This window comes from Sparus aurata, unplaced genomic scaffold, assembly GCF_900880675.1.
Source record: "Sparus aurata unplaced genomic scaffold, fSpaAur1.1, whole genome shotgun sequence".
In the NCBI taxonomy this organism is placed as follows: Eukaryota; Metazoa; Chordata; class Actinopteri; order Spariformes; family Sparidae; genus Sparus; species Sparus aurata.
In genome coordinates this window covers 1-52,844 of record NW_022045173.1, presented here as the reverse complement: position 1 = coordinate 52,844, position 52,844 = coordinate 1, and the positions used below count along the sequence as shown (strand labels likewise).

The following is a 52,844-nucleotide window of genomic DNA, read 5'->3' as shown; positions in this document are numbered from 1 at the left end:
GGGGGAGTACTGTACTGTATAGTACTGTATGTACTGTACGCTGGTATTGAAAAAGAAAGTACTTTGTTGTGCCAGAGGAAATCTGCATGTAATCTCATAAATTGCCTTCAGTGATGTCACTCAGATGGTGAAATGACATTGTGGTAATGTAGGCAGCACAATTTGAAGAGGAAGGAGAATTTATGGAATATAAAAGAGATATTGTCGGTTCTGCTGGATCGGTTTTGATAATTTGATTTCAAACTGTCCATAATGAGTTAAACAGGGTAATAGGATGTTTAATTCTACAAAAGTGGACGGATTATCCAAATACCCACATGGTAAACTGAGCTCCCTGGGTGACATGAAAATGGCTTGGTTGGGTTCAAGAAAAGATCATGTTTTGGGTGAAATGATGATGTGAAGATTCAAGGACCTTTATTTTAATGATAACCATAATCGCATAACACAGACACTCGGTTAAGCATGTTAAACGGTTGTGGTCATGCTGATAAAAGACTCACAAGTTACTAGGGCTGCAACGATTAGTCGACGTAATCGATTACGTCGACAATAAAAATTTGTCGACACGAAAATTTGTGCGTCGATGCGTCGTATTATTATTGTTATTATTATTCATCATCATTTAAAAAAAAAAAAGATTTGAGCCGGAGCAAATCGCTTTAGCACCGCTACTAGAATGCGCACCACAGTGTGGCATAGAAGAAGAAGACGGTTCCGCAGAAGAAGAAGAAGAATATGAATGATGGCGGAACATGTTGAGGAGAGCAGGAAAGCGAAACGAAACACGTCCAAAGTTTGGGAATATTTTCGGGTGGCAACCTCCCATCTTCAATATATGACATTACATTTACGTGTGACTCTGTAGTAGAGCTCAGATCGGAGCCCAAAAACATCAAACCTGCCCCGACCCTCGCACGTTGAGTCCTGGCCCGGCCCGGCCTCAGTAACAAGTAATCTACCGCGTTAATATTCCAACCAGTAATCAGATTAAAGTTACTTATCAAGTCAGTGTTTATTATTATTTGTGTCATTTTCCTCAGTAAATATATGTATTTTTGCTTGTCTTCTTGCGTCCCTTGTCCACTCCTATGTCGCTTAAGTCGCTTTTGTCACCCTGTTCGTCCTTGCTTCTAAATTTAAAGGGCCCGCACGCCACTCGCGTTAACACCACCACGCAACTACTGCTGTAGCAGCCCATCCATTTACCGACATCGTTGATCAGGGAAAGTTTACTTGATAAAGTCATTAATTAGCATGCTACGTTGCAACGCTAGTATGCAATAATTTCTCTCTTTCTTACAAACATATTACACAATTAAAAGCGACCTTCCTCCACGCATCGGCCATCTTTAATTGATCCCTATTAGAGTTTAGATTCTCTGCCCGAGCCCGACCCGACTATCCTCGGGCCAGGCCCTTGATCAAGCATTTGTGTTTTGTATTTTTTTAATAACTCAAAATAATGACTGTATTTCCAGCTACAAAACGCACATATCTCTCCTCCCTCCATGTTGTTTGTGTAGCTGCATGGTCTAACACGTGAGTCAGTTGTCCTCATGCTGAACTTGTTGCACATGTGACATCACTCCCTGAGACGCAAGAAGAAAGCAAAAATATATATTTTTACTAGGGAAAATGACAACAATAATAGTAACACACAGTGACTTAAATAAGTTCTTTAATCTGATTACTGGTTTGGAAATATTAATGTGTTAGATTAGTCGTTACTGAAAAAAGTGGTCAGCTCATAATTACAGTTAATATGTTGGGCCTGGGCTCGGGTCAGGTCGGGTCGGGCTTAATTTTGTGGGCCCGATCTAAACTCTAATCCCTATAGGCGAACAGGGTCAAATCGTAGAGGACCGGGTGTTCTGCTACGGCAGCAATCAACATTTCCAGTGCCATCTCACAACGAATGTTTGGTAGGAACCAAAACTACGCGGGTTGTTCTCTGGGACCGACCTGACCGAGGGACGACAGCAGAACGAGACATCCCCATTGGTTATGGCATGGATTTTCCAACTTTTCCACCAAGACGCGTCATAGCTCATTACATAAAGTTGGAGGATTTTTACCTTTGTTTTTCCTGCTAATCCACCTATTCCACCCGCCTCCGCCTTTTCCACCTTTCCCTCCTTGTCCGCCTGGCTCCCAATACACAATGAATGACTTCCGGGATCATTTTCCTCTTTATGCACCTTTGGTCTGAACGTACAGTTAGTGAGTAGATAACTAGAAATGACCAGTTAGTGAGGGGAAACTAATGATGTTGAAGTGAAATGTTTTGTTGACCCATACATCCACACTGTCCTTCTCCTGGATAACAAAGTCACCTCACTTCCTCCTGTCATGTCTAGTGCAGATGAGAGTTGGTCAAGAGAGAGTTCGACACAATATTTCTGTTCTAGCAGTTCTTTATTGCTTGCAAGCAAGAGTCACTCATCAGCAGTACATAGATGATGACTGAAGAGAGGCGGTCTCTCCTCATCCTTTTATAGTAGCAGAAGCCAATACACGAAATTGCAGCTGTCACAAGGTTACATGTTAACTCACTAATACAAATTCCCACCATCTCCACATCCACCTCAAGTTACACACCGACTTTCCATAGCTTCTGTGTTATACACCAACCATTGTCAGAGCACATATCCCCAGAAGAGGTCACAGTAGAGGTTAAAAAAAAAAACCTTCAGGATGAACTCCTTAACTGAGCTCTTACTTATGTTTTGTCTTTTACAGCACTCTATATCATTTACAATATTTGTTAGATTTTATATACAAGAACAACATATTAAAATAATAAAGGGGCATTAGAGAATTTCCCTCACACTCCTTTGCTCCCATTATAATTACTATGGACTCCAGAGACGTATTTGCCAAAAAACGTGCCGTTACTCTTTTTTGGAGGACAGTCTCTAGTATTGCTAGATGAAGCTTATCGTAGGAAAGAGACACAATTTTGGTGTAGTAGTCAAATAATCAACAAGCACTACCATTGTTTTTCCAAATGATTTTTTTTTCTTTTGCCAAAATAGTCGCATTTTTCAATGCCTGAACATACCCCAAAACTCACCAAACTTGGAATATAGGTCACACCTGGCAAAACATTTTATAATCTATTGTCGTCCTGAATTTCCACCACTAGGTGGCGCTACAATCAAGGAAAGTGTGTTTTGGCTCATAAGTCCCATATACTTTGTCGTACATTCAAAAACCTTATATATATTACACCACTTATATTGCATCTTTGTTGTTGTATTATGCATAAGTGGTTTGCATATAAGTTAGCGATATTACTGGTGAACCTTAAAATCTTATGCTCATATAGCAGCTTATTTAGAGATGTTTATTTGATTTAACTGCTGAATAACATGTCGAGCATTGTTGTAACACAGTTCATTTCCTTTTTTTCTTTTTTTAGACCACACACACTCACACACACACACAAACATACTTTGTACAGTTATGTTAAAGTCCAACAACCTCATTAAAGGAAGTCAAATCAGATCTCTCTCTCCAAGTGCCTTGATTCTCTGCCCGGAATCATAGTCCATAATCTGCCGCCTCAACCAGCAGTCCTTTTACTGAGGCTCGCTCTCAAACAGAAACTGTTCACCTTTTTAAGCTCTTTCAGCCCTCTTACTTTTCAGCCCTTCTGCCTTTTCAGCTTTTGAAATATTCTGCTTTTTCTGCAAATTCTTGACAATTCAGCCTTGCTAATGGCTACACACCTCTGTTTAACAGTCTGTAGGGTCAAACAATGTAGTCCTCTCATTATTTGTTCTTTATGTAGATTGCAGGGAGTTCTTCTGATTTCAGTATACATTGTTTAATACTGGCAGGAGGAGCAGCCCACCATATTTCAAACTTCATTTGAAGTAACCGCTTCACTGTCTTCTCTTTTGAGTAGACAGGCTTCCTCCACCAGAGGGCAGAGCTGCCTTGCTAATGGATACAAACCTCTGTTTAAGAGTCTGTAAGTTGACAGAGTGTACTCCTCTCATTATTTGTTCTTTATGTAGATTGCAGGGAGTTCTTTTGACTCCAGCATACATTGTTCAATACCGGCAGGAGGAGCAGCCCACCAAATTATAAAGGAACAACTAGTGGGGCAGCTTAGCTGAAAAATCGTACAGTCGGTACAGTTAAGGCCAAAGGCAGTCTGAAAAAAATGGGATACATGGCGGATGTGGTGGCCATTTTAAAAATGGCTGCCATTGACAACAGTATTCTGATCAATTTTCTTATTTGCATGGTATAAAATATGATGCTGATGATCTTGTTAGTTTATTTTAAACTATAAAAATTCAAGATGATGTATACTGCCTATCACAGGGTCGATCTTTATGTATAATTATACATTTTATCATGCAGGAATAAAATCTGCAATGTGTATTAAGCCCAGAATCTTCCTTTGTTTTCACAATTCAAGATGGCCACCATTTCCTTGCATAGTGACATGTTGATATCACCTTCAAGTCCTTCAATTCATTAGAAAGATCAGATGTGACTTGACCATTGCAATATGCCTCGAGTTCATATTTGTCATATGCTCGGCTTCAGGTAGGCCTATAACTAGATAAATAAAACGTATTTTAAATCTTATTTTGTTATTACAATTAGCTCACAAAATAAAAAAACTTATTTAAGAAAAACCCTTCTTTTCCCCCACTGACGCCCTGTTCCACATAGAACGTTTCAAATGGTGGATTGCTGTTAATATAAGACTACTTGGTAGGACGATACCGCAGAACCATGTCTGCTTTATTTAGGCTTAAAAATAGATAAATTAAACTTATTTTAGAAAAACCCTTATTATTTTGCCATTAACAACCTGTTCCACATAAATAGTTAACGTGCTAACATGCTAATACCACGTTTCAAATGGTGGACCGCTGCCATCATCAAACCACCCCTTGCTGATCTTTCCTCAATTACTCCATGCACACATGAGGAAGCTGACACTCACATGTTATGACATGTGGCCCATGCAGTATGAAATGATCACAAGAAAATTATGATCCAAACTGTTAATACCGATATTGTGGTTCAAGCTGTGGCAGCAGCTCAAGGTCTAAAGGCAGGAGATGAGCTTTGGTTGGCATTTGGTACTGGAAATGATACCTAGCAGCCCATGAAATCTCAGCTGCACTTGGGCCTGAAAAGGCACGTGCTCTTCCAGTGTTTCATGCTTTGACTGGCTGGGACACAGTATCAAGCTTTGCTCGGCATGGGAAAAAGACTGCATGGGTTGTGTGGGCTATCTTTCCAGAGCTGACAAATGCCCTATTGGAATTGTCTTCTGCTCCACATAACATTCTACAGGAGGTAATGGCAATTATTGAAAGGTTTATAATCCTGCTCTATGATCGAACCAGCACATCCACAAACATAGACCAAGCTAGGAGGAAGTTATTTGCAAAGAGGCACAATGTGCAGTCAATCCCTCCAACAAAGGCAATGGCCACATACTAAAAGTTGCCACCTGAATTTCTTATCATAAAAATGTGTGATTTGACCCCAATATCATTCGTATTACAGGAATCCATGCAACTTTGAAGCAGTAACAATTTTCAAACCAGTCATGGCGGCCATCTTGAAAAATAACAGCCATCTTTAAATGTATTTGTATCATTGATGTACAAACTCCAATGAGGTAAATAAATGTAGCTAACTATATCATTAATATCATATTATAATCAACACACAAAAGAGAATTCACATGGAAATGGTAGTCAAAGGCGGCAATTTTGAAAAATGGCTTCCAAATTGAAAATTTGGGATGGCCCCATATCTAATTTTTTTTGGACTGTCTTTGGCTATATGTGCACCAGATTTCATGCTTTTATCACAAAGTGCACGATTCTTTGGAATTATGCTTTTAAGCCGCCCCACTAAACTTCCTCAACGGAAGGTGTTGCGTGGACAACGCAATGGCAGCATGCATCGACAGCAGCATACCCCGACGCGCGTGGACTGCGAGGGACCGTTCATCGCTGCTTGCAGCTTTAATTTTGTCATTACACTTTGTTTCAAAGACTTGTTTCTTTATATCAAGTGCCACGTGAATCCTGTTCTGTCCATTTTCCTTCACAATATTTCATATCCTATTAAGAAAATCACGAGAAAGACGTCTTGTCTCCTAATATATTTTCTGTTCTAAATCAAACTTACTTCTCCAGACCAGCAGAGCTTCAAGTCCAACAAAAGTGAAAACCTCACCACCTCGAACATTAAAATGTAGTGCAATCAAGCACACTACGATGAAGTTTAAAACAGACTTGACAAAATTTCACATGAAAGTTTTCATAGAGAAAGTATTCATTTGAATTACATTTCATACTTGTAATGTTTCGTGAATGTTTCTCCACAGAAACTAAATATTCACAAACACTCATAACTAATTGTGAATTTGAAGCATTTCATAAAAGAGCAGAGTAACAAAGTATGAAGTATGAAAAAAGCAATAAAACCTTTCATTATGTTATCTGATAAGTATCAGGTTCATCGTTGGAGGATGCTGACGTGGTCATTTTGGAGTTTGGCCGATGACATCATACTCTGGAGACAGGTCTCTACGCTCCAGTGACATGTAGGTTCTGTCCTCTTCTTTTGGCTTCACACTCTTTCTTGCTTTGCTTTTAGGAAAAAAGAGAAACATACATATACTTGTTAATTTCTGTCTTCTATGGACCATCCTTTTCCCAATCAGCAGAGCCTTCAACAAAATCTATACAATCTATTGTAACATCATACCAAAGGAACACCACGTAGATTGTCAACAAGACGTTCACACAGAGAGATACGACAGCACCAGCCAAGAGAAGAAGTCCACTGTACGGTCCAAGATACTGTTCAGGACCTGTCAGAAGAGATAACATAACACTCATCAGATCACTGTTGAGGGTTACTTTTATTCAACAGTGGCTCAGTTATCCTGTATGCATAGCCTGTGATACATTTTACAATTATTAGCAAGGCAGAAGAAATGAGTATTCAGGGTAAGTGTCATGATGGCATCATGGCAGCCCTCCTCTTCCCTCTTGTGTCATTGTCTGTTTTCCCCTGTGTGTGATCCTGGATGTTTTTTCCCCTGCTCTGTGTCTGTCTCTCTGTGTGAGTTGGTAGGCGTGGCTATCTCCCTGCAGGTTGCAGCCAGGTGGAAATCGTCAGCACTAATCACCCCCCTCCCCCAGTATAAGAAGACCGGCTTTAGATTCACTGGTCGTCAGATCATTCAGTCAGCAAGAGTGGTACTGTTGAAGAGATCCTGGCTCCTTTAAGTCTGTTGTTTTTTCCAGTGACCTTAGCTTGTGCAGCTAACCCTCCCTTGTGTTCTTTTTTGTCATAGTTCACTTCATTTGCTTGCTTAAACCATTCCACCTGCCTGCTTGCTCGTCGCCTGCCAGCCCTGTTCAGGATTATTTGTTTGTTCACTCAGAGGACGGCATTGCCACGTGGCGGGACGCCACTCTGATTCACTGGGCACGCTCTGGAGAGCTCACCACCAACCACCACCCATCACTGGGATCCCAGAACACGCCACCTCTCCCCAACCCCCGCAAACTTTGTTCTGGTTACTGGTTGCACATTAAATCACATTAAATTTGACTCTGTGTATCGTGTCTTGCATTTGGGTCCAGTTCTACCGTGCATCGTTCACAACAGTACATCTTAGATTCTAGATTTCAAGTAATAATGGAGGAAATACTACAGTGTTTATATGTGAAGTCATAAGCTGAGTAAATAAATGAGTATAATAGAAATACAACAAAAAATATAATTTCTAATTAATCAACAGAACTTGTATTGAGCACAAAGACAAACCGTGAGGCTCAAGGCTGTAGACAAAAAATCTCTGAGTAGTTGATCCCAGGGAGTTGGAGCTGTTGCAGAGCAAAGTGGAAAGATCCCTCTGTTGTGGTTGACTCACAGTGATGCTGCTGCTCAGACCTGAGTCGTTTAGAGGCTCACTGCTGATGGCAAACCTGTCAGAGTGATTGACAGGTAACCCATCCAAATACCACTGTAGAGCAGGAGGAGGATTCCCCACAGTCTCACAGGAACAGTTGAGCTGGTCTGCAGTTTGAATGCAGTCATATGAGGACAGGATCTGTGGAGCGACTGTGATGAACACAGAGAAGACAGACATGAGTCAGCTAAAGTCATGTTTGATCAAGTTTTACCAGAAGTAATGATATAACGAGGTGATGATGTTGAAATGCTGCAAGTGAAGAAAAGTAATTGAAACACATTGGGGGCTTTATTGTGCTCATTCAATGATCTGTGTAAATATATTTGTAAATGAATTGATTGAAGCCATTTCAGCCAAGGGTTATGTTAGTTTCACCAGACACGGAATTGGTTAAAGTTTGTGAGCAAGAGTCGGTGGACAAAGGGAGAAAGATCCAGGTGGCAGTTCATATCAGACACCAAAGACCACTTGTGATACTTACAGTGAACATCTATTTGACTGATGTTGGACCGTCCAGATCCAATAGCATTTTCTGCCTCGCAGAAAAAAGGACCACTGTCTCTGAAAGCTTTAATCTTTGAAACATGTCCAGTCCCCATGACAGTCTCCCGACCTCCGTCAGCTCTGTACCAGGTGTAGCTACTTACTGCAGGGTTGGCAGTACTGCTGCATGTCAGAGTAACTCTGCTGTTCTCTGGTACTGGACCAGAGGGACTGACTGACACTGTTGTGTTTTTTGGTGGATCTGAAAAATGTCAAATTATTTGTATTATTTATAGTTGTAATGTTATCACATATTTGCAATTAAATAAATACAAATTATGTCCCATTTCCCCTAAAAAAATTGACCCCAAATATGCTTTGCAGGTTAAAATCGTTTCATTTTTTCTCCTATGATGTGGATCCTGCCCACTCCAATTTGATTACTCGACAAAAGAAAGGATCAATTAAAGGGACAGAACACAATCTTTCACAGACAGACTCAGTTTATCATGGGCTACAGAAACCCATTACATTTACTTCACTTGTGCTGCTAAAACCTGAATTTCAAGCTTCTGGAACATAAACTTCATAGTAAACTACAACAGCAACAAGCCTTCTTGCTGTTTCTGAACTTCAACTCACCTTTTGGACTGTTAGGAATCCTATGCAAATTTATTTTGAATGCATTAACATAATTGCTCATATATTATGTTGGCATTAGAAATTTTGGAAAAACAGTTTGAATACTTCCAATCTACCAGATGTGGTAAGTAAATAATTTTAAGGTAAATTTTCTCTTCTACATTTACTGGGAAATATTGTCCTATGATGTAAGCGATGGAGGACTGCAGGACCACAGTGGTTTCAAATAGCCTCTTGTCTGACCAACAGTCCAAAACCCAGACGTTTAATTTACAATGTTATAAAAGAGAAAAAAAGCTGAAAAACCTAATATTTTGAGTTGATCAACTTAAGCATTATTAGAATAATTGTTTCATCCCTGATTCAGACAAAGTCATGAAAACTAAGAGACAAGAGATCAGTTTATAATTATGATGAATTTCAGCAGTGGACGAATTAACTCACATGAAATATCAGCTGTCAAACTTGTGCTAACTGACTGAGTGCTGCCTTCTTGTTTGTTGTAGACTGCAGTACAGGAGATTTCCTTTCCATGATGAAGGTGAGAAGCAGTGAAGGTCAGAACAGAGGTCTGGACTTTAGTTCTGTCCAGATTCTCCTGCAGTGACTCCTGAATGTGACCCTGGCTGGAGCTCCATGTCAGAGCTGGAGGATGAGACAGACAGGGAGCTGGAGCAGAGCACTTCAAACTCACTGAGGTTCCCTCCTCCACCTTCAGTGTGGACGGAGTCAGAGTCGGTGTGGGTGGAACATCTGGTGGGAAAGTACATTTGGACCAATCAATAAATAAACAGTAATCATTACTCTTCATCTTTATTTTAAGATAAAAAACACAATACAATAAAAGCAAAATAAAGTCAAAGCAGTTCTACAAGGAGCTGTTGACTGAAGTATAAGAAGATGGACTTTAAAACTTACCTTTGACTGAAATGTGCAGCTGTGTTTGAAAAAAATTATATAGCAAACCTTCACATGCAAGTCTGAAAAAATAATTCTTGCTGTTCTCAGGTCTCATGTTGTTCAGGGTTGTGGTGCAGTCTCTGTTTCTTAAGTTTCCTGTCAAATGTCCTCTAGTTTGTGGATTCCTGCTGTCAAACACAACAGTCTCTACATCATATTTCCACAGTGCTTTACATGTTTCATCCACTTTTGATTTATATTTGTCCTCTATGCCAAAGGAGCAGGGGATGGTCACACAGGATCCACTCAGAACCTCTATAGTCTGTGGCATGAAGGTCATAAACTGTGCAGACCCTGAAACACAAGACACAAATCTTTGAATAACAAGTGAATAATGCTTTATACAACATTTTACTGTTGGGCTGCTTTGCTAAAATCTCAGCATGAGGACTTTATTCATAAAATGACCCAAAATGACTGCAAAGCTCCTGTTTTGTCCTCACACTCCTTTGTTTTGTAGATTTGTTTAGACTTGGACTCATCATTATGAAGGAAATATTGATTGCAGTTTTTTGAAGTTACTCTTTCAGAAAAAATACTTTCGATGAGTTACTCATTACAATTGTTGACAATTCTATTTTCTGTCTTATGTCTGTTTCTGTTGATGGGTACAAAAGATGCGTTTGATTGGCCACTGATTGTTGCCATCAAGTATTTGTTTTTAAGTAGCCTACTGTACTGTGATCAGTCACAAAGGACTTGGTGGTAGGACCTAGTAAACCTATTAAAAACCTGTTGAACCAAGAGGGGACTGTCAATCGAAGTCAGCAGGAAAAGAGCTGTTAGCTGTTAGCAGCCAGTGAGAAGTAAGAGTCCTACTGCTGTGTTTGGCTAACAGAGCTAACAGCTAACAGCTAACAGAGCTAACAGCTTCCAGCAGAGTGAAACACTCAGTAGAGCTGAAAGTTTCTATTTAAAGAACATGAAGTGTTAAACAGTGAAGTGCAGTTTAGTGACAACACAACATGTTTACAGTAACAGTATTTCAGCTGAGTACAGTTGGAGGTAGAAGTACTTTGAGTTAGAGTTACAGATACTTAACATCATTGTACCAAACTGTGTTCAGACATGTAACCAGATACCAGCAGTGACCAGGTGGTGGAGTCGTGGCTTCATGGTACAAAGACTGAAAGAACTCAGACTGACACACAGAATGTTTCCCTAAATCATTTTAACACAAGTATTAATTCATTCTGTTTTTACAGATTTAATTATGTGTAAAATATTTGTATTATTATGTTATCAAGATAAAAAAATCCAAATTATTTCTTCAACATTTTAATGGTGCTTTTATTATGCCACTAATAACTGACACCTAGAGGTGATAATAAGGTAAAGAAGCATTCTTTTGACTGATGATCAGCATCTGCCAATATGCCACCATCAATTAGTGATTGATGATCAGCCCCAAAAGTCATGATAAGAGCACCCTGATTGACTAATGTATTAATGGACTGTTTAATTAACTGTTTCAGCCCTGATTCCAACTAAGTCAAAGAAGATAAGAAAAAATAGATCAATAATAATGTTTAAAATTATTATGAAATGCAACAGAGGACAAATTAACTCACATGAAATATCAGCTGTCAAACTTGTGCTAACTGACTGAGTGCTGCCATCTTGTTTGTTGTAGACTGCAGTACAGGAGATTTCCTTTCCATGATGAAGGTGAGAAGCAGTGAAGGTCAGAACAGAAGTCTGGACTTTAGTTCTGTCCTGATTCTCCTGTAGTGACCCCTGAATGTGACCCAGGCTGGAGGTCCATGTCAGAGCTGGAGGATGAGACAGACAGGGAGCTGGAGCAGAGCACTTCAAACTCACTGAGGTTCCCTCCTCCACCTTCAGTGTGGACGGAGTCAGAGTCGGTGTGGGTGGAACATCTGGTGGGAAAGTACATTTGGATCAATCAATAAATAAACAGCAATCATTACTCTACATCTTTATTTTACTTAGAAAATACACTAAAGGCAAAATAAGGTCAAAGTAGTTCTACAAGGAGCTGTTGACTGAAGTATAATAAAATTGACTTTAAAACCTACCTTTGACTAAAATGTCCACCTGTCTTGTTTTAAAATCGTATTTAAGGCCATTGTCGCATTCAAGTCTGAAAAAATACTTCCTGCTGTTCTCAGGTCTCATGTTGTTCAGGGTTGTGGTGCAGTCTCTGTTTCTTAAATTTCCTGTCAAATGTCCCGTAGTTTGTGGAGTCCTGCTGTCAAACACAACAGTCCCTTCATCATTACTCCACAGTGCTCTACATGTTTCGTCCACATTTGATTTATATTTGTCCTCTACACCAAAGGAGCAGGGGATGGTCACACAGGATCCACTCAGAACCTCTATAGTCTGTGGCATGAAGGTTATAAACTGTGACCCTGAAACACAAGACACAAATCTTTGAATAATAAGTGAATAATGCTTTACAGTAATGAGGAAATCTTACTGTTGGTTTGCTTTGCTAAAATCTCAGCATGATCACTTTATTCATAAAATGATACAAAATGACTGTAAAGCTCCTGTTTTGTCCTCACACTCTTTTGTTTTGTAGAGTTCTTTATACTTGGACTCGTCATTATGAAGGAAATGTTGATTGCCGTTTTTTAAAGTTAATCTTTCAGAAAAATTTATTTTGATTAATCACTTATTACAAAAATGTTAACAATTCTTTTTTCTGTATTATGTCTGTTTCTGTTGATGGATTACAAAAGATGCTCGGGTTTGCCGAACGAGCAACGTGGGCCCGCCCTCCCGTGGGCTCACCACTCGCGGGAGGGTTCAGAAGGGGCCGGTGCAGAGGGATATGGGTGGCGGTCGTGGGCGGGGGCCCCGGCGGCCCAATCCCCAGATGGTGACTCTAGCCATGGGGACATGGAATGTCACCTCACTGGGGGGGAAAGAGCCTGAGCTGGTGCGGGAGGTTGAGCGGTACCGGCTAGAAATAGTTGGGCTCACCTCCACGCACAGCCTGGGCTCTGGAACCCAACTCCTTGAGAGAGGCTGGACTCTCTTCTACTCTGGAGTTGCCCGCGGCGAGAGGCGGCGAGCTGGTGTGGGCTTGCTTATAGCCCCCCAGCTCAGCCGCCATGTGTTGGAGTTCTCCCCGGTGAACGAGAGGGTCGTTTCCCTGCGCCTTCGGGTCGGGGATAGGACTCTCACCGTTGTCTCGGCTTATGGGCCGAACAGCGGTGCAGAGTACCCGGCCTTCTTGGAGTCCCTGGGAGGGGTACTGGAGAGTGCTCCAACCGGGGACTCCGTCGTTCTCCTGGGGGACTTCAACGCCCACGTGGGCGATGACAGTGTTACCTGGAGGGGTGTGATTGGGAGGAACGGCCTCCCCGATCTGAACCCGAGTGGTGTTTTGTTACTGGACTTCTGTGCTAGTCACAGTTTGTCCATAACGAACACCATGTTCAAGCATAAGGGTGTCCATATGTGCACGTGGCACCAGGACACCCTAGGCCGGAGATCAATGATCGACTTTGTGGTCGTGTCATCTGACCTCCGGCCGTATGTCTTGGACACTCGGGTGAAGAGAGGGGCTGAGCTGTCAACTGATCACCACCTGGTGGTGAGTTGGATCCGCTGGCGGGGGAGGAAGCTGGACAGACCTGGCAGACCCAAACGTATCGTGAGGGTCTGCTGGGAACGTCTGGCAGAACCCTCTGCCAGGGAGATCTTTAACTCCCACCTCCGGGAGAGCTTTGACCAGATCCCGAGGGAGGCTGGGGACATTGAGTCCGAATGGACCATGTTCTCCACCTCCATTGTTGACGCGGCTGTCCGGAGCTGTGGCCGTAAGGTCTCCGGTGCCTGTCGCGGCGGCAATCCCCGAACCCGGTGGTGTACCCCGGAAGTAAGGGTTGCTGTCAAGCTGAAGAAGGAGTCCTTACCGGGCCTGGCTGGCCCGGGGGACTCCTGAGGCAGCTGACGGGTACCGGCAGGCCAAGCGTGCGGCAGCACGGGCAGTCTCGGAAGCAAAAACTCGGGTCTGGGAAGAGTTCGGGGGAGGCCATGGAGGAGGACTACCGGTCGGCCTCGAAGAAATTCTGGCAAACCATCCGGCGCCTCAGGAGGGGGAAGCAGTCCTCCACCAACACTGTTTACAGTGGAGGTGGGGAGCTGTTGACCTCGACTGGGGACATCGTCGGGCGGTGGAAGGAATACTTCGAGGATCTCCTCAATCCCGCTGACACGCCTTCCATAGAGGAAGCAGAGGCTGGGGACTCAGAGGTTGACCCATCCATCACCCAAGCCGAAGTCACTGAGGTAGTCCGTAAGCTCCTCAGTGGCAAAGCACCGGGGGTGGATGAGATCCGCCCTGAGTACCTCAAGTCTCTGGATGTTGTGGGGCTGTCTTGGCTGACACGTCTCTGCAGCATCGCGTGGCAGTCGGGGACAGTGCCTCTGGACTGGCAGACCGGGGTGGTGGTCCCCCTATTTAAAAAGGGAGACCGGAGGGTGTGTTCCAACTATCGGGGGATCACACTCCTCAGCCTCCCCGGGAAAGTCTATTCCAGGGTACTGGAGAGGAGAATTCGGCCGATAGTCGAACCTCGGATCCAGGAGGAACAATGCGGTTTTCGTCCTGGCCGTGGAACACTGGACCAGCTCTATACCCTCCGCAGGGTGCTCGAGGGTTCATGGGAGTTTGCCCAACCAGTCCACATGTGTTTTGTGGACTTGGAGAAGGCATTCGACCGTGTCCCTCGTGGCATACTATGGGGGGTGCTCCGGGAGTACGGGGTCGGGGGCCCTCTGTTAAGGGCCGTACGGTCCCTGTACTGCCAGAGCAGGAGCTTGGTTCGCATTGGCGGCAGTAAGTCAGACCTGTTCCCAGTACATGTTGGACTCCGGCAGGGCTGCCCTTTGTCACCGGTTCTGTTCATTACTTTTATGGACAGAATTTCTAGGCGCAGCCACGGGCCGGAGGGGATCTGGTTCGGGAGCCAATGGATCTCATCTCTGCTTTTCGCAGATGATGTGGTCTTGTTGGCTCCTTCGAGCCGGGACCTCCAGCATGTCCTGGGGCGGTTTGCAGCCGAGTGCGAAGCGGCTGGGATGAGAATCAGCACCTCCAAATCCGAGGCCATGGTTCTCGACCGGAAAAAGGTGGCCTGCTCCCTCCAGGTGGGAGGAGAGTTCCTGCCTCAAGTGGAGGAGTTTAAGTATCTTGGGGTCTTGTTCACGAGTGAGGGAAGGATGGAGCGTGAGATTGACAGACGGATCGGTGCAGCGGCCGCAGTAATGCGGTCTTTGTTTCGGTCCATCGTGGTGAAGAGAGAGCTGAGCCGAAAGGCGAAGCTCTCGATTTACCAGTCAATCTACGTTCCGACCCTCACCTATGGCCATGAACTTTGGGTCATGACCGAAAGAATAAGATCCCGGATACAAGCGGCCGAAATGAGTTTCCTCCGCAGGGTGGCAGGGCGCTCCCTTAGAGATAGGGTGAAGAGCTCTGTCACCCGGGAGGAGCTCAGAGTAGAGCCGCTGCTCCTCCACATCGAGAGGAGCCAGCTGAGGTGGCTCGGGCATCTGTTTCGGATGCCCCCGGGACGCCTCCCTCGGGAGGTGTTCCTGGCATGTCCCTCCGGGAGGAGACCCCGAGGAAGACCCAGGACACGCTGGTGTGACTATGTCGCCCAGCTGGCCTGGGAACGCCTTGGGGTCCTCCCGGAAGAGCTGGAGGCAGTATCCGGGGAGAGGGAAGTCTGGTTGTCCCTGCTCAGGCAGCTGCCCCCGCGACCCGGCCCCGGATAAGCGGATGAAAATGGATGGATGGATGGATGGCTCGGGTTTGATCGGCCACTGATTGTTGCCATCAGTCACAAAGGACTTGCTGGAAGGACCTAAAAAAAACATACTGAACCAAGAGGGAACTGTAAATACAAATTGAAGTCAGTAGTAAGAGAGCTAGTTAGCTGTTAGCAGCCAGTGAGCAGTAAAGTGCTGCTGTGTTTGACTAAGAGAGCTAACAAAGCTAACAGAGCTAACAGCTAACAGCAGAGTGAAACACTCAGTAGAGCTGAAAGTTTCTATTTAAAGAGCATTAAGTGTTAAACAGTGAAGTGCAGTTTAGTGACAACACAACATGTTTACAGTAACAGTATTTCAGCTGAGTACAGTTGGAGGTAGAAGTACTTTGAGTTTAGAGTTACAGATACTTCACATCATTGTACCAAACTGTGTTCAGACATGTAAGCAGATACCAGCAGTGACCAGGTGGTGGAGTCGTGGCTTCATGGTACAAAGACTGAAACAACTCAGACTGACACACAGAATGTTTCCCTAAATCTTTGTTACACAATTATTAATTAATTCTGTTTTTGCAGATTTAATTATGTGTAAAAAATGTGCATTATTATCTTATTTATTTATTTTTATTTCTATTTATTTATTTATTCACACATAACCAAGAGATAAACATATACAATTTAGACCAATTTGACATCTGTAATGGTCCTTTGGCATGTATGAAATGGGTCCCCCAAAGTAAGCTAGCTATTAGCTATTAAAATTAATCAAATGATCAGCATCGGCCAATACTGCTTCCATCAATTAGTGATTGGTGATCAGCCCCAAAAGTCATGATCAGGGCACCCTGATTGACTAATATATTAATGGACTGTTTATTGACTGTTTCATCCCTGATTCAAACTAAATTAAAGAAGATGAGAAAAAATAGATCAATAATAATGTTTAAAATTATTATGAAATTCAATGGAAGACAAATTAACTCACATGAAACATCAGCTGTCACACTTGTGCTAACTGACTGAGAGCTGCCATCTTGTTTGTTGTAGACTGCAGTACAGGAGATGTCCTTTCCATGATGAAGGTGAGAAGCAGTGAAGGTCAGAACAGAGGTCTGGACTTTAGTTCTGCCCAGATTCTCCGGCAGTGACTCCTGAATGTGACCCAGGCTGGAGCTCCATGTCAGAGCTGGTGGATGAGACAGACAAGGAGCTGGAGCAGAGCACTTCAAACTCACTGAGGTTCCCTCCTCTACCTTCAGTGTGGACGGAGTCAGAGTCGGTGTGGGTGGAACATCTGGTGGGAAAGTACATTTAGACCAATCAATAAATAAACAGTAATCATTACTTTTCTTCTTTATTTTATTTGCAAAATGCAGTAAATGCAACACAAGTTCACAGCAGTTCTAGAAAGTATCTGATGACTTAAGTGTTGGTAAATGGACTGTAAAACCTACCTGTGACTGAAATGTGCAACTTCTGCTTATGAAAATTATGTCTGAAGTTATTACATTCCACTCTTAAGAAATATTCTTTGCTGTGCTCAGGTCTCATGTTGTTCAGGGTTGTGCTGCAGTCTTTTCTTGTTAAGTCTCCTTTCAGTTCTCCTTTTATTGCACTTGATTGTGGATCACTGCTGTCAAACACAACAGTCTGACCAGATTTCCACAGTGCTCTACATGTTCCATCAATGTTTGAGTTAAATCTGGTCTCTACATCAAAGGAGCAGAGGATGGTCACACAGGATCCACTCAGAACCTCTATAGTCTTCGGTATAATGATCTTGAACTGTCCACACAGGGCAGCTGAAACACAAGACACAAATCTTTGAATATGTTCAAGTGAAAACTGCTTTATTAATAGGAGGACATTTGAATAAATAGATATTATTTGTTTTCACATTGCTTTTTCTCTCAGTGTTTGAAGAAAGGAAAATTGTACGCCTGTTAGAGTAAAGTTCTACAAAAAGCAGCTGAAGACTTTTGTAGCTCACTGTGTGTTAACTTTGCTGCAGCCTGTGTTGCTGAACGAACTTCAACTCACTTTGCAGCAGACAGCCAATGAGAAGGACAGTCAGAGCTGCAGCCATCTCTGTGTGTCAGGAGAGGCAGAAACTCTGGAGAACACACATGGAACAATTCACATCTTTAGTACATTTCATCTTTCATTATTTGATTATATTTGGTCGATGTCAGTGTAGGAAAGGCTCCCAAGAAGCCTGTTAGGGATTCTTAGACACTGAAACTCAAATAAATGACAACAAAATTAGATTCTACAAGGTGTTATCAAAATGTCATGAGGGAATGTCTACGCAGCATACACATACATGCTTCTAAATCACTATTTTAAAAGCTGTAACTAAAAAAGTGGATGAATCTTTACTAATCTAAAATACAATTCTCATAAATTTGCCAGTCTTTTATAAAAGATTGATAATAGAGATATTCAACAAAATCGTTAACAGCAGCCCCTTTCACACAGAGACGCCGCATTAACGGCGTTGGTTGTTCACACAGAGCGAAGCATCTCCACCTTAAAGACCAACCATTGTGTCTGACTCTGTCATTCGCGGGAACGGAGGCTGTTTTCTGGGGGGAAGTTCACTGAAGTCTCGGTCTGGAGGGTTGACGGTCGCGGGGATTTTTTTTCAACAATTGATGAGTCAAAGTTTTTTGCTGGTGACAGACACTGTTATTCAGCCAGAAATGTGACAAAGAGTCAGTAGATAAGCCGGCGTCGCGTATTGAGGGTTTGTCGGTCTGACAGTCTGATAGCTACGCATGTCCTTCACTCAACAAAATAAAGAAAACGTCCGACAAAACAACGTTACGTGACCAAACAAAAGTAATGTAGTAACTGTAACTGTCTTTGGCACCTTATATGAGGAAAAAAATACCGTAGTTATACCTGGAGAGGTTTCTGACCTCTAGCCTGTCCTACCAACTGCAACAAAATAATGATCGAAGGGAAAAAAAGGAAGCTATCATGTATGTGGAAGGCAAAAGTGACAAACACATTGTGTCTATATTTATCTACTTAATATGCAGTATCAAGACAACTAATATATTCAACAGTAACAAAATGTCCAAAACCCCAATAAACCGTCAACTTTAAATTGTTCCAAGGTGCTGAATCGAAATTAACCTTTCACAAAAGTTTTTGCAAAGTTTCAGTGTTTTGCTTTCTTTCTGTCTTTTAGATATCATGATGTCAAGTGACTTCAAGGTTCTGGAATTTAGTTTTGTATTCAAAAATAAATAATGATTCGATATGCATCATATTGAAGTTATCATGACTTACATTTTCTCCAGTTCTTTCGAGCTGACAGATGAAAGATGTAGAGAGGAGTGAAGTTCCTCAAATGTTTTTGCACCTTTATTTTATTTCAACAGCCTGCAAGAGTTGACTTGAAAATCAGGAAGTCACACCTAGTAGAACATGGTTGTGACGTTGAAATGTGAGAGAGGTTTAAACAGTCCAAGTAGTCAGTGTTTGGACACATACAATAAAATAACATTGTCTGTTATACCAACCATTTCAAATCTATGGTCTTGCCAACACTTTTGAATTGAATTTTCAATTAACAACAGAATCAAAAAGTAATTTAAAAAAATAAATAAATAATTACTATGAATAATCAGATAAAACTCAGCACTCAAATCTGAAGCGACCCTGATGTGCCACACACATTTAACACACTGTTCTCACCTCACTATGCAGAACATTGACAGCTTCAGTTTATTTTAAATCACTTCTTAACTACTCACTGACTCACAACCAACAAGAACAACACAATACATACAATGATTTCATTTTTTGGAATTTATATTTTCATAAACGTTACTGAAACACCACAATGCATCATGGAACATTAAGTCTGTTGATCGTTCAAGATCATTCTCTTCTTTTGAGAAAAAATGGACTCTTCTTTTCTGAAGCTTTGACGTTTGAAACATGTCTGAGCTTCATGTTAGGCTCACTACTGCAAGTCAGCATCATATGAAAGCCCCCCTGGTACCGGACCAGAGGGACTGACTGACTATGTGGTGTGTTTAGGTTGACCTGAAAAAAGAGTAACGTAACAACTTTTGTTTTGAAATAAGACAGATCCCTCCATGTTTTGTCCTCTAAAGTAAGGATGTTGGCATCACAATGCACAAAGCTTAACATAGAAAATCATCATTTCCTTTCTTTGAGGTGCTGTATCTTAGGCAACTGGACCTGTTTCAGTTTATTGAAGATGTTTCACCTCTCATCCAAGAGGCTTCTTCAGTTCTAACTAACTGGAGAGGAGTTACATAAACTCTATGTGGGAGTGTCTTTACAGAGTCGTGAAGGAACGTGTGAGCTCTGAGTTTCCACTTGTATGTTGCTGACCTGACCGGCCTTCATGTGGGTTGCAAGGGCTTATGTGAAATTTCCTTTCTTGTCCTCACTATTATACGTGCCTAACTTATAATTCTCTGAAACAGGGAGCACTGTGCTTTATTTTTATTGGTACTAAACTTTCATCTTGTGGTTTGCTGTTGTAGGGTGAAACTCCTACCCAACAACAACATCTAGCTGTCTATTTCTATTCTCTATTTTCTTTTTTCTGATAAAGGAAAAAAACAACTATGAGCCTACACTAGATGGCAGTATGATTATATTCAGTAACTCTGAGCAGGAGATGGTTTACTTTCCTCAAATGTTAGTATCTTCTGAGAGGTTGTTATTTCCTGATGCAGTTGACAGTGTTTTCTGTCCCTCGGTCTGTGGTGTCAATAACCCCTGAATAGAGTGTTAAGGGAGGTTAATAGGCTAATTTTTCCAAGTGCCAAATGCACTGTTGTCTCATATGCAAGACTTCATTAGGTGAATTTCTCATAAGAGCTATTATTTATCACTAAGGTCATTTAGAAAATCCGAAAAGGGATGATGGACTCAATCAGCTGAACACTGGCAGCTGTACCCATCATCAGTCCACAAGAGTAAAATCCGACCTGATGTACATGACTCCAGGCAGGCCATGGGATTATTATATTTCAATGGTATGTGGGCACTTAAGATTAAATGCATTGTTTAAACCACCTTGGATATTTTTAACCCTAATAACAAAAAGTGGCAAGACAGTTAGCTGTTATTCCCACTAAGATTCACAATATTTGAAATTAAATATGATTTTAAATGTTACCAGGTCATTTGACAGAATACTAAGAAAGCTGGACCAAGAATACATAATCGTCTTTTAAAATAATTGCCTAAATAACAGACTAAACAAAAATAGCCAATAAAGCAAACAGCTCTAGAAAATAGCACATTCATCAAAACACTTTACATTTTTTAGTCTCCTGTAGGGCCGGGCAATATGGACTTCAGTCATATATTGTTCTTAAGAGGCTGAGTAAGTTTTTTATAGATCCGGCTTAAAGGGACAGTGTGTAATATATCAAGTATTTAGCGCCATCTAACTGTGAGGTACTACATTGCAACACTCCTTTGCTCACCCCTCCCGTTCTGAAGACGTTGGAGACTTTATGGAAGCTACGGTGGCCCTGAGGGACAAGAAACTCATTTTCAAAATATGGATTCTTTCCCAGCAGCGTTGAGTATTTCTACTGATTCAAGTAATGAGGTAAAGATGTAGTTGGTTATTGTTATTGTTAGTGACGGGCGCTTTTGCTGAGCTCCCTCTCAGTTGGGCAGTCAAGCTAGCTCTGAGCGAAAACACGTTTAGCCTTACTACGTAGTACCACGTAGTGCTTTGTGTCCCTCTCGGCAGTCCATAGTTTTTTTTAAACCGGAAAGACATGGCTGCCTCCATAAAGCTTGCCTGTGCTATGTATATTCAGATAGGTAATTCTTCGCTCAGGAGGATAAGTCAGATTGTTGGCAGAGCTAATTGTACACCAATGACGACTTACTTATGAACGAAGACGTTGATTTGAGTTAATAAATTAGTTTAATCGTTACACACTCTCCCTTTAATCTTGCACGCCAAAGCCACATTTGAGACGTCACAAGCACTTTGATTCAAACCGACTGTGATCAAAATAAGATGCAAAGACAGAGAGTACTATCCTGGTGAAAATATGCAGCTGATAAACATGGAATGATTTATAAATAGCTGGGCTGTGCATTCACTTTTTAAACAAAGCACTGGGGCTACGGAGGCTGAACATTTCGTAGCACAGACAACAGAACTGTAGCACGTGTATAGTGTCAACTCAATTGTAGTTTGAGAGTATTCAAATTGCTGTAGTTTAAAAAGTTGTCTGTAATGATCTGTCAAATGAATACAGTATATAAAAAAACTGCAGATATAGTTTTTTAACATAATAAATTATTTATTAATATTATTATGTAGATAACATGGACAGAGAGAGAGAAAGAGAGACTTTGTTTGCGTTACAGATGTCTCGTGTATGAAACGATGTATCATCACTGCGCTGCATTTTTACAATCACATCATACGATAGACAAAAACTACCAAGTAGAGTAACGATGCTCAACGATTCAGCTCGCAAAAACAAACTGGCAAAGAAATTAAAACCTTGCACAAAAAGAATGCTCTGCAAATATAGTACAGGCCCGGTTTGCATGTAGCAGAGTGATGCAAACTGGTATACAATATAAACAGTATTGAATATAGAAGAATACATCTCCAGACTTTACCAGTATACCTTATAAAAATTATATACGGCCCAGACACTGTGCTAGTGCCTGAACCTCTGTGAAAAAACATTTTATGGAGACATTTATACAAACTAAAAGACATGTTTGGACTGTCATCAGTCACCATTGTCATATAAACAGGAAAACATAAAACCTAATAATTTATTGTACACCTCAATTTCATTAATAGACCCGAGACCTTTACATTTGTTATTTCTGTGAGACAGTCAGAGAGGTACTAATTCTTTGTAAGGGATTAAACACTGACAATATAACATCATCTTATGTGTAACTTTTACCTAAAACACAGACAGTGCTTTAGAAATCATCACATCATCAGATGAAACAAATTCCAACCAACGTAAAAACAGAGTTTCTCCACAAGACTCAAATAATGCACTTTAAATTACTATTATATAAATACTGCACCTTATCCTCTGTGTTTTATTTTATTCTATTTCACTATACTGCCTCTCTTTTTATTCTATTGCTACTTAAGTAGTTGTATATAGTATTTTATTGTTTCTATCTATCTATCTATCTATCTATCTATCTATCTATCTATCTATCTATCTATCTATCTAAATGTAACTTGGGCGTATTCAGTGGAGACTGCCTTCTGTGCATTTTTTCCAGTGCACCTCTCCTCTTCCAGATAGAAGTTATTTTCCCCAGAGTGATCTTCCTTCTTCCTCCTTTTCTTCTTGCTTTTCCAAATCACGCTGGCGTACAACACGTCGCTGCCTTCCTCATCCTGCTTCTCTGAGCTTTGATTGGCAACATGTTGATGACCTAGTTGAGCTTCTAGTTTATCTGACTGTCTCATCACGTTGGTGTTGACATAAATATCCTCTTCAGACAAGAAAGACACCTGAAATAAAAATAAAACATCAGACGCACAGCTGGATTATGCCTTCTTTAATACCCAATGTAGAAAATGGTCTTTACCTTATTTTCCATTTCACCTGTCATGCCTCGACTCATCACAGCTCTGCTGGTGTCACCTGTGCACTCACTCTCTGTAGGTTTTTGACAGCCCTGAAAATAAAAAAGTGTTACACTCCATCCAGCTTACATCGACATATTCATTTTAACTTTGGGTTTTAGCTTGCTCATGATTTTGAGGGTGAGCTAGTCTTAATTTTGGACGCAAATTCGTCAACGCGCAGAGCTGTTGAACCCAGAAAACTTAAACTGGTACTAACAAAAACCGATCTGAAGTCAGTATTAATGCTGGATTTAAAGCAGACATATAATGCTCATGCTTAGGCTTATTGTTTTATTTTGGTTACTATTACAAACGGTTTACATGCTTAAGTCCTTAAAAAACACATCTGTTCTGCCATAGTGTTCCTCCACTGTCTGAAACACTAGTCGTCTTTAGACAGAGCACCAAGCCCCCAATTTGTCTGTCCTTTTGGCGGCTCGGTCCACGGTTTTAGATCAAGTCAGATTTTTAGAGTTGGATTTGTTGAATACAATATGATTGATTGTGCAGATTGAGAAATGATTTGTAAACCTATATTCCTTTTCTTTTTTATCAATGTCAATGTAGAAAAGGCTCCAAAGAAGACTGTAGAGGATTCTGAGACTCTGAAAGTCAACTGAATCCCAAGATAATTAAATTATTATGAATATTTAACACACTTGGGGGACATATTACAGCTTTTACATCACTCCCTTTAAAAACTTTGACTGAACAATTAAATTAATAACTGCTCTTTTTTTAAATCTTACAAATTGGCCAGACTTTTATGATGTTTTGTTGAGTCACTTTTACTTAACAAACATTGACCGACTGCTTCAATGTTTCTACTCAGTGTAAAAAATGTGAAAAAGTAAAAATTATTTTCTGACACTATGAATACAGGAGAGCTAAACTGTATGTTTCAGGCAAAAGCAATAATCAGTTGCATATTTTCTTTATGTATTTTCATTTATTTATTTTTTTTACAAAGCTATAATTTGTGTAAGGCAACAAATACACCCAAAAGTGACAATGTCCGAAAATACAGCTGAAACATTTTGGTGTTTAATAGAATTTTTCCACCTTTAACAAAGTTTCAGTGGTTTTTTTTCCCTTTCAACTTTCACCCCTGTTAGGGGGAGCTTGTGCAGGACACAGCAGGTTTGGAGCAGTAAATGTGTTTATTGTCAGGTGAGGACTGTAGGCAGGCAAATGAGGCTGGCTAGAGTGGGGTGGGTGAGGCAGCGTGGCAGGCAGGTAATGGCGGGTTGGTGGGCAGGCTGAAGAGTGGGTGATGATCCTGAGCACAAAGAAACACAGCAATTTAGCACAGAAAAACGCACAAGGAGGCTAAAGCACTATAGGAGCCGTAAGGTATCTACCACAGTAGTGAAACAACAATCTGGCGGTGAGTGGTTGGAAAGCCAGGGTAGAAGTGCTGCAGGTTGATGAGCTGATGAGAGGCAGGTGTGCAGACTGGGCGGAGTGAAGAACCAGGAAGCTCAGCTGAGCCAGGAGGGAGAGCCACACCCATGCCAGGACACACACAAATACAACTGCAGAGAGACAGACAGGGGGCAATGGAAACACGAGGGAGGGAAAAACAAAACACAGGAACACACTAGGAATCTTCGGAGGCCCCAGCCACAGCCGTAACAACCCCCCTTCCTCCAAAAACTCCACTGGCTCCCTGTCCCACAACAGATCCAATTCAAAATACTCCTCCTCACTCATCAAGCCCCCCCCCACACACACACCTCACCAACCTGCTCCACCACCACAACCCATCCCGTACCCTCCGCTCCTCCGACACAAACTTCCTCCCTCCACCACGCAGGACCAACCACCGGACCTGGGGTGACAGAGCCTTCTCAGTAGCTGCTCCTCCCTCTGGAACTCCCTCCCCAAACACATCAGAGACTGTACAGAGCTCACAACCTTCACAACACTCACCAAAACTCACCTTTTTAAAACTGCTTTTAATGCATAACTTGTCTCTTTTTGTGTTTTTAGTGTGTTGTTTTTATTATTCTGCTTTTAAACCTGTAAAGTGTCTTTGTTTACCCTGAAAAGCGCTTTATAAATAAATGTATTATTATTATTATAATTATTATTATTATTATTATTATTACTTTTGAAATTGTTCATTGACCTGAAGTCAGGTGATTTAATATTTAAGCTTCTAGAATTAAGTTGTATTATCAGCATGAATGTTCATGAGTTGATGTGTCGTATAGGAGTTAGGATGACTCACCTTTTCTTCAGATCTTACAGTACACCATGAAAGATGAACAGAGAAGTGAAGTTCCTTCAGAGTTGTGCTGCTTTTTCAAACATCCTGCAAACGTTGACTTGAAAATGAGGAAGTCACAGAAGTGGACATGGGTGTAACAACGGACATTTTAAATGTTTTTTTTAGTTCAACATGTGTCTTGATCCTAGTTTTCACTTTACTGATCACAAAAAGCCTTTTCATCCAAATATTCACCTAAAAGTGTTTGTAGCACCGACCTGATAAGGGGAATTCCTGCAAATCAATTATACATGACAAAACTGTGTAATTAGCCTTTATTGTCAAAGTGATTCACACAGTTACTATAAAAACAATAACATTGTAATATTTAACACTGATTAACCAGTGTGGTTCCACTCAAGGCCGGATTACCCAATGGGCTTCATGGGCATAGTTCCAGGGGCCCACGTGCGTATGGGCGTATGGCAAATTGAAGTTGCACACAGTGAAAGCACTACACCCTAAGTTATTTTTAAACCGATTATTATTGTCATTACTGCTATTTGTATAATTTCTACAAGTCATCGTTTAAGTTGAGTGACAGTGAGCAGTAGGAGGACGGTCAGTTCACCTCCCAGAGCCTCGCTGAATCCCTGACAATCCCAGAATTGTGCCCAGGGGCTCCTGCCCTCTTGATCCCGGCCTGGTTCCACTGGCTGCATATTGAAGTGCCCTTGAGCAAGACACTCCACCCTAAAATGCTCTTGATGGCTGATCCATCAGCGAGAGAGCAAATGTGTGAATTGCTGTTTCAGCCTCCACCATCAGTGTGTAAATGTGTAAAGGCGTGGGTGAATGTGGCAGGTGTTGCATTTACCAACGGGACATTATTTGTGCAAAGTGAATGACTAAAACATAACTGTTAAAGGGTAACTCCAACAATTAATACATCAAAGTGTGTTTACAGGTCTTGGGGAGTACTACTTTACTGTACTGTACTGTACTGCTGGTATGTGAAAAAAAAGTCCTTTGTTGTGCCAGAGGAATCTGCATGTAATCTCATAAATTGCCTTCAGTGATGTCACTCAGTGCTGAAATGACATTGTGGTAATGTAGGCAGCACAATTTGAAGAGGAAGGAGAATTTATGGAATATAAAAGGAGATATTGTCGGTTCTGCTGTATCGGTTTTGATAATTTGATTTCAAACTGTCCATAATGAGTTAAACAGTGTAATAGGAGTGTAATTCTACAACAGTGGACGGATTATCCAAATACCCACAGTGTAACTGAGCCCCTGGGTGACATGAAAATGGCTTGGTTGGGTTCAAGAAAAGATCATGTTTTGGGTTGAAATGATGATGTGAAGATTCAAGGACCTTTGTTTTAATGATAACACATAACGCATAACAAACACTCGGTTAAGCATGTTAAACGGTTGTGGTCATGCTGATAAAAATGACTCACAAGTTACTGGGGCTGCAACGATTAGTCGACGTAATCGATTAAGTCGACAATAAAAATTTGTCGACACGAAATTTGTGCGTCGATGCGTCGTATTTATTATTGTTATTATTATTCATCATCATTTAAAAAAAAAAAGATTTGAGCCGGAGCAAATCGCTTTAGCACCGCTACTAGAATGCGCACCACAGTGTGGCATAGAAGAAGAAGACGGTTCCGCAGAAGAAGAAGAAGAATATGAATGATGGCGGAACATGTTGAGGAGAGCAGGGAAGCGAAACCAAACACGTCCAAAGTTTGGGAATATTTTCGGGCGGCAACCTCCCATCTTCAATATATGACGTTACATATACGTGTGACTCTGTAGTAGAGCTCAGATCGAGCCCAAAAACATCAAACCTGCCCCGACCCCTCGCACGTTGAGTCCTGGCCCGGCCCGGCCTCAGTAACAAGTAATCTACCGCGTTAATATTTCCAAACCAGTAATCAGATTAAAGTTACTTATTCAAGTCAGTGTGTTATTATTATTTGTGTCATTTTCCTCAGTAAATATATGTATTTTTGCTTTCTTCTTGCGTCCTTGTCCACTCCTATGTCGCTTAAGTCGCTTTTGTCACCCTGTCCGTCCTTGCTTCTAAATTTAAAGGGCCCGCACGCCACTCGCGTTAAACACCACCACGCAACTACTGCTGTAGCAGCCCATCCATTTACCGACATCGTTGATCAGGGAAAGTTACTTGATAAAGTCATTAATTAGCATGCTACGTTGCAACGCTAGTATGCAATAATTTCTCTCCTTTCTTACAAACATATTACACAATTAAAAGCGACCTTCCTCCACGCATCGGCCATCTTTAATTGATCCCTATTAGAGTTTAGATTCTCTGCCCGAGCCCGACCCGACTATCCTTGGGCCAGGCCCTTGATCAAGCATTTGTGTTTTGTATTTTTTTAATAACTCAAAATAATGACTGTATTTCCAGCTACAAAACGCGCATATCTCTCCTCCCTCCATGTTGTTTGTGTAGCTGCATGGTCTAACATGTGAGTCAGTTGTCCTCATGCTGAACTTGTTGCACATGTGACATCACTCCCTGAGACGCAAGAAGAAAGCAAAAATATATATTTTTACTAGGGAAAATGACAACAATAATAGTAACACACAGTGACTTAAATAAGTTCTTTAATCTGATTACTGGTTTGGATATATCAATGTGTTAGATTAGTCGTTACTGAAAAAAGTGGTCAGCTCATAATTACAGTTAATATGTCGGGCTGGGCTCGGGTCAGGTCGGGTCGGGCTTAATTTTGTGGGCCCGATCTAAACTCTAATCCCTATAGGCGAACAGGGTCAAATCGTAGAGGACCGGGTGTTCTGCTACGGCAGCAATCAACATTTCCAGTGCCATCTCACAACGAATGTTTGGTAGGAGCCAAAACTACGCGGGTTGTTCTCTGGGACCGACCTGACCGAGGGACGACAGCAGAACGACACATCCCCATTGGTTATGGCATGGATTTTCCACCTTTTCCACCAAGACGCGTCATAGCTCATTACATAAAGTTGGAGGATTTTTACCTTTGTTTTTCCTGCTAATCCACCTATTCCACCCGCCTCCGCCTTTTCCACCTTTCCCTCCTTGTCCGCCTGGCTCCCAATACACAATGAATGACTTCCGGGATCATTTTCCTCTTTATGCACCTTTGGTCTGAACGTACAGTTAGTGAGTAGATAACTAGAAATGACCAGTTAGTGAGGGGAACTAATGATGTTGAAGTGAAATGTTTTGTTGACCCATACATCCACACTGTCCTCCTCCTGGATAACAAAGTCACCTCACTTCCTCCTGTCATGTCTAGTGCAGATGAGAGTTGGTCAAGAGAGAGTTCGACACAATATTTCTGTTCTAGCAGTTCTTTATTGCTTGCAAGCAAGAGTCACTCATCAGCAGTACATAGATGATGACTGAAGAGAGGCGGTCTCTCCTCATCCTTTTATAGTAGCAGAAGCCAATACACGAAATTGCAGCTGTCACAAGGTTACATGTTAACTCACTAATACAAATTCCCACCATCTCCACATCCACCTCAAGTTACACACCGACTTTCCATAGCTTCTGTGTTATACACCAACCATTGTCAGAGCACATATCCCCAGAAGAGGTCACAGTAGAGGTTAAAAAAAAACCTTCAGGATGAACTCCTTAACTGAGCTCTTACTTATGTTTTGTCTTTTACAGCACTCTATATCATTTACAATATTTGTTAGATTTTATATACAAGAACAACATATTAAAATAATAAAGGGGCATTAGAGAATTTCCCTCACACTCCTTTGCTCCCATTATAATTACTATGGACTCCAGAGACGTATTTGCCAAAAAACGTGCCGTTACTCTTTTTTGGAGGACAGTCTCTAGTATTGCTAGATGAAGCTTATCGTAGGAAAGAGACACAATTTTGGTGTAGTAGTCAAATAATCAACAAGCACTACCATTGTTTTTCCAAATGATTTTTTTTTCTTTTGCCAAAAAAGTCGCATTTTTCAATGCCTGAACATACCCCAAAACTCACCAAACTTGGAATATAGGTCACACCTGGCAAAACATTTTATAATCTATTGTCGTCCTGAATTTCCACCACTAGGTGGCGCTACAATCAAGGAAAGTGTGTTTTGGCTCATAAGTCCCATATACTTTGTCGTACATTCAAAAACCTTATATATATTACACCACTTATATTGCATCTTTGTTGTTGTATTATGCATAAGTAGTGGTTTGCATATAAGTTAGCGATATTACTGGTGAACCTTAAAATCTTATGCTCATATAGCAGCTTATTTAGAGATGTGTATTTGATTTAACTGCTGAATAACACGTTGAGCATTGTTGTAACACAGTTCATTTCCTTTCTTTCTTTTCAGACCACACACACACACACACACACAAACATACTTTGTACAGTTATGTTAAAGTACAACCTCATTAAAAGAAGTCAAATCAGATCTCTCTCTCCAAGTGCCTTGATTCTCTGCCCGGAATCATAGTCCATAATCTGCCGCCTCAACCAGCAGTCCTTTTACTGAGGCTCGCTCTCAAACAGAAACTGTTCACCTTTTTAAGCTCTTTCAGCCCTCTTACTTTTCAGCCCTTCTGCCTTTTCAGCTTTTGAAATATTCTGCTTTTTCTGCAAATTCTTGACAATTCAGCCTTGCTAATGGCGAGTCAATTCTGTTTAACAGTCTGTAGGGTCAAACAATGTAGTCCTCTCATTATTTGTTCTTTATGTAGATTGCAGGGAGTTCTTCTGATTTCAGTATACATTGTTTAATACTGGCAGGAGGAGCAGCCCACCATATTTCAAACTTCATTTGAAGGAGCAGCTTGACGGTCTTCTCTTTTGGGTAGACAGGCTTCCTCCACCAGAGGGCAGAGCTGCCTTGCTAATGGATACAAACCTCTGTTTAAGAGTCTGTAAGTTGACAGAGTGTACTCCTCTCTTTATTTGTTCTTCATGTAGATTGCAGGGAGTTCTTTTGACTCCAGCATACATTGTTCAATACCGGCAGGAGGAGCAGCCCACCAAATTATAAAGGAACAACTAGTAGGGCGGCTTAGCTGAAAAATCGTACAGTCGGTACAGTTAAGGCCAAAGGCTGTCTGAAAAAAATTGGATACATGGTGGATGTGGTGGCCATTTTAAAAATGGCTGCCATTGACAACAGTATTCAGAATAATTTTCTTAATTGCATGGTATAAAATATGATGCTGATGATCTTGTTAGTTTAATTCTATACAATAAAAATTCAAGATGATTGTCACGATCAGCATGAACATTGTAATTGTAATAAAGTTTTGTATATTGCCTATCACAGGGTCGATCTTTATAAATATTTATACATTTTATCATGCAGAAATAAAATCTGCAATGTGTAGTAAGCCCAGAATCTTCCTTTGTTTTCACAGTTCAAGATGGCCACCATTTCCTTGCATAGTGACATGTTGATATCACAATTCAAGTCCTTCAATTCATTGGAAAGATCAGATGTGACTTGACCATTGCAATATGCCTCGAGTTCATATTTGTCATATGCTCGGCTTTAGGTAGGCCTATAACTAGATAAATAAAACATATTTTAAATCTTATTTTGTTTACAATTAGCTCACAAAATAAAAAACTTTTTCAAGAAAAACCCTTCTTTTCCCCCACTGACGCCCTGTTCCACATAGAACTTTTCAAATGGTGGATTGCTGTTAATATAGGACTACTTGGTAAGAAGATACCGCAGAACCATGTCTGCTTTATTTAGGCTTGAAAATAGATAATTAATAGATAATAAATTAAACTTATTTTAGGAAAAACCCATATTATTTTGCCATTAACAACCTGTTCCACATAAAAAGTAAACGTGCTAACATGCCAATACCACGTTTCAAATAGTGGACCGCTGTCCTCATCAAACCACCCCTTGCTGATCTGTCCTCAATTACTCCATGCACACATGAGGAAGCTGACACTCACATGTTATGACATGTGGCCCATGCAGTATGAAATGATCACAAGAAAATTATGATCCAAACTGTTCATACTGATATTGTGGTTCAAGCTGTGGCAGCAGCTCAAGGTCTAAAGGCAGGAGATGAGCTTTGGTTGGAATTTGGTACTGGAAATGATACCTAGCAGCCCATGAAATCTCAGCTGCACTTGGGCCTGAAAAGGCACGTGCTCTTCCAGTGTTTCATGCTTTGACTGGCTGTGACACAGCATCAAGCTTTGCTCGGCATGGGAAAAAGACTGCATGGGTTGTGTGGGCTATCTTTCCAGAGCTGACAAATGCCCTATTGGAATTGTCTTCTGCTCCACATAACATTCTACAGGAGGTAATGGCAACTATTGAAAGGTTTATAATCCTGCTCTATGATCGAACCAGCACATCCACAAACATAGACCAAGCTAGGAGGAAGTTATTTGCAAAGAGGCACAATGTGCAGTCAATCCCTCCAACAAAGGCAATGGCCACATACTAAAAGTTGCCACCTGAATTCCTTATCATAGAAATGTGTGATTTGACCCCAATATCATTCATATCACAGGAATCCATGCAACTTTGAAGCAGTAACAATTTTCAAACCAGTCATGGCAGCCATCTTGAAAAATAACAGCCATCTTTAAATGTATTTGTATCATTGATGTACAAACTCCAATGAGGTAAATAAATGTAGCTAACTATATCATTAATATCATATTATAATCAACACACAAAAGAAAATTCACATGGAAATGGTAGTCAAAGGCGGCAATTTTGAAAAATGGCTTCCAAATTGAAAATTTGGGATGGCCCCATATCTAATTTTTTTTTGGACTGTCTTTGGCTATATGTGCACCAAATTTCATGCTTTTATCACAAAGTGCACGATTCTTTGGAATTATGCTTTTAAGCCGCCCCACTAAACTTCCCCAACGGAAGGTGTTGCGTGGACAACGCAATGGCAGCATGCATCGACAGCAGCATACCCCGAAGCGTGTGGACTGCGAAGGGACCGTTCATCGCTGCTTGCAGCTTTAATTTTGTAATTACACTTTGTTTCAAAGACTTGTTTCTTTAATCAAGTGCCACGTGAATCCTGTTCTGTCCATTTTCCTTCACAATATTTCATTTCCTATTAAGAAAATCACGAGAAAGACGTCTTGTCTCCTAATGTATTTTCTGTTCTAAATCAAACTTACTTCTCCAGACCAGCAGAGCTTCAAGTCCAACAAAAGTGAAAACCTCACCACCTCGAACATTAAAATGTAGTGCAATCAAGCACACTACGATGAAGTTTAAAACAGACTTGACAAAATTTCACATGAAAGTTTTCATAGAGAAAGTATTCATTTGAATTACATTTTATACTTGTGATGTTTTGTGAATGTTTCTCCACAGAAACTAAATATTCATAAACACTCATAACTAAGTGTGAATTTGAAGCATTTCATAAAAAAGCAGAGTAACAAAGTATGAAGTATGAAAAAACCTTTCATTATGTTATCTGATAAGTATCAGGTTCATCGTCGGAGGAAGCTGACGTGGTCATTTTGGAGTTTGGCCGATGACATCATACTCTGGAGACAGGTCTCTACGCTCCAGTGACATGTAGGTTCTGTCCTCTTCTTCTGGCTTCACACTCTTTCTTGCTTTGCTTTTAGGAAACAAGAGAAACATACATATACTTGTTAATTTCTCTCTTCTATGGACCATCCTTCTCTGAATCAGCAAAGCCTTCAACAAAATCTATACAATCTATTGTAACATCATACCAAAGGAACACCACGTAGATTGTCAAAAAGACGTTCACACAGAGAGATACACCAGCACCAGCCAAGAGAAGAAGTCCGCTGTACGGTCCAAGATACTGTTCAGGACCTGTCAGAAGAAATAACATAACACTCATCAGATCACTGTTGAGGGTTACTTTTATTCAACAGTGGCTCAGTTATCCTGTATGCATAGCCTGTGATACATTTTACAATTATTAGCAAGGCAGAAGAAATGAGTATTCAGGGTACGTGTCATGATGGCATCATGGCAGCCCTCCTCTTCCCTCTTGTGTAGTTGTCTGTTTTCCCCTGTGTGTGATCCTGGATGTTTTTTCCCCTGCTCTGTTTCTGTCTCTCTGCGTGAGTTGCTAGGCATGGCTATCTCCCTGCAGGTTGCAGCCAGGTGGAAATCGTCAGCACTAATCACCCCCCTCCCCCCAGTATAAGAAGACCGGCTTCAGATTCACTGGTCGTCAGATCATTCAGTCAGCAAGAGTGGTACTGTTGAAGAGATCCTGGCTCCTTTAAGTCTGTTGTTTTTCCAGTGACCTTCACTTGTGCAGCTAACCCTCCCTTCTGTTCTTTTTTGTCACAGTTCACTTCATTTGCTTGCTTAAACCATTCCACCTGCCTGCTCGCTCGTCACCTGCCAGCCCTGTTCAGGATTATTTGTTTGTTCACTCAGAGGACGGCATTGCCACGTGGAGGGACGACACTCTGATTCACTGGGCACGCTCTGGAGAGCTCACCACCAACCACCACCCATCACTGGGATCCCAGAACACGCCACCCCTCCCCAACCCCCGCAAACTTTGTTCTGGTTACTGGTTGCACATTAAATCACATTAAATTTGACTCTGTGTAACATGTCTTGCATTTGGGTCCAGTTCTACCATGCATCGTTCACAACAGTACGTCTTAGAATCTAGATTATGAGTAATAATGGAGGAAATACTACAGTGTTTATATGTAAAGTCATAGGCTGAGTAAATAAGTATCAAAGAAATACAACAAAAATGATAATTTCCAATTAATCAACAGAACTTGTATTGAGCACAAAGACAAACCGTGAGGCTCGAGGTTGTCGACAAAAAGTCTCTGAGTAGTTGATCCCAGGGAGTTGGAGCTGTTGCAGAGCAAAGTGGAAAGATCCCTCTGTTGTGGTTGACTCACAGTGATGCTGCTGCTCAGACCTGAGATGTTTAGAGGCTCACTGCTGATGGCAAACCTGTCAGAGTGATTGACAGGTAACCCATCCAAATACCACTGTAGAGCAGGAGGAGGATTCCCCACAGTCTCACAGGAACAGTTGAGCTGGTCTGCAGTTTGAATGCAGTCATATGAGGACAGGATCTGTGGAGCAACTGTGATGATCACAGAGAAGACAGACATGAGTAAGCTAAAGTCATGTTTGATCAGGTTTGACCAGATGTAATGATATAACAAGGTGATCATTGAAACTTTGCGAGTGAAGAAAATTAGTTGAAACACATTGAGTGCTTTATTGTGCTCATTCAGTGATCTGTGTAAATATTAGAGATGCACCGATCGATCGGCAACCGATCGCAATCGGCCGATAATGCCCCTATCGGTTTTGATCGGAGTTCTCAAAATAGATCACATCAGGCCGATCAGATGACGTTTAAGTATAAAGACAGTGCATTAACTGCATGCAGGGAGGGAATTTCATGGCCGCCGTTGCCCCGCGCCACAGTGGCCTCTGTGCCCTGGTCCGGTCAGCGTAGCGAGCTTGCCCTGAATTACAGCCACCTGAGTGCACAGTAGTCACTCACAGTAACTTCAGTGAGTTTGCGGTTCGCGCAGGTGGAGTCTCATCATCACGATGATCTCACGTGAAAGCCTCTCAAACAGCAGCAGCGTCTCAAAACAGAAGAACGACACTTACAGCACAGCGAGCGAGCGCAGCGTAACGATGATACGTAACTGACTTATGAGTTATTGATCCGGGAAGTTCGAATCTGTGAATATATTTCCAACTTTACCGGACTAAATCCTACCACATAAGTGCATCCTTGTTAAAACACAAACGACGGCTCTTTCCTACCATACTACGATAGACAACGACCTACAACCGTATGTTAATCAAAACGAGCGTCTGGACATTAACTCTGGTCTCTATGGTCAGCCGTCTGTGAGACGAGGGCGCAGGGACCGTCTACAAAGTGCAACACCGAAAAGAGAAACTACAACAAATATTCAATAACTTCACTATTATTCAGAGTGTAGTGTCACCAAAATCACTCCACACATCATTGGTCTCCTGCTGGTTATTCTACAATTTTTTGTTTTGGAAAAATGTGCTTTGCCATAATTTTGGGGAATTTCTATTGGGAGAAATATTCAATAACACTAATATTCAGTGTGGTGTCACAAAAATCACCTCACCCTAACCCTACTTAACAAAAACTACTTTCTAATGTAACTTTAACTTGATTTTGGTATTAAAAAATGTTTTAATACACAATCCATGTCTTATTATAAATTAGGATGTTATGGTATCAGTCTGAAAGGTAAATCAACACATTTTACTCAGTGGCCTTTGTGCCCTGTATGTGGCCTTGGTGCCCCTAAAAAAAAAGTGCAGGCCAAATGGACTCGCCCCTAAAATGACAAAAGTCCCTCCCTGACTGCATTCCCACTAGTAAGCTACAGTTACTCTATGTAAGCTGAATCCAAGTTGTCTCTAAGAGAGTCTCTAGAGTGTGAAATATTGCACATTGCCTCAGCCTGCAATAAAACGGTGGTCAATTCATGATACTTTCTCATCTCCTAATTTTTATACTTAATAATACAATGTCAATGTTGTGTAAGAAGAATCATTAATTAAATATATTAAAGTTACACAAGACAACAATATAGAAGAATTTATGGATTTGACGCTGTGATCAGTGATCGGCAATATCGGGATCGGCAGATACTGCTTTTGGTGATCGGTGATCGGCCCCAAAAATCCTGATCGGTGCATCTCTAGTAAATATATTTGTAAATAAATTGATTGCAGCTATTTTAGCCGAGGGTTATGTTGTTATGTTGTTGTTGGGTTATGGTCACCACTGGGTCGACTAGTAACATCGACACGGAATTGATTAAAGTTTGTGACCAGGAGTTGGTGGACAAAGGGAGAAAGATCCAGGTGGCAGTTCACATCAGACACCAAAGACCACTTGTGATACTTACACTGAACATCTATTTGACTGATGTTGGAACGTCCAGATCCAATAGCATTTTCTGCCTCGCAGAAAAAAGGACCACTGTCTCTGGAAGCTTTAATGTTGAAAACATGTCCAGTCCCCATGACAGTCTCCTGGCCTCCGTCAGCTCTGTACCAGGTGTAGCTACTTACTGCAGGGTTGGCAGTACTGCTGCATGTCAGAGTAACTCTGCTGTTCTCTGGTACTGGACCAGAGGGATGGACTGACACTGTTGTGTTTTTTGGTGGATCTGAAAAAAGTTGAATTATTTGTATTATTTATATTTGTAATGTTATCACATATTTACAATTAAATAAATACAGATAATGCCCCATTTTCCCCCCCAAAAAATTGACCCCCAATATGCTTTGCAGTTTAAAATCGTTTCATTTTTTCTCTTGTGATGTGGATCCTGCCCACTCCAATTTGATAACTCGACCAAAGAAAGGATCAATTAAAGGGACAGAACACAATCTTTCACAGACAGACTCAGTTTATCATGGACTACAGAAACCCTTTACATTTACTTCACTTGTGCTGTTGAAACCTGAATTTTCAAGCTTCTGGAACATAAACTTCATAGTAAACTACAACCGCAACAAGACTTCTTGCTGTTTCTGAACTTCAACTCACCTTTTGGACTGTTAGGAATCCTATGCAAATGTGTTTTAAAAGCATTAACATAATTGCTTATATATTATGTCGGCATTAGAAATTTTGGAAAAATAGTTTGAATACTTCCAATCTACCAGATGTGGTAAGTAAATAATTTCTAAAATTCTAAATTTTCTCTTCTACATTTACTGGGAAATATTGTCCTATAATGTAAGCGATGGAGGACTGCCAGGACCAGAGTGGTTTCAAATAGCCTCTTGTCTGACCAACAGTCCAAAACCCAGACGTTTAATTTACAATGTTATAAAAGAGAAAAAAAGCTGAAAAACCTAATATTTTGAGTTGATCAACTTAAGCATTATTAGAATAATTGTTTCATCCCTGATTCAGACAAAGTCATGAAAACTAAGAGACAAGAGATCAGTTTATAATTATGATGAATTTCAGCAGAGGACAAATTAACTCACCTGAAATATCAACTTTCAAACTTGTGCTAACTGACTGAGTGCTGCCATCTTGTTTGTTGTAGACTGCAGTACAGAGGATTTTCTTTCCATGATGAAGGTGAGAAGCAGTGAAGGTCAGAACAGAGGTCTGGACTTTAGTTCTGTCCAGATTCTCCTGCAGTGACTCCTGAATGTGACCCAGGCTGGAGGTCCATGTCAGAGCTGGAGGATGAGACAGACAGGGAGCTGGAGCAGAGCACTTCAAGCTCACTGAGGTTCCCTCCTCCACCTTCAGTGTGGACGGAGTCAGAGTCGGTGTGGTTGGAACATCTGGTGAGAAAGTACATTTGGACCAATCAATAAATAAACAGTAATCATTACTCTTCATCTTTATTTTATTTACAAAATACAATAAAAACAAAATGAAGTCAAAGCAGTTCTACAAGGAGCTGCTGACTGAAGTATAAGAAGATGGACTTTAAAACTTACCCTTGACTAAAATGTGCAGCTGTGTTTGAAAAAAATTATATTGCACACGTTCGCATTCAAGTCTGAAAAAATACTTCTTGCTGTTCTCAGGTCTCATGTTGTTCAGGGTTGTGGTGCAGTCTCTGTTTTTTAAATTTCCTGTCAAATGTCCTCTAGTTTGTGGATTCCTGCTGTCAAACACAACAGTCTCTTCATCATATTTCCACATTGCTTTACATGTTTCATCCACTTTTGATTTATATTTGTCCTCTACGCCAAAGGAGCAGGGGATGGTCACACAGGATCCACTCAGAACCTCTATAGTCTGTGGCATGAAGGTCTTAAATTGTGCAGACCCTGAAACACAAGACACAAATCTTTGAATAACAAGTGAATACTGCTTTACAGTAATTACGACATTTTACTGTTGGGCTGCTTGCAAAAATCTCAGCATGATCACTTTATTCATACAGTGACCCAAAATGACTGTAAAGCTCCTGTTTTGTCCTCACACTCCTTTGTTTTGTAGATTTGTTTAGACTTGGACTCATCATTATGAAGGAAATATTGATTGCAGTTTTTAAAAGTTAATCTTTCAGGAAAAATACTTTCGATGAATAACTTATTACAATAGTTGACAATTCTCTTTTCTGTCTTATGTCTTTTTCTGTTGGTGGATAACAAAAGATGCTAAGGTTGGATCGGCCACTGATTGTTGCCATCTAGTATTTGTTTCAAATACTGTAGCGTGATCAGTCACAAAAGACTTGCTGGTAGGACCTAATAAACCTATTAAAAACCTGTTGAACCAAGAGGGGACTGTCAATCGAAGTCAGCAGGAAAAGAGCTGTTAGCTGTTAGCAGCCAGTGAGGAGTGGAGTCCTGCTGTGTTTGGCTTACAGAACTAACAGCTAACAGAGCTAACAGCTAACAGAACTAACAGCTAACAGAGCTAACAGCTAAAAGAGCTAACAGCTTCCAGCATAGTGAAACACTCAGTCGAGCTGAAAGTTTCTATTTAAAGAACATGAAGTGTTAAACAGTGAAGTGCAGTTTAGTGACAACACAACATGTTTACAGTAACAGTATTTCAGCTGAGTACAGTTTGAGGTAGAAGTACTTTGAGTTTAGAGTTACAGATACTTAACATCATTTTACCAAACTGTGTTCAGACATGTCAACAGATACCAGCAGTGACCAGGTGGTGGAGTCGTGGCTCCATGGTACAAAGACTGAAACAACTCAGACTGACACACAGAATGTTTCCCTAATTCTTTGTTACACAATTATCAATAAATTCTATTTTTACAGATTTAGTTATGTGTAAAATATTTGTATTATTATCTTATCAAGCAAAATAAATCAAATTATTTCTTCAACATTTTAATGGTTTTTTTTATTATGCCACTAAAAACTGAGAACTAGAGGTGACAATAAGGTAAAGAAGCATCCTTTTGACTGATGATTATCATCGGCCAATACTGCTTCCATCAATTAGTGATTGGTGATCAGCCACAAAAGTCATGATAAGGGCACCCTGATCGACTAATGTATTAATGGACTGTTTAATTAACTGTTTCAGCCCTGATTCAAACTAAGTCAAATAAGATAAGAAAAAAATAGATCAATAATAATGTTTCAAATTATTATGAAATGTAACGGAGGACAAATTAACTCACATGAAACATCAGCTGTCAAACCTGTGCCTACTGACTGAGAGCTGCCATCTTGTTTGTTGTAGACTGCAGTACAGGAGATTTCCTTTCCATGATGAAGGCGAGAAGCAGTGAAGGTCAGAACAGAAGTCTGGACTTTAGTTCCGTCCAGATTCTCCTGCAGTGACTTCCAAATGTGACCCAGGCTGGAGCTCCATGTCAGAGATGGAGGATGAGACAGACAGGGAGCTGGAGCAGAGCACTTCAAACTCACTGAGGTTCCCTCCTCCACCTTCAGTGTGGACGGAGTCAGAGTCGGTGTGGGTGGATCATCTGGTGAGAAAGTACAATTGGATCAATCAATAAATAAACAGCAATCATTACTCTACATCTTTATTTTACTTAGAAAATACCATAAAAGCAAAATAAAGTCAAAGTAGTTCTACAAGGAGCTGTTGACTTAAGTATAATAAAATTGCCTTTAAAACCTACCTTTGACTAAAATGTCCACTTGTCTTGTTTTAAAATCGTATTTAAGGCTATTGTCGCATTCAAGTCCGAAAAAATACTTGTTGCTGTTCTCAGGTCTCATGTTGTTCAGGGTCGTGGTGCAGTCTCTGTCTTTTAAGTTTCCTGTAAAATGTCCTCTAGTTTGTGGATTACTGCTGTCAAACACAACAATCCCTTCATAATTTTTCCACACTGCTTTACATGTTTCATCCACATTTGATTCATATTTGTCCTCTACATCAAAGGAGCAGGGGATGGTCACACAGGATCCACTCAGAACCTCTATAGTCTGTGGCATGAAGGTCATAAACTGTGCAGACCCTGAAACACAAGACACAAATCTTTGAATAACAACTGAATACTGCTTTACAGTAATGAGAAAATTTTACTGTTGGGTTGCTTTGCTAAAATCTCAGCATGATCACTTTATTCATAAAATGATAGAAAACGACTGCAAAGCTCCTGTTTTGTCCTCACACTCCTTTATTTTGTAGATTTCTCTATACTTGGACTCATCATTATGAAGGAAATGTTTATTGCAGTTTTTTAAAGTTAATCTTTCAGAAAAATTCTTTTTGATTAATCACTTATTAAAATTGTTAACAATTCTTTTTTCTGTATTATGTCTGTTTCTGTTGATGGATTACAAAAGATGCTCAGGTTTGATCGGCCACTGATTGTTGCCATCAGTCACAGAGGACTTGCTGGTAGGACCTAATAAACATATTTAAAACATAGTGAACTAAGAGGGAACTGTAAATCTAAATTGTAGTCAGCATTAAGAGAGCTAGTTAGCTGTTAGCAGCCAGTGAGTAATAAAGTCCTGCTGTGTTTGACTAACAGAGCTAACAGCTTACAGAGCTAACAGCTAACAGAGCTAACAGCTAACAGAGCTAACAGCTTCCAGTAGAGTGAAACACTCAGTGGAGCTGAAAGTTTCTATTTAAAGAACGTGAAGTGTTAAACAGTGAAGTGAAGTTTAGTGACAACACAACATGTTTACAGTTTACAGTACCCTTGTCTATTAATGTATTAATATACTGTTTAATTGACTGTTTCAGTACTGTTTCAAACTCGGTAACTAATTATAATGTGTAAAATGATGATGAATTTCAATACAATACAAACTCACATGAAATATCAGCTGTCAAACTTGTGCTAACTGACTGAGAGCTGCCATCTAATTTGTTGTAGACTGCAGTACAGGAGATTTCCTTTCCATGATGAAGGCGAGAAGCAGTGAAGTTCAGAACAGAGGTCCGGACTTTAGTTCTGTCCTGATTCTCCTGCAGTGACTCCTGAATGTGACCCAGGCTGGAGCTCCATGTCAGAGCTGGAGGATGAGACAGACAGGGAGCTGGAGCAGAGCACTTCAAACTCACTGAGGTTCCCTCCTCCACCTTCAGTGTGGACGGAGTCAGAGTCGGTGTGGGTGGAACATCTGTGGGAAAGTACATTTGGACCAATCAATAAATAAACAGTAATCATTACTCTACATCTTTATTTTATTTGCAAAATGCAGTAAATGCAACACAAGGTCACAGCAGTTCTAGAAAGGATATTATGACTGAAGTGTTGGTAAATGGACTGTAAAACCTACCTGTGACTGAAATGTGCAACTTCTGGGCAAGAAAACTATGTCTGAAGTTATTACATTGCACTCTTAAGTAATATTCTTTGCTGTGCTCAGGTCTCATGTTGTTTAGGGTTGTGCTGCAGTCTTTTCTTGTTAGGTCTCCTTTCAGTTCTCCTTGTATTGCACTTGATTGTAGATCACTGCTGTCAAACATGAAAGTCTGTTCATCATATTTCCACATAGCTCTACAGGTTCCATCAAGGCGTGAGTCAAATCTGGTCTCTACATCAAAGGAGCAGGGGATGGTCACACAGGATCCACTCAGAACCTCTATAGTCTCTGGTATGATGGTCTTGAACTGTCCACACAGGGCAGCTGAAACACAAGACACAAATCTTTGAATATATTCAAGTGAAAACTGCTTTACAGTGATAGAAGGACATTTGAATAAATAGATATTATTTGTTTTCACATTGCTTTCTTTCTCAGTGTTTGAAGAAAGGAAAATAGTGCGCCCGTTAGAATAAAGTTGTTTAGTAGCTCACTGTGTGTTAACTTTGCTTCTCCCTGTTTTGCTGAATGAACTTCAACTCACTTTGCAGCAGACAGCCAATGAGGAGGACAGTCAGAGCTGCAGCCATCTCTGTGTGTCAGGAGAGGCAGAAACTCTGGAGAACACACATGGAACAATTCACATCTTTAGTGCATTTCATCTTTCATTATTTGATTATATTTGGTCAATGTCAGTGTAGGAAAGGCTCCCAAGAAGCCTGTTAGGGATTCAAATGAATGACAACAAAATTAGATTCTACAAGGTGTTATCAAAATGTCATGAGGAAATGGCTACGCAGCATACATATAACTCTTGCTGCTTCTAAATCACTATTTTAAAAGCTGTAACCAAAAAAGTAGGTGAATCTTTATTAATCTAAAATACAATTCTTATAAATTTGCCAGGCTTTTATAAAAGATTGATAATAGAGATATTCAACAACATCAATAACAGCAGCCCCTTTCACACAGAGACGCTGAGTTAACGCCACAGCGGCGGTTCACCAATTCTCCGCCATTGGTTGTTCACACAGAGCGAAGCATCTCCGCCTTAAAGACCAACCATTGTGTCTGACTCTGTCACTCGCGGGAACAGAGGCTGTTTTCTGGGGGGAAGTTCACTTAAGTCTCGGTCTGGAGGGATTTTTTTTCAACACAAACACTTGATGAGTCAAAGATTTTTGCTGGTGACAGACACTGTTATTCAGCCAGAAATGTGACAAAGAGTCAGTAGATAAGCCGGCGTTGCGTATTGAGGGCTTGTCGGTCTGATAGTCTGATAATCTCTCTATAAAAGCAAGGAATCTCTGTCTGTCTGTCTGTGTGTGTGTGTGTGTGTGTGTGTGTGTGTGTGTGTGTGTGTGTGTGTGTTCCTCAGATATCTCTACGGATCAGGATCAGACTGACCTGAGACTTTCAACATGGCTGCTGCGTGTTTCAAGGGTGTGCGACTTTGCATTTGTTTGGACTGCAATGATACCATTAATAAATTATTTCATAAATGCTTTACAAATTCGCGAGCATTGTCCACCGGAGCCACCACAGTCACGTGTGCACCAGAGCCAATCATTGCAGATCCCATCGCTACCCCCCACCTTAAGAAACAAGCAGATTTATACCTGCAGCGGCTCAGTCCCATTCTGTTCTGTTCTGTGCATCTAAACTGACTGTTGTGGATTAATGAGACTAAAAGAGTCCACACAAGTCTGTTCCGGTCTGAGGAGATCCGGAGACGCGCGGACAACAAAGTCGAATCAGATCTGTGGATGTTCGTGTGTAGCTAGCTGCTAGCCGCAGCTACACACGCACCAGCAAGTCCAAAACCGGACTTAGGATAAATAATGTCCGCCATTTAAATGTAAATAGTTACATAAAATTTTATGAATTATAAATATAATATAAATATTTAGCAAACAACAATTTATATTTGCATTATAAGTAATACAAAATGGTTTGTTAAACATATTTGTGGTTTAAAGTAAAAAAAAAAAATGTTACTTTTTCCTACTCGGATTTTATGGGTTTTTTGTGTGATTTTAGGTCCATTGTGTTAATACAGTTTGTCAAAATAAAAGAATAACTGTACAGTCACACATGTGAGGTTGTGCTGAAAATAATGACACCAAGTAAATAATTTTTAAGGTGTAATATAATGGCAAAATCAAAAATAGTCAAAAATGGCCAATTATACCCTGGAATATCAGATTTCACAACAAACCTAAATATCCCTGTCGTCCCACCTTCAAACACAGCCTCATTTGGCCATCCATGAAGAAGATACTTAACCTCCCACTTCTCTATAGGAATACATTTTTCTTACGGGCACTGCACTAGTAATAATAATAATAATAACTTTATTTATATAGCACCTTTCAAAAGCATGTTACAAGGTGCTGAATAACAGAAATAAAAACAGAAATGAAAAAATACCAAATACAATTGCCTGACAACAACAAAAACAACAAAAAATAAAATAAAATAAAAGCATAGTAAAGCTGCCAAAAATTAAAATAGGAATGAAAAATTAGAAATTAAAAATCACACATCCTCAATAAGGTAATCATACAACGAATAATAAAACAAAATTAAGAGAAGGTCAATCGATAAAACTGAGTCTTTAGAAGAGATTTAAAAGAAGTCACTGATCTAGCCTGCCTGAGATCGCCGGGCAGGGAGTTCAGAAGCTGTGGAGCTCGGACAGCAAAGGCCCGTCCACCTTTTGTAATGAGACGGGACCTCAGGACCATGAGTAAAGCTGTGCCGGCGGATCGTTCAGGCTCGTAGGGTAAAAGCAGGTCACAGATATGGGCAGGAGCCTGACCATTCAGGACTTTAAAAACAAGTAGTTAAATCTTAAAATCAATTCTATAACTCACAGGCAGCCAGTGGAGAGCAGCAAGGGTTGGGGAGATATGGTCACTTTTCTTTGTACCTGTTTAAAGCCTGGCAGCAGTATTCTGAAACAGTTGCAGTCTACGGATGTTTCCCTTGATAGCTACACATGTCCTTCACTCAACAAAATTAAGAAAATGTCTGACAAAACAACGTTACATGACCAAACAAAAACAACATAGTAACTGTAACTGTCTTTGGCACCTTATATGAGGAAAAAAATACCGTAGTTATACCTGGAGAGGTTTCTGACCTCTAGCCTGTCCTACCAACTGCAACGAAATAATGATCGAAGGTGAAAAAAAGGAAGCTATCACGTATGTGGAAGGCAAAAGTGACAAACACTTTGTGTCTTTATTTATCTACTTAATATGCAGTATCAAAAGCAACTAATATATTCAACAGTAACAAAATGTCCAAAACCCCAATAAACCGTCAACGTTAAAATGTTCCAAGGTGCTGAATCGAAATAAACCTTTCACAAAAGTTTTCACAAAGTTTCAGTGTTTTGCTTTCTTTCTGTCTTTTAGATATCATGATGTCAAGTGACTTCATGGTTTTGGAATTTAGTTTTGTATTCAAAAATAAATAATGATTCGATCAGAAGCAGAATGCTCTGCATCATATTGAAGTTATCATGACTTACATTTTCTCCAGTTCTTTCGAGCTGACAGATGAAAGATGTAGAGAGGAGTGAAGTTCCTCAAATGTTTTTGCACCTTTATTTTATTTCAACAGCATGCAAGAGTAGACTTGAAAATCAGGAAGTCACACCTAGTAGAACATGGTTGTGACGTTGAAATGTGAGAGAGGTTTAAACAGTACAAGTAGTCAGTGTTTGGACACATACAATAAAATAACATTGTCTGTTATACCAACCATTTCAAATCTATGGTCTTGCCAACACTTTTGAATTGAATTTTCAATTAACAACAGAATCAAAAAGTAATAATAAAAAATAAAAAAATAATTACTATGAATAATCAGATAAAACTCAGCACTCAACTCTGAAGCGACCCTGATGTGCCACACACATTTAACACACTGTTCTCACCTCACTCTGACAGCTTCAACTTATTTTAAATCACTTCTTAACTACTCACTGACTCACAACCAACAAGAACAACACAATACATACAATGATTTCATTTTTTGGAATTTATATTTTCATAAACGTTACTGAAACACCACAATGCATTATGGAACATTAAGTCTGTTGATCGTTCAAGATCATTCTCTTCTTTGGAGGAAAAATGGACTCTCGTTTCCAGAGGCTTTCACGTTTGAAACATGTCTGAGCTTCATGTTAGGTTCACTACTGCAAGTTAGCATCATATTAAAGCCCCCCTGGTGCCGGACCAGAAGGACTGACTGACTGACTGACTATGTGGTGTGTTTAGGTTGACCTGAAAAAAGAGCAACGTAACAACTTTTGTTTTGAAATAAGACAGATCCCTCCATGTTTTGTCATCTAAAGTAAGGATGTTGGCATCACAATGCACAAAGCTTAACATAGAAGATCATAATTTCCTTTCTTCGAGGTGCTGTATCTTAGGCAACTGGACCTGTTTCAGTTTGTTGAAGATGTTTCACCTCTCATCCAAGAGGCTTCTTCAGTTCTAACTAACTGGAGAGGAATTACATAAACTCTATGTGGGAGTGTCTTTACAGAGTCGTGAAGGAACGTGTGAGCTCTGAGTTTCCACTTGTATGTTGTTGACCCGACCGGCCTTCATGCGGGTTGCAAGGGCTTATGTGAAATTTCCTTTCTTGTCCTCACTATTATACGCGCCTAACTTATAATTCTCTGAAACAGGGAGCGTTGTGCTTTATTTTAATTGGTACTAAACTTTCATCTTGTGGTTTGCTGTTGTATGGTGAAACTCCTACCCAACAACAACATCGAGCCGTCTGGATGGAACAGGTCTCTACAGTGACGAGGTTGCTGTTTCCTAAGTCTTTTACTCTGTGAGGTCATTTCTATTTTCTTTTTTCTGATAAAGGAAAAAAACAACTATGAGCCTACACTAGATGGCAGTATGATTATATTCAGTAACTCTGAGCAGGAGATGGTTTACTTTCCTCAAATGTCAGTATCTTTTGAGAGGTTGTTATTTCCTGATGCAGCTGACAGTGTTTTCTGTCCCTCGGTCTGTGGTGTCAATAACCCCTGAATAGAGTGTTAAGGGAGGTTAATAGGCTAATTTTTCCAAGTGCCAAATGCACTGTTGTCTCATATGCAAGACTTCATTAGGTGAATTTCTCATAAGAGCTATTATTTATCACTAAGGTCATTCAGAAAATCAGAAAAGGGATGATAGACTCAATCAGCTGAACACTGGCAGCTGTACCAATCATCAGTCCACAAGAGTAAAATCAGACCTGATGTACATGACTCCAGGCAGGCCATGGGATTATTATATTTTAATGGTATGTGGGCACTTAAGATTAAATGCATTGTTTAAACCACCTTGGATATTTTTAACCCTAATTACAAAAAGTGGCAAGACAGTTAGCTGTTATTCCCACTAAGATTCACAATATTTTAAATTAAATATGATTTTAAATGTTACCAGGTCATTGGACAGAATACTAAGAAAGCTGGACCAAGAATACATAATCGTCTTTTAGAATAATTGCCTAAATAACAGACTAAACAATAATAGCCAATAAAGCAAACAGCTCTAGAAAAACACTTTACATTTTTTAGTCTCTTGTAGGGCCAGGCAATATAGACTTCAGTCATATATTGTTCTTAAGAGGCTGAGTAATTTTTTTATAGATCCGGCTTAAAGGGACAGTGTGTCATATATCAAGTATTCAGCGCTATCTAACTGTGAGGTTCTACATTGCAACACTCCTTTGCTCACCCCTCCCGTTCTGAAGACGTTGGAGACGTTACAGAGGCTACGGTGGCCCTGAGGGACAAGAAACTCATTTTCAAAATATGGACTCTTTCCCAGCAGCGTCGAGTATTTCTACTGATTCAAGTAATGAGGTAAAGATGTAGTTGGTTATTGTTATTGTTAATGACGAGCGCTTTCACTGAGCTCCCTCTCAGTTGCGCAGTCAAGCTAGCTCTGAGCGAAAACGCGTTTAGCCTTACTACGTAGTACCACGTAGTGCTTTGTGTCCCTCTTGGCAGTCCATAGTGTATTTAAAACCGTAAAGACATGGCGGCCTCCATAGAGCTTGCCTGTGCTATGTATATTCAGATAGGTAATTCTTCGCTCAGGAGGATAAGTCAGATTGTTGGCAGAGGTAATTGTACATCAATGACGACTTACTTATGAATGAAGACCTTGATTTGAGTTAATAAATTACTTTAATCGTTACACACTGTCCCTTTAATCTTGCACGCCAAAGCCACATTTGAGACGTCACAAGCACTTTGATTCAAACCGACTGTGATCAAAATAAGATGCAAAGACAGAGAGTACTATCCTGGTGAAAATATGCAGCTGATAAACATGGAATGATTTATAAATAGCTGGGCTGTGCATTCACTTTTTAAACAAAGCACTGGGGCTACGAAGGCTGAACATTTCGTAGCACAGACAACAGAACTGTAGCACGTGTATAGTGTCAACTCAATTGTAGTTTGAGAGTATTCAAATTGCTGTAGTTTAAAAAGTTGTCTGTAATGATCTGTCAAATGAATAGAGTATATAAAAAAAACTGCAGATATAGTTTTTTAACATAATAAATTATTTATTAATATTATTATGTAGATAACATGGACAGAGAGAGAGAAAGAGAGACTTTGTTTGCGTTACAGATGTCTCGTGTATGAAACGATGTATCATCACTGCGCTGCATTTTTACAATCACATCATACGATAGACAAAAACTACCAAGTAGAGTAACGATGCTCAACGATTCAGCTTGCAAAAACAAACAGGCAAAGAAATTAAAACCTCACACAAAAAGAATGCTCAGCAAATATAGTACAGGCCCGGTTTGCATGTAGCAGAGTGATGCAAACTGGTATACAATATTAACCGTATTGAATATAGAAGACCTTTACATTTGTTATTTCTGTGAGACAGTCAGAGAGGTGCTGATTCTTTGTAAGGGATTAAACACTGACAATATAACATCATCTTATGTATAATCATTAACTAAAACACAGACAGTGCTTTAGAAATCATCACATTATCAGATGAAACAGATTCCAACCAACGTAAAAACAGAGTTTCTCCATAAGACTCAAATAATGCGCTTTAAATTACTATTATATAAATACTGCACCTTATCCTCTGTGTTTTATTCTATTCTATTTCACTATACTGCCTCTCTTTTTATTCTATTGCTACTTAAGTAGTTGTATATAGTATTTTATTGTTTCTATCTATCTATCTATCTATCTATCTATCTATCTATCTATCTATCTATCTATCTAAATGTAACTTGGGCGTATTCAGTGGAGACTGCCTTCTGTGCATTTTTTCCAGTGCACCTCTCCTCTTCCAGATAGAAGTTATTTTCCCCAGAGTGATCTTCCTTCTTCCTCCTTTCTTCTTGCTTTTCCAAATCACGCTGGCGTACAACACGTCGCTGCCTTCCTCATCCTGCTTCTCTGAGCTTTGATTGGCAACATGTTGATGACCTAGTTGAGCTTCTAGTTTATCTGACTGTCTCATCACATTGGTGTTGACATAAATATCCTCTTCAGACAAGAAAGACACCTGAAATAAAAATAAAACATCAGACGCACAGCTGGATTATGCCTACTTTAATACCCAATGTAGAAAATGGTCTTTACCTTATTTTCCATTTCACCTGTCATGCCTCGACTCATCACAGCTCTGCTGGTGTCACCTGTGCACTCACTCTCTGTAGGTTTTTGACAAACAGCCCTGAAAATAAGAAAGTGTTACACTCCGTCCAGCTTACATCGACATATTCATTTTAACTTTGGGTTTTAGGCTGCTCATGATTTTGAGGGTGAGCTAGTCTTAATTTTGGACGCAAATTTGTCAACATGCAGAGCTGTTGAACCCAGAAAACTTAAACTGGTACTAACAAAAACTGATCTGAAGTCAGTATTAATGCTGGATTTAAAGCAGACATATAATGCTCATGCTTAGGCTTATTGTTTTATTTTGGTTACTATTACAAACGGTTTACATGCTTAAGTCCTTAAAAAACACATCTGTTCTGCCATAGTGTTCCTCCACTGTCTGAAACACTAGTCGTCTTTAGACAGAGCACCAAGCCCCCAATTTGTCTGTCCTTTTGGCGGCTCGGTCCACGGTTTTAGATCAAGTCAGATTTTTAGAGTTGGATTTGTTGAATACAATATGATTGATTGTGCAGATTGAGAAATGATTTGTAAACCTATATTCCTTTTCTTTTTTATCAATGTCAATGTAGAAAAGGCTCCAAAGAAGACTGTAGAGGATTCTGAGACTCTGAAAGTCAACTGAATCCCAAGATAATTAAATTATTATGAATATTTAACACACTTGGGGGACATATACAGCTTTTACATCACTCCCTTTAAAACTTTGACTGAACAATTAAATTAATAACTGCTCTTTTTTTAAATCTTACAAATTGGCCAGACTTTTATGATGTTTTGTTGAGTCACTTTTACTTAACAAACATTGACCGACTGCTTCAATGTTTCTACTCAGTGTAAAAAATGTGAAAAAGTAAAAATTATTTTCTGACACTATGAATACAGGAGAGCTAAACTGTATGTTTCAGGCAAAAGCAATAATCAGTTGCATATTTTCTTCATGTATTTTCATTTATTTATTTTTTTTACAAAGCTATCATTTGTGTAAGGCAACCAAATACACCCAAAGTGACAATGTCCGAAAATACAGCTGAAACATTTTGGTGTTTAATAGAATTTTTCCACCTTTAACAAAGTTTCAGTGGTTTTTTTTTTCCCTTTCAACTTTCACCCCTGTTAGGGGGAGCTTGTGCAGGACACAGCAGGTTTGGAGCAGTAAATGTGTTATTGTCAGGTGAGGACTGTAGGCAGGCAAATGAGGGCTGGCTAGAGTGGGGGTGGGTGAGGGCAGCGTGGCAGGCAGGTAATGGCGGGTTGGTGGGCAGGCTGAAGAGTGGGTGATGATCCTGAGCACAAGAAGAACACAGCAATTTAGCACAGAAAACGCACAAGGAGGCTAAAGCACTATAGGAGCCGTAAGGTATCTACCACAGTAGTGAAACAACAATCTGGCGGTGAGTGGTTGGAAAGCCAGGTAGAAGTGCTGCAGGTTGATGAGCTGATGAGAGGCAGGTGTGCAGACTGGGCGGAGTGAAGAACCAGGAAGCTCAGTGAGCCAGGAGGGAGAGCCACACCCATGCCAGGACACACACCAAATACAACTGCAGAGAGACAGACAGGGGGCAATGGAAACACGAGGGAGGGAAAAAACAAAACACAGGAACACACTAGGAATCTTCGGAGGCCCAGCACACAGCCGTAACAACCCCCCTTCCTCCAAAACTCCACTGGCTCCCTGTCCCACAACAGATCCAATTCAAAATACTCCTCCTCACTCATCAGCCCCCCCCCACACACACACCTCACCAACCTGCTCCACCACCACAACCCATCCCGTACCCTCCGCCTCCTCCGACACAAACTTCCTCCCTCCACCACGCAGGACCAACCACCGGACCTGGGGTGACAGAGCCTTCTCAGTAGCTGCTCCTCCCTCTGGAACTCCCTCCCCAAACACATCAGAGACTGTACAGAGCTCACAACCTTCACAACACTCACCAAAACTCACCTTTTAAAAACTGCTTTTAATGCATAACTTGTCTCTTTTTGTGTTTTTAGTGTGTTGTTTTTATTATTCTGCTTTTAACCTGTAAAGTGTCTTTGTTTACCCTGAAAAGCGCTTTATAAATAAATGTATTATTATTATTATAATTATTATTATTATTATTATATTACTTTTGAAAATTGTTCATTGACCTGAAGTCAGGTGATTTAATATTTAAGCTTCTAGAATTAAGTTGTATTATCAGCATGAATGTTCATGAGTTGATGTGTCGTATAGGAGTTAGGATGACTCACCTTTCTTCAGATCTTACAGTACAACCATGAAAGATGAACAGAGAAGTGAAGTTCCTTCAGAGTTGTGCTGCTTTTTCAAACATCCTGCAAACGTTGACTTGAAAATGAGGAAGTCACAGAAGTGGACATGGGTGTAACAACGGACATTTTAAATGTTTTTTTTTAGTTCAACATGTGTCTTGATCCTAGTTTTCACTTTACTGATCACAAAAAGCCTTTTCATCCAAATATTCACCTAAAAGTGTTTGTAGCACCGACCTGATAAGGGGAATTCCTGCAAATCAATTATACATGACAAAACTGTGTAATTAGCCTTTATGTCAAAGTGATTCACACAGTTACTATAAAAACAATAACATTGTAATATTTAACACTGATTAACCAGTGTGGTTCCACTCAGGCCGGATTACCCAATGGGCTTCATGGGCATAGTTCCAGGGGCCCACGTGCGTATGGGCGTATGGCAAATTGAAGTTGCACACAGTGAAAGCACTACACCCTAAGTTATTTTTAATCCGATTATTATTGTCATTACTGCTATTTGTATAATTTCTACAAGTCATCGTTTAAGTTGAGTGACAGTGAGCAGTAGGAGGACGGTCAGTTCACCTCCCAGAGCCTCGCTGAATCCCTGACAATCCCAGAATTGTGCCCAGGGGCTCCTGCCCTCTTGATCCCGGCCTGGTTCCACTGGCTGCATATTGAAGTGCCCTTGAGCAAGACACTCCACCCTAAAATGCTCTTGATGGCTGATCCATCAGCGAGAGAGCAAATGTGAATTGCTGTTTCAGCCTCCACCATCAGTGTGTAAATGTGTAAAGGCGTGGGTGAATGTGGCAGGTGTTGCATTTACCAACGGGACATTATTTGTGCAAAGTGAATGACTAAAACATAACTGTTAAAGGGTAACTCCAACAATTAATACATCAAAGTGTGTTTACAGGTCT

The 52,844-nt window shown here is 40.5% G+C and overlaps 4 protein-coding genes and 1 long non-coding RNA gene across 5 annotated transcripts; all 5 read right to left on the bottom strand.

Moving 5' to 3' along the window:
• Nucleotides 1–6,499: 6,499 nt before the first annotated feature.
• LOC115578132 (peroxidasin homolog) lies at nucleotides 6,500–8,171 on the bottom strand. Its single transcript, XM_030410979.1, has 3 exons — nucleotides 7,831–8,171; nucleotides 6,760–6,865; nucleotides 6,500–6,641 (listed from the first exon to the last, which is right to left on the bottom strand). Exons 1-3 carry the CDS (start codon nucleotides 8,153–8,155, stop codon nucleotides 6,533–6,535), a joined length of 540 nt encoding a protein of 179 aa, XP_030266839.1. The 5' UTR covers nucleotides 8,156–8,171; the 3' UTR covers nucleotides 6,500–6,532.
• Nucleotides 8,172–8,349: 178 nt separating this feature from the next.
• On the bottom strand, nucleotides 8,350–17,306 carry LOC115578131 (myelin-associated glycoprotein-like). Its single transcript, XM_030410978.1, has 7 exons — nucleotides 17,271–17,306; nucleotides 16,802–17,110; nucleotides 12,103–12,438; nucleotides 11,635–11,943; nucleotides 10,070–10,357; nucleotides 9,548–9,856; nucleotides 8,350–8,723 (listed from the first exon to the last, which is right to left on the bottom strand). The coding sequence occupies exons 3-7, from the start codon at nucleotides 12,416–12,418 to the stop codon at nucleotides 8,350–8,352; spliced, it is 1,596 nt and encodes a 531-aa protein (XP_030266838.1). The 5' UTR covers nucleotides 12,419–12,438; nucleotides 16,802–17,110; nucleotides 17,271–17,306.
• Nucleotides 17,307–17,315: 9 nt separating this feature from the next.
• LOC115578129 (uncharacterized) lies at nucleotides 17,316–25,218 on the bottom strand. Its single transcript, XR_003983384.1, has 3 exons — nucleotides 25,201–25,218; nucleotides 17,857–17,929; nucleotides 17,316–17,618 (listed from the first exon to the last, which is right to left on the bottom strand). It is a non-coding gene; the product is annotated as an uncharacterized LOC115578129 (long non-coding RNA).
• Nucleotides 25,219–32,982: 7,764 nt separating this feature from the next.
• On the bottom strand, nucleotides 32,983–36,881 carry LOC115578128 (protein amalgam-like). The gene is made up of 4 exons (XM_030410975.1): nucleotides 36,629–36,881; nucleotides 34,498–34,794; nucleotides 33,431–33,536; nucleotides 32,983–33,312 (listed from the first exon to the last, which is right to left on the bottom strand). The coding sequence occupies exons 1-4, from the start codon at nucleotides 36,744–36,746 to the stop codon at nucleotides 33,204–33,206; spliced, it is 630 nt and encodes a 209-aa protein (XP_030266835.1). The 5' UTR covers nucleotides 36,747–36,881; the 3' UTR covers nucleotides 32,983–33,203.
• Nucleotides 36,882–37,618: 737 nt separating this feature from the next.
• On the bottom strand, nucleotides 37,619–42,576 carry LOC115578130 (myelin-associated glycoprotein-like). Its single transcript, XM_030410977.1, has 8 exons — nucleotides 42,508–42,576; nucleotides 41,937–42,287; nucleotides 41,469–41,777; nucleotides 40,319–40,657; nucleotides 39,851–40,159; nucleotides 38,193–38,528; nucleotides 37,725–38,033; nucleotides 37,619–37,638 (listed from the first exon to the last, which is right to left on the bottom strand). The coding sequence occupies exons 1-8, from the start codon at nucleotides 42,551–42,553 to the stop codon at nucleotides 37,619–37,621; spliced, it is 2,019 nt and encodes a 672-aa protein (XP_030266837.1). The 5' UTR covers nucleotides 42,554–42,576.
• Nucleotides 42,577–52,844: the final 10,268 nt, after the last annotated feature.

What these genes read in the sequence shown, in the direction of transcription:
- LOC115578131 (XM_030410978.1), bottom strand. Translation starts at nt 12,418, where the DNA reads ATGCCACAGACTATAGAGGTTCTGAGTGGATCCTGTGTGACCATCCCC. An exon ending in TTTGACAGCTGATATTTCAT is followed by an intron (nt 10,358 to 11,634) that starts GTGAGTTAATTT and finishes CTTGTGTTTCAG; the next exon opens with GGTCTGCACAGTTTATGACC. An exon ending in TTTGACAGCTGATATTTCAT is followed by an intron (nt 8,724 to 9,547) that starts GTGAGTTAATTC and finishes GACATTTTTCAG; the next exon opens with ATCCACCAAAAAACACAACA.
- LOC115578130 (XM_030410977.1), bottom strand. Translation starts at nt 42,553, where the DNA reads ATGGCTGCAGCTCTGACTGTCCTCCTCATTGGCTGTCTGCTGCAAA. An exon ending in CATTGGCTGTCTGCTGCAAA is followed by an intron (nt 42,288 to 42,507) that starts GTGAGTTGAAGT and finishes CTTGTGTTTCAG; the next exon opens with CTGCCCTGTGTGGACAGTTC. An exon ending in TTTGAAAGTTGATATTTCAG is followed by an intron (nt 37,639 to 37,724) that starts GTGAGTTAATTT and finishes TGTCTGAATCAG; the next exon opens with GGATGAAACAATTATTCTAA.
- LOC115578128 (XM_030410975.1), bottom strand. Translation starts at nt 36,746, where the DNA reads ATGGGGACTGGACATGTTTTCAACATTAAAGCTTCCAGAGACAGTGGT. An exon ending in CGACAACCTCGAGCCTCACG is followed by an intron (nt 33,537 to 34,497) that starts GTTTGTCTTTGT and finishes TTCTTCTGACAG; the next exon opens with GTCCTGAACAGTATCTTGGA. An exon ending in ATCTACGTGGTGTTCCTTTG is followed by an intron (nt 33,313 to 33,430) that starts GTATGATGTTAC and finishes GTTTCCTAAAAG; the next exon opens with CAAAGCAAGAAAGAGTGTGA.
- LOC115578132 (XM_030410979.1), bottom strand. Translation starts at nt 8,155, where the DNA reads ATGTCTGTCTTCTCTGTGTTCATCACAGTCGCTCCACAGATCCTGTCC. An exon ending in CTACAGCCTTGAGCCTCACG is followed by an intron (nt 6,866 to 7,830) that starts GTTTGTCTTTGT and finishes CTCTTCTGACAG; the next exon opens with GTCCTGAACAGTATCTTGGA. An exon ending in ATCTACGTGGTGTTCCTTTG is followed by an intron (nt 6,642 to 6,759) that starts GTATGATGTTAC and finishes TTTTCCTAAAAG; the next exon opens with CAAAGCAAGAAAGAGTGTGA.